The 69,770-nt window shown below is 48.3% G+C and overlaps 4 protein-coding genes and 1 long non-coding RNA gene across 6 annotated transcripts in view; 1 reads left to right on the top strand and 4 right to left on the bottom strand.

Moving 5' to 3' along the window:
• The window catches only part of myo1eb (myosin IEb), a 12,314-nt gene extending 3,458 nt beyond the window's left edge, over positions 1-8,856 (bottom strand). The window contains exons 1-18 of the mRNA XM_030417594.1: positions 8,612-8,856; positions 6,871-7,008; positions 6,357-6,446; positions 6,165-6,259; positions 5,964-6,051; positions 5,224-5,313; positions 4,959-5,090; positions 3,830-3,964; positions 3,611-3,743; positions 2,628-2,824; positions 2,443-2,523; positions 2,240-2,326; positions 1,952-2,038; positions 1,453-1,620; positions 1,291-1,376; positions 1,098-1,179; positions 508-713; positions 285-429 (exon numbers count right to left, since the gene is read on the bottom strand). Coding sequence (XP_030273454.1) covers positions 285-429; positions 508-713; positions 1,098-1,179; positions 1,291-1,376; positions 1,453-1,620; positions 1,952-2,038; positions 2,240-2,326; positions 2,443-2,523; positions 2,628-2,824; positions 3,611-3,743; positions 3,830-3,964; positions 4,959-5,090; positions 5,224-5,313; positions 5,964-6,051; positions 6,165-6,259; positions 6,357-6,446; positions 6,871-7,008; positions 8,612-8,614 — 2,043 coding nt within the window. The 5' untranslated portion in view covers positions 8,615-8,856. The remainder of the gene's footprint in view (positions 1-284; positions 430-507; positions 714-1,097; positions 1,180-1,290; positions 1,377-1,452; positions 1,621-1,951; positions 2,039-2,239; positions 2,327-2,442; positions 2,524-2,627; positions 2,825-3,610; positions 3,744-3,829; positions 3,965-4,958; positions 5,091-5,223; positions 5,314-5,963; positions 6,052-6,164; positions 6,260-6,356; positions 6,447-6,870; positions 7,009-8,611) is intronic.
• A 912-nt stretch (positions 8,857-9,768) lies between these two features.
• On the bottom strand, positions 9,769-10,418 carry LOC115582143 (uncharacterized). Its single transcript, XR_003984145.1, has 2 exons — positions 10,363-10,418; positions 9,769-10,082 (listed from the first exon to the last, which is right to left on the bottom strand). It is a non-coding gene; the product is annotated as an uncharacterized LOC115582143 (long non-coding RNA).
• Positions 10,419-12,156: 1,738 nt separating this feature from the next.
• Positions 12,157-25,980, bottom strand: pi4kb (phosphatidylinositol 4-kinase, catalytic, beta). 2 transcript variants are annotated; one of them, XM_030416967.1, is made up of 13 exons: positions 25,844-25,980; positions 23,528-24,200; positions 23,032-23,397; positions 17,509-17,553; positions 16,969-17,196; positions 16,562-16,789; positions 14,477-14,586; positions 14,284-14,388; positions 14,053-14,176; positions 13,690-13,955; positions 13,481-13,613; positions 13,101-13,221; positions 12,157-12,995 (listed from the first exon to the last, which is right to left on the bottom strand). In XM_030416967.1, exons 2-13 carry the CDS (start codon positions 24,179-24,181, stop codon positions 12,814-12,816), a joined length of 2,562 nt encoding a protein of 853 aa, XP_030272827.1. In that variant the 5' UTR covers positions 24,182-24,200; positions 25,844-25,980; the 3' UTR covers positions 12,157-12,813. The 2 variants fall into 2 exon arrangements, with proteins under 2 accessions (XP_030272827.1, XP_030272826.1); XM_030416966.1 differs by lacking the exon at positions 17,509-17,553.
• Positions 25,981-29,397: 3,417 nt separating this feature from the next.
• On the bottom strand, positions 29,398-45,204 carry selenbp1 (selenium binding protein 1). Its single transcript, XM_030416968.1, has 12 exons — positions 45,106-45,204; positions 42,400-42,453; positions 42,090-42,202; positions 41,788-41,973; positions 37,615-37,735; positions 37,210-37,392; positions 36,376-36,557; positions 35,605-35,683; positions 35,037-35,158; positions 34,864-34,956; positions 31,266-31,384; positions 29,398-30,260 (listed from the first exon to the last, which is right to left on the bottom strand). The coding sequence occupies exons 1-12, from the start codon at positions 45,107-45,109 to the stop codon at positions 30,098-30,100; spliced, it is 1,419 nt and encodes a 472-aa protein (XP_030272828.1). The 5' UTR covers positions 45,110-45,204; the 3' UTR covers positions 29,398-30,097.
• A 20,549-nt stretch (positions 45,205-65,753) lies between these two features.
• LOC115582227 (retinol dehydrogenase 13) lies at positions 65,754-68,772 on the top strand. Its single transcript, XM_030418044.1, has 4 exons — positions 65,754-66,607; positions 67,734-67,868; positions 68,266-68,457; positions 68,549-68,772. Exons 1-4 carry the CDS (start codon positions 66,439-66,441, stop codon positions 68,770-68,772), a joined length of 720 nt encoding a protein of 239 aa, XP_030273904.1. The 5' UTR covers positions 65,754-66,438.
• Positions 68,773-69,770: the final 998 nt, after the last annotated feature.

Raw genomic sequence — 69,770 nt, 5'->3', positions numbered from 1 at the left:
AGTCTAAAATGACGTAGGTGAAAACACAGTTCTAGAACCAGTCGTTTCCAGGCCCACAGGTGCTGTAGAATGAAGATTCATTCCACCAAAACTGAGAGAAAAAGCCTGAAACAGTTCTACCTGAGGACTAGAACAGAACCCTACAGTCATGTCACATGACCCAGAGGTTCTTCTGAGGAACCTCAGTAACTGAAAACAGTTACTGTCAACAGGTAATTTTAATTTGAAAGTTTACAGATAAGACACTTCCTGAGTGGTCCTTCCTGTGTGTGAGGGTCCTGTACCGACTCTGGAGCTTTGATGAAGATTTTGGTCTTGCCAAGCTGGAACTGGTCCTGGTCCATGTGGACAGAGTTGAGGAGGTGTAGGACTCCCTGGCGCTCCTCGCCCCTCCATCGAGGCCAGGTTTCTTTCGTCAGGATGGCGTACCTGCAGGAAACAAGTCTCTGTCAGCACGTTTGAAGCACCAACACAGATACCATAATGTTGCTGTGTTTGACCCCTGACCTCTGCAGGAACTTGTTGAAGACCCGTCTGAAGGCGTATCCAGCCCGGCGGACTCTAATGTTCTCTCGGAGGCCCAGGTACTCCACCTGGTGTCTGACCCGGTTGTCCTCCCAGTCCCGGGGCCGCTTGGTCTCGTTGGGTTTGATGCAGCGGATGTAGTGAGGGGTGCACTTCATCAGAGTCTGGACGAGGCTGTTGGCTTGTTTCTGAAGGGCGGGAGGGAGCAGTGTTACCTGGTGTTACCTGTTAAACTGGACCCCCGTGTTTGGGCTGAGAACCTGCAGGGTCACCACTGTATAAATCATTACAATTATTTTATTTGTCAAGGCTGAAATAAAGTCTGTTTATACCGAAACACAGTCAGAGATCAGATTTGTTCAACCGGTGCTGGTGTCTGGTGATGTAGCTGAGAGACTGTTTGTCGACTGTTTAGTAAGCTAACCGCTAACATGCTATCTAGCTGGAAACCTTGCTAGCAACAACCAGCAAAAGTAGCTTACTTGGCTAGCTTTCTTGCTACTGTAAAGTTAAGCAAAGAGAGGAGAAGGGCAGGAGAGATGATGTGGTCAGTCTCCACCCGTCTCTCTCACCTTGATCTTACTGCTGGCGGTGCTCGGACGCCCTCTCTTCTCAGCCTCAAGGTTCTCAGGAAACAGTGCTCTGATGAACGGACTGACCACAAACACACCACAAACAAGGGTCACTGTGAGGTCATCACACACACACACACACACACACACACACACACACACACACGCACACACACACACACACAGCTCTTACAACTCGCTGCTCTGCATCAGCTCGATGATGTCATTAAACAACACGTCCCTGTTCCTCTCACAGAACCCGCTGACATCATACGATACCTGGACACACAGACAGACAGGTGGTCAGGTGTGAACAGGAATGTACAGGTGTGAACAGGTGTGAACAGATGTGTACCTTCCCAGCATAGTGGTGGATGATGAATCCTTTGTTCCAGCTGCTGAAGTGTTCGTGTGACCCGATCTGTCCCTGAAGCTTCTGCAGCAGCGTCTGATCGGCTCCTTCACCTTTAGCGTGCATCGTCGCACACACGTCGTCCAGGATGCTCATGAGCCCCGGAGGATTCTGGGAAAGGACCACAGACAGACAGGATGTTAACAGACACACACAGCTGTATTTTATGTTTGTTTTGTTGTTGTTGTTCTTGATGACTGGAAATGTATCATGTGACGTTTCTTTGGGGTCAGAAACCAGTAAAAACAACCAGATCACCGCCTGCAGCTTCTGCTTCACATGTTAGTTTGGTCTCGTTCAAAATTAACAGATTCCGTTTGTTCAATGATGATATGTTCGCATGTTGTTTTTTTATTTATGTGGGAGAGTTCTTATTATACAGATTTTAGTTCCATCGATCTACGACTCTACTGTCTGTCCTTTAACCGATTGGCTGACTCACCAGTTTGGACTCGATGAGGTCACAGACCACCTTGTTGTTGAAGTACTCGATGGGCGTCCAGTGGATCCCCTCCAGAACATATTCCTCCTGCAGAGAACAACCACACGTTCAGCTTCATGAACAATCGGAACAGAAACAGACAGGAAGTGGAAACAATCCTACAATTAACTAAATTGATACATTAATAGCCAGAGAGACAACTCGAAACTCTGATGGATTCAAAGACACTGTCATCGTGATGTCATGGTGATGTAACAATGATGTTGTGATGATGTCGTGATGTGTCACCTGTTCTGCCTTCAGTGTGAGCTCGATGAAAATCTGCTGCAGCTTCTCGTTGACAAAGTTGATGCAGAACTGCTCGAAACCGTTTCTCTGGAAACGAGACCGAAATTAATGGAGTCAATCAATCAATCAATCAATCAATCAATCTATAATTAAAACTGATCAAATATTGAATAACTCAATAACTCTGAATGAGATAAAATTACCTGGAAGATCTCAAAGCCGTAGATGTCGAGGACACCAATGTTGAGTTCCTCCTGGTCCTTCTGCATGGCTTTATTAATACACTGTCACACACACACACACACACACAGTTAGAGTGTGTGTGTGTGTGTGTGTGTGTGTGTGTGTGTGTGTGTGTGTGTGTGTGTGTGTGTGTGTGTGTACTGACGTCGACGAGGAAGTCAAACAGGCGGGTGTAGAGGGCTTTGGACAGGGCGTCTCTGGAGAAACAGGCCTGCTCGGTGTTCAGGGTGACAGAGATGGACTCGGTCTTGCCGCCCCACTTACTGTCCATGATCCTGCTGGTCAGTTTACTGCACAGACCGTCCTGAGAGATCCCCAACAGGAAGGACGGGAACGCCAGGACTGACAGGAAGACACAGACAGAGATCATTAAAGCCTGCTCTCCTGTTTCTGAGTCGGGGCGAGATATGTTAGTGTCAGAAGGACCGCGTCCAGATGTGTTGGTGTCAGAAGGACCGCGTCCAGATGTGTTGGTGTCAGAAGGACCGCGTCCAGATGTGTTGGTGTCAGAAGGACCGCGTCCAGATGTGTTGGTGTCAGAAGGACTGCGTCCAGATGTTTTAGTGTCAGAAGGACTGCGTCCAGATGTGTTGGTATCAGAAGGACCGCGTCCAGATGTGTTGGTATCAGAAGGACCGCGTCCAGATGTGTTGGTAGTCAGAAGGACCGCGTCCAGATGTGTTAGTGTCAGAAGGACTGCGTCCAGATGTGTTGGTGTCAGAAGGACCGCGTCCAGATGTGTTGGTGTCAGAAGGACCGCGTCCAGATGTGTTGGTGTCAGAAGGACCGCGTCCAGATGTGTTAGTATCAGAAGGACCGCGTCCAGATGTGTTAGTGTCAGAAGGACCGCGTCCAGATGTGTTAGTGTCAGAAGGACCGCGTCCAGATGTGTTGGTGTTACAGTCTGACAGGGTGCTAACCCTCTGAAGCAGACCACACTGAACATAAAGAACCTCTCTGAGAGAACACCTGCTGCACCTGACCTTCATCTGAACCCCATACCATGAACTGTGTAGAACTGTGTGTACTGTGTAGAACCGTGTGTACTGTGTAGTATTGTGTGTACTGTGTGTACTGTGTAGTATTGTGTGTACTGTGTAGAACTGTGTGTACTGTGAACTCTCTTACAGTCCTGGCTCTCCACCACAGCGTAGTTGTTCTCTTCTCTGAAGCTGATGTTTCCCAGGTGAAGAATTCCTGCAACCAGCTGAAGAACTGAATCCTGATCCTCCACAGACAGACCGACCACTGACATCGCAGCCTGACAGACAGGCAGAGAGACAGACAGGCAGTTTAACAGACAGACCGACCACTGACATCGCCCCTGACAGACAGACAGGTACAGACCATGGTATCAGAGAACTCCTTCTTGTCGTTGACGTCCTCCACTGTGTAGGTCCCTGACTGGTTGAGGTAGTAGTAGTAGTCGGGGGTCGTGACCCCGAGGTTCTCCCTCTGCTCCCCACTGGCCCCCTCCAGCAGCTGAGGACAGAGTCAAAGGTGCTCAATATCACAGTACATATCGCAGTACCTGGTGGTACATATCACAGTACCTGGTAGTACATATCGCAGTTCCTGGTGGTACATATTGCAGTTCCTGGTAGGTAACATATCCGCATGTACCTGGTGGTACAATATCGCAGATTCCTGGGGTACATATCGCAGTAACCGAGGTGGTACATATCGCAGTACCTGTTGGTACATTAGCAGTACCATGGGGGGGTGGTCTATCGCAGTTCCTGGTGGTACATATTGCAGTTCCTGGTAGTACATATCGCAGTACCTGGTGGTACATATCGCAGTTCCTGGTGGTACATATCGCAGTACCAGGTGGTAAATATCACAGTACCTGGTGGTACATATCGCAGTTCCTGGTGGTACATATTGCAGTACCTGGTGGTACATATCGCAGTACCTGGTGGTACATATCGCAGTTCCTGGTGGTACATATCGTCAGACCTGGGTTACATATCGCAGTACCTGGTGGTACATATTGCAGTTCCTGGTAGTACATATTGCAGTTCCTGGTGGTACATATCGCAGTACCTGGTGGTACATATCGCAGTACCTGGTAGTACATATCACAGTACATCTCGCAGTACCTGGTGGTACATATCGCAGTACCTGGTGGTACATATCGCAGTACCTGGTGGTACATATCGCAGTACCTGGTAGTACATATTGCAGTACCTGGGAGTACATATCGCAGTACCTGGTAGCACATATCGCAGTACCTGGTGGTACATATCGCAGTACCTGGTAGTACATATCGCAGTACCTGGGAGTACATATCGCAGTACCTGGTAGCACATATCGCAGTACCTGGTAGTACATATTGCAGTACCTGGGAGTACATATCGCAGTACCTGGTAGCACATATCGCAGTACCTGGTAGTACATATCGCAGTACCTGGTAGCACATATCGCAGTACCTGGTGGTACATATCGCAGTACCTGGTGGTACATATCGCAGTACCTGGTAGTAGATGTGGAAGTTTCTCTCTCCAGGATTTTGTGAGACGACTCGAGTTTTCTCCAGCAGGAAGTTGGAGATCTTTCCTCCATCAGGAGCTCCTCCCTGACTGAACTGGATCTCAAAGTATTTACCCTGACGAGAGGAGCACAGTGTGGGGTGTCAGGATATATTTATTTATGTGTGGTGTTTAGTATATATGTGTTGTGTATATTTATATATGTGTTGTGTATATTTTATATGTGGTGTCAGTCTTTGTAGAACTCACAAAACGACTGGAGTTATTGTTCCTGACGGTCTTGGCGTTACCGAAGGCCTCCAGCAGCGGATTGGACTGCAAGATGATGTCTTTAACATGCTGCACACACGCACACACAGGCACACGCACACACACACACACACACACACACACACACACACACACACACACACATTAAAACAGAATTTCAGTCCTACGGGCAGAACTATGGAGATGTGCGTCTCTCCAGTAATAGACTTCTGACCACATCTGTCCCTATTGACTCTGTAGGGACACTCTCACACTCTGTAAGGACACTCCCACACCATTTCAGGACACTCCCATACTCAGTAAGGACACTCTCACACTATGTCAGGACACTCTCACACTATGTCAGGACACTCCCATACTCTGTAAGGACACTCTCACACTATGTCAGGACACTCCCACACTCTGCAAGGACACTCCCACACTATGTAAAGGACACATGTAAAGGACATGTAAAGGACATGTAAAGGACACCCCCAAACGATGTAAGGACACTCCCACACTATGTAAGGACACCCCCAAACGATGTAAGGACACTCCCACACTATGACAGGACACTCCCACACAGAGTTTAAAAGCCTGCAGCTCCTGCAGTTAGTTAGAAGTGAAGAAGTCTCTTGGATGAGAGGTGAAACGTCTTCAACACTTTGTCTCCTGACAGAGTGTGGGAGTGTCCTTACAGAGTGTCTATGATACAGAACTTAAGTAGTGTGCGTACTGACCTGGACTTTGTCTCCTCCGCCGGACACTTTGGAAACGTAGCTCATGATGTATTTGGCGGCGACAGTTTTTCCCGCTCCGCTCTCACCGCTGACAGACAGAAAACGGGGAACATTAAGAGATCGTCACCGTCAGCAGAGTCAATAAAGTTTTTACTTGTTAATCCTGAATATTTAATGTGGGAGAGTTGAAGTCCCGCCCACCTGATGATGACACACTGGTTCTCACTGTCAATCATCATGTTTCTGTACATGTTGTCAGCCAGAGCGTAGATGTGAGGAGGGTTCTCGTACTGAGCCTGGAGGAGGACGTATCAATAAAGTTATCAATTCAAATCGATGTGTGTGTGTGTGTGTGTGTGTGTGTGTGTGTGTGTGTGTGTGTGTGTGTCTCACCGCTCCCTGGTAGAGTTCCACCTCTCTGTCAGTGAAGTATGGAAGCTGTTTGAATGGATTCACAGAGATCAGAACTGAACCGATGTACGTCTGACAGAAGGAACCGGGTCAAGGACCAGAGCCACAACTTGAACCACTAGAGCCAGGACCTGAATCAGGACCACCAGAACCACAACCTGAACTACCAGGACCTGAATCAGGACTGCCAGAACCTCTGAGTCCAGTCTGAAGCTCCTTAGCTCGTTCTGATGATAGCATGCAGAACTTTATTCTGTAAAGGAGTACTTGTACTTTTTGGTATTGTACTTGTAAAGGAGTACTTGTACTTTGTGGTATTGTACTTGCAATGGAGTACTTGTACTGTGTGGTATTATACTTGTAATGGAGTACTTGTACTCTGTGGTAATGTACTCGTAATGGAGTACTTGTACTCTGTGGTAATGTACTCGTAATGGAGTACTTGTACTCTGTGGTAATGTACTCGTAATGGATTACTTGTACTGTGTGAGGATACAAAGATGTAGTCGTCCATGTATCTCTTCTTCAGGTTGTCTGTGATGGCGTCCTCGTTGATCTTGGACAGCAGCACCATGTCGTCCACGCCGCTCACCTTCACATTCTGAGCCTGCCAATGGTAACGCTCCTTGCTACCCTGAGGGGGCGGAGCATACACACAGAGTCAGGATTGGTCAACAGCTCATTATCATGTTGATCACAATAAGACATTTTCTTTAACCATGGCAACATGTCAGCCAATCACATGGTCAGCTGTTTACACTAATCTACTTTAGAGACTCAGATTATTGATGAAAATATAATCAATAATCTGTGATGACGGAATGTTACAGATAAACATTAAAACAATAATATTTATTATTCTGCATGATGAGTTCTGGGACTGTCGTACCACACACACACACACACACACACACACACAGTGTGATGAGACGTCTGATTGGTCGGATTGTGTCTCCACAGGTCGTCCTCTCTGATCTCCTGAATTCCCAGAATTCCTTCCTTCATGTGGGATCATGTTGGAGAGGCGACGCCTCAGCATGTCGACACACAGCGCTGCAGCGTGTGTGTGTGTGAGTGTGTGTGTGTGTGTGTGTGTGTGTGAGTGTGTGTGTGTGTGTGTGTGAGTGTGTGTGTGTGTGTGTGTGAAATGAGTTTACAGTGAAAGAAAAACACTGTGCAACAAGTCGTCAATAAATCAATCAATATAAAACTGATGTCATGTCATGTTGTTTAAACTTTCAGATAAAAAACATCAGAAGATATTTTCTGATATTTTATTACTCAAATAATTCAGGAAATAATCAATACATGTATTGATAATGAAAACATTATGGGTTGGGTTCTACTGAAGTACTACTAGTAGTACTGCAGTAGTAGTACTGCAGTACTGAAGTCTGAAGTTTTGTCCCTGCTGACTTCCTGTACTCGGCCCGAGTCAGTGTTAGTTACTCTGTCTCAATGTATGGGCTCATTATCAAATCCTATTGGTTGACTCAAAGTATCCCACAATGCATTGTGAAAAGGAGCATACAACTGACATCACTAAGTAAACATGATATCCCATCATGCATTGTGCTGGAGAAAAAAAAGTCCAGAGGAGTTTAATGATCCGACTGACGGGCTGACTCCTCTGTGCAGGTTCTGATGGGTCAGGTGAGCGTCCACACTTCCTGTTTGTTTGTTTGTTTGTTTGTCTAAAGCTCATTTACATCCTGCAGAAACTACAGTGTAACAAGGGTGCATATATTATTAATATTTTATTTTTGTAATTATATAACTGTTAGTTCATTCATTCACAATATTTATTGCATTATTTTCATGTAATTCTAATAATTGTCATTTTTATTCATGATGTTTTCCTTATTTTATTTACAGTTATTATGTTTTCAATAATAATAATAATAATAATAATAATAATAATAATAATAATAATAATAATGATAATAACGATGATGATGATGATAACAGTTTATATTCTCTGCATTCAACTTTTTTGATGAAACTTCTTTACATTTCTGTTTGTTTAAATGCAGGATCAGAACCAGGACCAGGACTATTTTCAGGTTCAGAACCAGGACCAGGACTATTTTCAGGTTCAGGACCAGGACCAGGACTATTTTCAGGTTCAGGACCAGGACCAGGACTATTTTCAGGTTCAGAACCAGGACCAGGACTATTTTCAGGTTCAGGACCACGACCAGAGTTTCTGCAGTTTAAAGTAATCAGAGTAAACTCACCATGGCTGCTGTCTGCTGCGGCTCCTCCTGCTCTCACTTCCTGCTTCAGGTAAAAGTTGAGAAATCTTGAGTCAGTCTCGGGTGGATCCAGGATCCAGGTGCACTCAGACTGAACCTGGATCAGGTGGGTCCGGATCAGGTGGTTCAGGTCAGAGAATCAGGCAGTTTCAGTCGTTGTCAACATTTTCTTCTCACTGTGTTTTTCTGTCTGTTCCTTCCTTCAGTCTTCAGTCTCTGAACTGTCTGCAGGTGTGGGCAGGTAAAGCCCCGCCCCCCTCCCCCTTCTCCTTCAGCCCTCGGAACTCTGGGTAATGTAGTCCTGACAACCAGCACAGACCAGCTGGGTCACAGTGAGGTGGATTATAAAGATTGAAACCTGAAACATTTTCTTTTGGATGGAAAATATAAATAAACAGATTTATTATGTTGATGTTGGAACATTTTGACATTTTTTGGAAGTTATTTAGTTGAATTTTTCAAACTCATTCATTTGTTTACTGACTTAAAGTTAAACCGTCAAACATGACGATGACGTGAGAAACCATCAAATATCAAATGTTTCGTCTTCTTTTTTAAATATTTTCAGTTTTTATTTAAATTCTTTTTGTGTGCAAACATGTCAAACTGTTAACACGTGTAATTTTCTGACATCAAAAATGCTTTAATTGATTGATTGATTATTGATGGCTATCATTTTTATGTTTTTGTAAAAGATTAAACAATAAACAGAGACGATGTTTGTTTCTTTAATCTGATTCAGTTTAAGAACTTGTTGAATTCTTTCAGTTTGACTCGATGGAGTCAAAATTAAACATTTCTCTTTCAGATCAGCCCGGAAAAGATCAATAATCAGAACATAATGACGTCACAACATGTTGATCGTGTTGTTCCTGAACGCCTCCTGCTGAGGAGCTCAGAGTGCATGATGGGAGTTTGAGTTTGACACTTCAGGTCTAAAGGTCAGAGCCACTCTGTCGTCTGTCGAAGGTTTTTGGTTGATTATTGAATTAAAGTTAATAATAAACGTGAAGTGAGACAGAAATGAAAACTGTGATTTGATCTTTATCAGTGAAATATTGATGAACTTTGATCAGTTTCCTCCGCAGACAGAAAATCAAAATGACTTTTGTTGAAGTTTCATCAAGAAGTTCCTCCAGTTATTTTTCATCATGCTTTTATTTTACAGAATATTTCATTAAATAAACACTCGAACACTTTGAGGACTTGATTATTCTTCCCTCGGCCTCACGCAGCCTTCGTCTGCTCGTCTCACATCTCCAGCGTCCCGTAGTTTCCTTCTCACCACCTCACAGGGTCCAGTCAGTCCAATGACTGATCCAATAAGTAACCAACCGAGCCTGCACTCCCTGCGTGTCTCACACCAGGACACGGTCATTTCCTTCCACATCCAGCGACGCCGTCTCATCCGCCTGTAAAGTCTGGAGGCTCCATCCTGAGCCGGCAGGTTTCTCTGTGTAGACATTACATAAGTTGTGAAATGAAGATATTTCCATAAATCTTATATTGATCAACGCGTCAAATGACATGAACTGATCATCTCAGTGAAGATAAATCTTTCTTTCCTTCTGTTCAAGTGAACTTTGTCTTCATGGTTTTATTCTGACTGATTCTGATGTGACCCGCTTACAGGAGACTCGTTCTGATCACTTTTTGTTTTTCACTTCTCGATCTCCTCAGATGATTTTCACTGAAGTGCTGAAAGACTTTTAATGTCATTAACAGAAGATTACTTTGATCCTGCAGCTGCTCTCTGAACCACGTGATGATGGTGATGATGATGAAGATGATGATGATGATGGTGATGATGATGATGATGATGATGATGATGGTGATGATGGTGATGATGGTGATGGTGATGGTGATGATGGTGGTGATGATGGTGGTGATGGTGATGATGATGTGATGATGATGATGATGGTGATGATGATGATGGTGATGGTGATGATGATGATGATGGTGATGATGATGATGATGGTGATGATGATGATGATGGTGATGATGATGATGGTGATGGTGATGATGATGATGGTGGTGATGATGATGGTGATGATGATGATGGTGGTGATGGTGATGATGATGGTGATGATGATGATGGTGGTGATGATGATGATGATGGTGATGGTGGTGATGGTGGTGATGATGATGATGATGGTGATGATGATGGTGGTGATGGTGATGATGATGGTGATGATGATGATGATGGTGATGATGATGATGGTGGTGATGATGATGATGATGGTGGTGATGGTGATGATGATGATGGTGGTGATGATGATGATGGTGATGATGATGATGGTGGTGATGATGATGATGATGATGGTGATGATGATGGTGATGATGATGGTGATGATGATGATGGTGATGGTGATGATGATGATGGTGGTGATGATGATGATGATGGTGATGATGATGGTGGTGATGATGATGATGGTGGTGGTGATGGTGGTGATGATGATGATGGTGATGATGATGGTGATGATGATGATGATGGTGATGATGATGGTGATGATGATCTGATGTGAGATGAAGTCAGGCGGCTGCAGACGGACCTTTATTAGAAAAACTCATTCATTTCTTCATTATGCAGATGACACAGTGATACTTCTCTTTTAAGCCTGATGACATAAAAACATTGATGACCTGCAACTTTCTGTTCTCAGCTCAGACAGGTTGTGGTTCTGAGCCCTGGACCTGTTAGAGACACATGATCCACTGAAAAGGTTCCTCCGGATCACGTCACTCGGACCACCAGCACCACAGTAAAGAATGTGGGAGTCATCTTTGATCAGGATTTGTCCTTTAACTCCCAGGGCGGCTGTAGAGCGGGTCATCTAGCAATCAAAAGGTCACTGGTTCGAATCCTGGCTCCTCCCAGCTGCATGTGGACGTCTCCTACTGAACCCCAAATGGTGCCTTGCATGGCAGCCTCCTCCATCAGTGTATGGATGTGAGAATGTGTGAATGTGTATGTATTGTAAAGCGCTTTGAGCGGTAGACTGGAAAAGCGCTATACAAATGCAAGAGCCACATCAAAGAACGCCTTCCTCCACCTTCCTCCACCTTCCTCCACCTTCCTCCACCTTCGGACATTTCCGGAAATCAGGAACATCGTGTCTCTGAGAGCTGCAGAGAACCCGGTCACTCTCTCCCTCCCGGCTGGATTATCATAATTCCTTTAATCAGGCTGCAACTCTCCAGCTGATCCAGAAGCAGACTTAAAACTTTCCTTTTTGATTAAACCTCTCAGCTGCTGCAGTCCTGCTCCACTTCTACCATCTTCATCTTCATCTTCATCATTTTAATGTTACTAATATTCATAATTCAATTGGTTAAGCTGTTATTTCTGACATGAGTTCAGCTCTGGACGCATGTGACGAAACAGAAGTTGAGAATATTCCCTCTGCTCCTGATGTTTACCTGTTGAACAGTGTCACCGTCTCATCAGCAGGGTGAGATCTCAACCTCCAGAACAAATGAAACTCAAGTGTTAGTTTGATGGGAGACATGAAGCTGTGACGAGGCGCTGCAGGTCGACACTGGTTTGTTTTAATGGGTCAAAGTGGACAAACTGGTTAACAGTCAGTTAAAACATGAAAAAAAACACCGGGATGGTCCTTTAAAGCATCAGCAGCTTCAGTTTCTATGGCAAAAGTCTCTGTTTCCTGCTTCCTACCTGCAAAACACTGCCCACCTGCTGAGTGTTCACATTTAAAACTAAAACTGGGCCACACTCTAATTGGCTTAGAGTCCAGCTGAGGAGCCAATCAGGGAAATGTGCCCAAATATGGAAAAAGAAAAAAAGAAGAGGGAGAAATGGGAGAAATGGGAGAAGAGGAAGAAGAGGAAGAGGGAGAAATGGGAGAAGAGGGAGCGAGCTGGAAGCAAACAAGATGAACAGAATACAGAATTCTTCCAATGAAAAGATGAGAAAACAAAACATTCAACAAACCAAGAGAAGAAGAAGACAAAGAAGAAGAAGAATTTGACAGTGGAATCAAAGAATAAAAAGAGGAAGAGGAGGACAGACAGAGAAAGGCTCATCGTCTCTGCTGTCGACTTATAAAAGCAGGAGGATCATCGTCCTCCTCAGTCTGTAGACAGTCTTTGTTCACTGCTGCTCTCTCACGCACACACGCGCACACACACACACGCACGCACGCACATGCACGCACACGCACAGGTCACATGATGCCATTGGTGAGGTACTGGAAGCCATCGTACAGTTTGGTGGTCAGTGACCTCATGGATCCGTCCACCAGCTGGTCGACCAGCAGCTGCAGCTGCTCCTCCGTCAGGCTCATGTGGAAACGCTCCTTCAGCCCTCGCATGGTGCTGGATCCATGGAAACATGGCAGCTGGGAGCCTGCAGGGGGCGGACCGTCAGTACAGTGCGTGCGTGCGTGTGTGTGTGTGCGTGCGTGCGTGCGTGCGTGTGCGTGTGTGTGTGCGTGCGTGTGAGATCGCTCACCCTGCTGCATGATCTCCACTATCTGCAGAACTCTGTCCATGTGTTTTCTGGCTGCGATCAGACCCTGAAGCATCAACATCTTATAGTAGTTAAACATGTCGCCATCTGGACCGCCCATCACCTGACAAACACACACACACACACACACACACACGGATTACAATATAATAAATCAATAAATGTCACTCTTCATTCATCTACATGACCACAAGAACTCCCTCACTGACCCACTAGAACCCCTTAGTGGCCACTAGAACAACATATTCCTTCACTGTGTGGGCCTCCGGAAGCCCACTGTTGACCAACAGAACCTGTTAAAGAACTTCCAGAACTGATCGTCGGACCGATGGAACCTGCTGCAGATAACGAGATGAACTCACATCCACGAACTCTGTGGTGAGTTTGAAGGCCGACGTCTCGAAGCCGAGGTTCTTGGGAGAACTGGAAAGGATGAAGCCGAAGTCTATGTGGATGATGTGACCTTCAGAGTCCAGGAGGATGTTCCCGTTGTGCCTGAGGGGTCAGAACAGAGGTTTAGAACTTTCTGAAGGACAGCAGCGATGGTCTGACTGGGACCTGCAGGTCTCACCTGTCTTTGACCTGCAGCAGGTAACAGATGAGGCTGTACCCGGCACAGCTCTGGACGAAGTTTCTCTGAGCCGACAGGAAGGCCTCGGTGGTCGGAGCGCCGTGTTCCTGCAGGAAGTAGTCGAGCAGAGACAGCTGACTCTGTTTCTTCACCTGGTGGAGGGACACGGCGTTGACCACCGGCTCGATCATCCCAGAGTCCGACGACAGCACCAGGATCTTATAGGGCTTGATCCAGAGGGGGACGCGCTCCTGCTCCCAGATGGACTGACAGCACAGGGTTCATACGTTAGACTGGCCCCCATCAATACAGACCATCTCAGTGGGTTCTGATCATGTGATGGTGCTGATGTCAGAGCGTTACCTTGAGCTGCTGCAGCACCTGGAAGGCGAGCAGCTCCTGTCTCAGGTCGTCTCCACATTTAACGATGACCGACAGCAGCCGCCAGTGAGGAAGGTGACCGTACGGAGATCCTTCTCTGATCCTCCTGCAGGACACGGACCAGGCGGGAAGGTAAACCCGGTCAGAACCATTAACTACGGTCAAAACCATTTAGCTACGGTCAGAACCATAAACTACAGTGACTCCACCTACCGGACCTTCTCCTCCCAGGGCTCCTTCAGGGCCACAGCTGACGGGTCCTCTGGGTCCCGTTTGAAGGTGGTGGGCGCCTGAGCCAGCTGCTCCGACAGACGGCGCCTGAAACATCACACGGACACACACACTGTACCTACTGTGTGTACATGTACTGTGTGTACTGTGTGTACATGTACTGTGTGTTACAGACCTGATGTCTCCGGCTGCGATGAACACCGGCTCTTTACTCTCCAGACTGGTGATGCTGTCCACTGAGAACTGACTGATGTTGTCACAGCTGTTGGTGTGGATCTCTGGCAGCTGCAGGGAGGGAAGGAGACGAGGACAGAAGGAGACAAGGACAGAAGGAGACGAGGACAGAAGGAGACGAGGACAGAAGGAGACGAGGACAGAAGGAGACAAGGACAGAAGGAGACAGAAGGAGACGAGGACAGAAGGAGACGAGGACAGAAGGAGACGAGGACAGAAGGAGATGAAGTACATTGTTCAAGTAGATTTAATGAACATCCTGTAATAATGCCGACATCACATCCTGAGTGAAAACTAGGGATGTCCCGATCAGGTTCTTTTGCCCCCCCGAGTCCGAGTCTGCCGATACCGAGTCCCGATCCGATACTTCTATAATACATTGAAATATGAAGAAGAGCGAAGAAACAGATCCAGGATGTCCCTTATTTTTTTATTTTAGTCACCTTATTTTATCAAAGGTGTGAATGGCAAAGGACACAAAAGCAGGAAAATATCCGGCTCCACTGCGTCTCTCTTTACATTTAGTTTGTCCTGTTGTTGCTTCAGCTAAGAAAGAAATAGTTTGCCCCACACGTCCAACCTCTTGAGCATGAGAGAACTATTTTACCATTATTATTATTATATATTATTATAGATTATAATATCTATTATACTCTATATCTATTATTATAGATTTTTTATGGAAACAGAATCTGTTTGAGAAGTCAGTGGGTCACATGACATGGAAGCTACTGAGAAAAAAAATAAAAAATCTGCATATAAATATTCATATAAAATAGAGGAAGCACTAAAATACAATAACAATAGCTGTGTCTCATTTCTCCAGTTTACTGATTCAATCTGCTGCTGGTTTGGAGTCACTGGGTCACATGACATGGAGGATATCAAATAAACTGCAATTATTTTATATTAATATATTTATCCTAAGTAATTTAATGACGGTCCCTAAATCAGTCTCAGTGATTCAGCGGGAGGCTCTGGAGGTGAGCTGACCGTCGTCCTGCTGCTCACACTGGGAGAACCTCAGTAGAGTCTCAGCTGGACCCGAGTGAAGATCCGCTGAATATCCAACCTGAAACTAACTTCACCCCGGTTCAATGAGTCGCCTGTTGCAGCCTTTGAATAGGATGATGAGGATTTCAGTCACTCAACTTAAACAGTGACTTGTAGAAATGATACAAATAGCAGTAATGACAATAATAATCGATTTAAAGATAACTTAGAGTGTAGTGCTTTCACTGTGTGCAACTTAAATTCACCATTCGCCCCCCGTGATATTAAACCTACAAAAATCATGTCTTTTTTTTTGCAGCGGCGCTGAAAATCCAGCAGCAGAATGCATACAGGAGAATCACTGACACATCAGATAACCTTCCACAACGACTGCAGGCTCTTTGGTGGAGCTCTGCTTTCAATGAAGTTCCATCGACCGTGGGACCGTGGCTCAGGTGGTAGAGCGGGTCGGCCTGTGTTCGGAGGGTCGGCGGTTCGATCCCCGCCCGGCCAACTGCATCATGGTCGTTGTGTCCTTGGGCAAGAAACTTCACCCACCTCGCCTCGTGTGAATGTGTATGACTGCTGTATGTTTGAGGTGGTGGTCGGAGGGCCCGTAGGCGCTGAATGGCAGCCGCGCTTCCGTCAGTCTGCCGCAGGGCAGCTGTGGCTACTATCGTAGTTTACCACCACCAGTATGACTGAGTGTGAATGAATGGAACCTGGAACACTGTCAGGCACTTTGGGTGACTTGAAAAGCGCCATACAAATCCAATCCATTAATCCATTATTGTGACAAATGAATGGACGACTTGTTTATTAATACCCGACCCGTGCCTTGTGCACGCACATTTTTCCCATTTGTTTTGAAATATTATAGATCTGATCAAAAATAAAGAGAATAAATATACACACATATTTTTATATATCCGATCACGTGATCGGATCATCCCTAGTGAAAACAGCTGTGATGACATCACGTCCTGTTTGAAAACAGCTGTGATGACATCACGTCCTGTGAGCGTCCTCTCACCTCCACCTGCAGCTCTCCGATGTCGTCCACTGACCACGCCTCGTCGTCGTTGTCGTAGTTGGGGACGGTGGAGAAGCTGCCGGCTCGCTGCTCTGCAGTCATGCCGCAGTCTGGCAGGTTCTCCACAGAACGCGTGCTCCTGATACGGTTCTCTGGAATCCGGATTGGAACGCTCGACGTCTCAAAGTTCTCACATTCCAGAACTTCCACGTAGATGAGGTACGGAGCCTGAGGGGTCAGAGGTCAAAACGGGTCACATGACCAGCTGAGGTCATCATCTCACAGTGTGACGTCACGAGAATGTCTTCTTCTTCTTCTCCTGTATCAAATCACTTCTTAATCCCAATAAGATAAAACTAAAGGGTTAGTGTGTGTGTGTGTGTGTGTGTGTGTGTGTGTGTTGTCACCTTGTCTTTGGAGTTTAACACCACGGCCTGTGTGTGCGGCACTCGGACCACGTGGTGGTCGAAGGCGGCGGTCGGCAGCCAGACTCGAGCCGGCAGTTTGTGGTTGAGTAGCGACAGTTCTGAGATCAGCCGCTGAGTCTTCTGCTCTTTAGTTGGCAGAGTTGCCAAACGCTTCCCGATGCCCATCAGAGACTTGATGAACTCCCTCTGAGGGGCCAGACGCACCGGCTGACAGACACACAGACAGACAGGATGTTATTAGAGGACTCAGTGTTTGTGGCTGACGTCTCTTCAGGACGACCTTCAGACAGGAGACATGACGACAGATCACTTTGAGTCTTAATTGGTTCTCCCACAACATCAACAGCTGATTGGCTCCAACAGAAACAGAACGAGGAAGTGACGGTCGAGTCTACAGACGAGCAGCTTCTCAGTTTGAGCTGGACCGTCTAAGACTGAACCAGAACCAGAACCAGAACCCACAGCCTCCAACACACTTTATTTCCCACAATGCACCCTGCGGGGAGGACAGGAACTTACGGGACCAGTCTCAAACTCCAGACTGTCAGAGCTGGAGCTGCTGTCCTGAGGAGGTCAGAGGTCAACCATGTTACATTCAGGAACTGTAGTTTAAATGATTCACAACAGAAACATGTTTAATGAGACCCAAACATTATGTTCTGGTCTTCATGTTTCTCTGATGGAAGCAAAGCGTGTCCCTCTGATGGAGCCGTAGTTAGAGTCCGCTTCTCACAAACAGAACTTCTATTATTGTGTTGCTGGTGTTTGTGGTGTTCCTGGTGTTTGTGGTGTTGCTGGTGTTTGTGGTGTTGCTGGTGTTTGTGGTGTTGCTGGTGTTTGTGGTGTTTGAGGTGTTCCTGGTGTTTGTGGAGTTGCTGGTGTTTGTGGTGTTTGAGGTGTTCCTGGTGTTTGTGGAGTTGCTGGTGTTCCTGGTATTTGTGGTGTTTGAGGTGTTGCTGGTGTTTGTGGAGTTGCTGGTGTTGCTGGTGTTTGTGGTGTTGCTGGTGTTCCTGGTATTTGTGGTGTTTGAGGTGTTGCTGGTGTTTGTGGAGTTGCTGGAGTTGCTGGTGTTTGTGGTGTTGCTGGTGTTTGTGGTGTTTGAGGTGTTCCTGGTGTTTGTGGAGTTGCTGGTGTTGCTGGTGTTTGTGGTGTTGCTGGTGTTCCTGGTATTTGTGGTGTTTGAGGTGTTGCTGGTGTTTGTGGAGTTGCTGGAGTTCCTGGTGTTTGTGGTGTTGCTGGTGTTCCTGGTATTTGTGGTGTTTGAGGTGTTGCTGGTGTTTGTGGTGTTGCTGGTGTTGCTGGTGTTTGAGGTGTTGCTGGTGTTTGTGGAGTTGCTGGTGTTTGTGGTGTTGCTGGTGTTTGTGGTGTTGCTGGTGTTTGTGGTGTTGCTGGTGTTTGAGGTGTTGCTGGTGTTTGAGGTGTTGCTGGTGTTTGTGGAGTTGCTGGTGTTTGAGGTGTTGCTGGTGTTTGTGGTGTTGCTGGTGTTTGAGGTGTTGCTGGTGTTTGTGGTGTTGCTGGTGTCTGTGGTGTTGCTGGTGTTTGATGTGTTGCTGGTGTTTGTGGTGTTGCTGGTGTTTGTGGAGTTGCTGGTGTTTGTGGTGTTGCTGGTGTCTGTGGTGTTGCTGGTGTTTGTGGAGTTGCTGGTGTTTGTGGAGTTGTGTGGTGTTGCTGGTGTTTGTGGTGTTGCTGGTGTTTGTGGTGTTGCTGGTGTTTGAGGTGTTGCTGGTGTTTGTGGTGTTTGTGGTGTTGCTGGTGTTTGTGGTGTTGCTGGTGTTTGTGGTGTTGCTGGTGTTTGAGGTGTTGCTGGTGTTTGTGGTGTTGCTGGTGTCTGTGGTGTTGCTGGTGTTTGTGGTGTTGCTGGTGTTTGTGGTGTTGCTGGTGTTTGTGGAGTTGCTGGTGTTTGTGGTGTTGCTGGTGTCTGTGGTGTTGCTGGTGTCTGTGGAGTTGCTGGTGTTTGAGGTGTTGCTGGTGTTTGTGGTGTTGCTGGTGTCTGTGGTGTTGCTGGTGTTTGTGGTGTTGCTGGTGTCTGTGGTGTTGCTGGTGTTTGTGGTGTTTGCTGGTGTTTGTGGTGTTGCTGGTGTTTGTGGTGTTGCTGGTGTTAATCATGTTGCTGGTGTCTGTGGTGTTGCTGGTGTTTGTGGTGTTTGAGGTGTTGCTGGTGTTTGAGGTGTTGCTGGTGTTTGTGGTGTTGCTGGTGTTTGTGGTGTTGCTGGTGTTTGAGGTGTTGCTGGTGTTTGAGGTGTTGCTGGTGTTTGTGGTGTTGCTGGTGTTGTGGTGTTGCTGGTGTTGCTGGTGTTTGTGGTGTTTGAGGTGTTGCTGGTGTTTGTTGTGTTGCTGGTGTTTGTGGTGTTTGAGGTGTTGCTGGTGTTTGTTGTGTTGCTGGTGTTGCTGGTGTTTGTGGTGTTGCTGGTGTTTGTGGTGTTGCTGGTGTTTGTGGTGTTGCTGGTGTTTGTGGTGTTGCTGGTGTTTGTGGTGTTTGAGGTGTTCCTGGTGTTTGTGGAGTTGCTGGTGTTGCTGGTGTTTGTGGTGTTGCTGGTGTTTGTGGAGTTGCTGGAGTTGCTGGTGTTTGTGGTGTTGCTGGTGTTTGTGGTGTTTGAGGTGTTCCTGGTGTTTGTGGTGTTGCTGGTGTTCCTGGTATTTGTGGTGTTTGAGGTGTTGCTGGTGTTTGTGGTGTTGCTGGTGTTGCTGGTGTTTGAGGTGTTGCTGGTGTTTGTGGAGTTGCTGGTGTGTGTGGTGTTGCTGGTGTTTGTGGTGTTGCTGGTGTTTGTGGTGTTGCTGGTGTTGCTGGTGTTTGTGGTGTTGCTGGTGTTTGTGGTGTTGCTGGTGTTTGTGGTGTTGCTGGTGTTTGTGGTGTTGCTGGTGTTTGTGGTGTTTGAGGTGTTGCTGGTGTTTGTGGAGTTGCTGGTGTTTGTGGTGTTGCTGGTGTTTGTGGTGTTGCTGGTGTTTGAGGTGCTGCTGGTATTTGAGGTGTTGCTGGTGTTTGTGGTGTTGCTGGTGTCTGTGGTGTTGCTGGTGTTTGAGGTGTTGCTGGTGTTTGTGGTGTTGCTGGTGTTTGTGGAGTTGCTGGTGTTTGTGGTGTTGCTGGTGTCTGTGGTGTTGCTGGTGTCTGTGGAGTTGCTGGTGTTTGTGGAGTTGCTGGTGTCTGTGGTGTTGCTGGTGTCTGTGGTGTTGCTGGTGTTTGTGGTGTTGCTGGTGTTTGTGGTGTTGCTGGTGTTTGAGGTGTTGCTGGTGTTAATCATGTTGCTGGTGTCTGTGGTGTTGCTGGTGTTTGTGGTGTTTGAGGTGTTGCTGGTGTTGAGGTGTTGCTGGTGTTTGTGGTGTTGCTGGTGTTTGTGGTGTTGCTGGTGTTGCTGGTGTTTGTGGTGTTTGAGGTGTTGCTGGTGTTTGTTGTGTTGCTGGTGTTTGTTGTGTTGCTGGTGTTGCTGGTGTTTGTGGTGTTGCTGGTGTTTGTGGTGTTGTTGGTGTCTATGGTGTTGCTGGTGTCTGTGGTGTTGCTGGTGTTTGTGGTGTTACTGGTGTTTGTGGTGTTACTGGTGTCTGTGGTGTTGCTGGTGTTTGTGGTGTTGCTGGTGTTTGTGGTGTTTGTGGAGTTGCTGGTGTTAATCATGTTGCTGGTGTCTGTGGTGTTGCTGGTGTTTGTGGTGTTGCTGGTGTTTGTGGTGTTTGTGGAGTTGCTGGTGTTAATCATGTTGCTGGTGTCTGTGGTGTTGCTGGTGTCTGTGGTGTTCCTGGTGTTTGTGGTGTTGCTGGTGTTTGTGGTGTTGCTGGTGTTTGTGGTGTTTGTGGAGTTGCTGGTGTTAATCATGTTGCTGGTGTTTGTGGTGTTGCTGGTGTTTGTGGAGTTGCTGGTGTTTGTGGTGTTTGTGGAGTTGCTGGTGTTAATCATGTTGCTGGTGTCTGTGGTGTTGCTGGTGTTTGTGGTGTTGCTGGTGTTGCTGGTGTTTGTGGAGTTGCTGGTGTTAATCATGTTGCTGGTGTCTGTGGTGTTTGCTGGTGTCTGTGGTGTTCCTGGTGTTTGTGGTGTTGCTGGTGTTTGTGGTGTTGCTGGTGTTTGTGGTGTTGTGGAGTTGCTGGTGTTAATCATGTTGCTGGTGTTTGTGGTGTTGCTGGTGTTGCTGGTGTTTGTGGTGTTTGTGGAGTTGCTGGTGTTAATCATGTTGCTGGTGTTTATGGTGTTGCTGGTGTTTGTGGTGTTTGAGGTGTTGCTGGTGTTAATCATGTTGCTGGTGTTTGTGGTGTTGCTGGTGTTTGTGGTGTTGCTGGTGTCTGTGGGGTTGCTGGTGTTTGTGGAGTTGCTGGTGTTGCTGGTGTTTGAGGTGTTGCTGGTGTTAATCATGTTGCTGGTGTTTGTGGTGTTGCTGGTGTTTGTGGTGCTGCTGGTGTTTGTGGAGTTGCTGGTGTTAATCATGTTGCTGGTGTTTGTGGTGTTGCTGGTGTTTGTGGTGCTGCTGGTGTTTGTGGAGTTGCTGGTGTTAATCATGTTGCTGGTGTTTGTGGTGTTGCTGGTGTTAATCATGTTGCTGGTGTTTGTGGTGTTGCTGGTGTTCCTGGTGTTGCTGGTGTTAATCATGTTGCTGGTGTTTGTGTTGTTGCTGGTGTTAATCATGTTGCTGGTGTCTGTGGTGTTGCTGGTGTTTGAGGTGTTGCTGGTGTTTGTGGTGTTGCTGGTGTTTGTGGTGTTGCTGGTGTTTGTGGTGTTGCTGGTGTCTGTGGTGTTGCTGGTGTTGCTGGTGTTAATCATGTTGCTGGTGTTTGTGGTGTTGCTGGTGTTAATCATGTTGCTGGTGTTTGTGGTGTTGCTGGTGTTAATCATGTTGCTGGTGTCTGTGGTGTTGCTGGTGTTTGTGGTGTTTGCTGGTGTTTGTGGTGTTGCTGGTGTCTGTGGTGTGCTGGTGTTTGTGGTGTTGCTGGTGTTTGTGGTGTTGCTGGTGTCTGTGGTGTTGCTGGTGTTAATCATGTTGCTGGTGTCTGTGGTGTTGCTGGTGTTTGTGGAGTTGCTGGTGTTAATCATGTTGCTGGTGTTTGTGGAGTTGCTGGTGTTGCTGGTGTTTGAGGTGTTGCTGGTGTCTGTGGTGTTGCTGGTGTTTGTGGTGTTTGTGGTGTTGCTGGTGTTTGTGGTGTTGCTGGTGTTAATCATGTTGCTGGTGTTTGTGGTGTTGCTGGTGTTTGTGGAGTTGCTGGTGTTAATCATGTTGCTGGTGTTTGTGGTGTTGCTGGTGTTTGTGGTGTTGCTGGTGTTTGTGGTGTTGCTGGTGTCTGTGGTGTTGCTGGTGTTTGTGGAGTTGCTGGTGTTGCTGGTGTTGCTGGTGTTCCTGGTGTTGCTGGTGTTAATCATGTTGCTGGTGTTTGTGGTGTTGCTGGTGTTTGTGGACTTGCTGGTGTTAATCATGTTGCTGGTGTTTGTGGTGTTGCTGGTGTTCCTGGTGTTGCTGGTGTTAATCATGTTGCTGGTGTTAATCGTGTTGCTGGTGTTTGAGGTGTTGCTGGTGTTCCTGGTGTTGCTGGTGTTAATCATGTTGCTGGTGTTTGTGGTGTTGCTGGTGTTTGTGGTGTTGCTGGTGTTTGAGGTGTTGCTGGTGTTTGTGGTGTTTGAGGTGTTGCTGGTGTTCCTGGTGTTCCTGGTGTTTGTGGTGTTGCTGGTGTTTGAGGTGTTGCTGGTGTTTGTGGTGTTGCTGGTGTTTGTGGTGTTGCTGGTGTTAATCATGTTGCTGGTGTTAATCGTGTTGCTGGTGTTTGAGGTGTTGCTGGTGTTTGTGGTGTTGCTGGTGTTTGTGGTGTTGCTGGTGTTAATCATGTTGCTGGTGTTAATCGTGTTGCTGGTGTTTGAGGTGTTGCTGGTGTTTGTGGTGTTGCTGGTGTTTGTGGTGTTGCTGGTGTTTGAGGTGTTGCTGGTGTTTGTGGTGTTGCTGGTGTTAATCGTGTTGCTGGTGTTAATCGTGTTGCTGGTGTTTGAGGTGTTGCTGGTGTTTGTGGTGTTGCTGGTGTTTGTGGTGTTGCTGGCATTTGTGGTGTTGCTGGACTTGCTGGTGTAGCTGGTGTTACCTCGTCCTGGCTGCTCTCCACCTTCGGGTTACTCGCCGTCCTCTTCAGGTTGCTGCTCAGACTGATGCTGACTGTAGCATCTGATTTGGAGCGCTGATGTGTGCGCTTGGAGGGCGACAGGCCGTGTTCTCCTCCAAGGGGCCCGGGGCCGGCGTTGGGGATCGCCACGGGACAGAAAGGCGTTAGAGTCAGAGGGTCCCTGCGAGCTCGAGGCCCTGCAGGTTTGAGTTCATCAGACAGGATGAGCTTCCTCAGTTTGGTTCCTCTGGAGTGGCGCTGGGTGGAGATGTGCATGTCGGAGGAGTACGCTCCCAGCAGCCAGGCACACGTCAGGCTGAAGGAGATACTCTGTCTGCAGCGGTGAACCTGCAAGACCACACACAGGGTTAACGCTGGTGACTGGATATTCAATGAGGGTCGATCAAGCAGATACAAAGCTGGACAATCGTATGATGACATGCTGTTAAGCCCCGCCCCCTCTCCTGACCACACCCACCACGTATGGCTTGATGGCGTCCCCTACGTCCTCGTCCATGTGGATGTACATGTTGAGCAGCTGCGGCAGGTAGAAGTCCACATCCTCGTGGGGGAAGCTGAAGAGGCGGTTCCCGATGTACGCCTGGACGCCGGGCTCCTTGGACTTGTGCAGGTAAGAGATCGCCATGGAAACGTCAAACAGCTTGGACTCAAACAGGCGCAGCAGCCACGACTGTTTGGAGGGATTGTGTCTCTGTCGCCGCCGGGCACTCTTCACCGAGCCGGGGGCGAGGCCGTCAGGGTCGTCCTCCTCTCGGATCTTCAGAGGTTTCACCACAGAGTTCAGAGTAACAGAGGGCACCTGAGGCTCCACCCCCTCGCCATTCTGCATGCCAGTGACTTCACAGTCGTCCTGCTTCAGCTTCACTTTCTGCAGCACCTCCTGACATGCCCGGTGGGCCACCTCAGCATTGATCACCAGGCTGAGCTCGCTCAGACCTTCACTGATGACGCCCAGAGGGGGAGTGACCGCTGGGGGGGCCCCGCAGGAGGACGATGGCGTGGAGGGGAGGGACAGCGAGGGGGAGGACGAGATGGACAGGGAGGGGGAGGGGCAGGGGCTGTTCTGATCGGAGGGGGCGGGGGAAACCTCCAGTTCTGTGTCCTCCATCATGAAGCTCCGCCCTCCTCCACTGAAACAGAGGTCACAGGTCAGAGACGGAGCAGCAGGTCCGATCACAACACATGCTGAACTGCAGAACTTCATTCACAGACAACAGACCAGTCGGCTCTGTGATTGGTTGAACAGCGACAACACACCTTCTCTCACAGATCAAATCAGATTCAGTCTGATACAGGTTAGAAGGATCAGAATCAGAATAAAAATTTCCTTTATTTGTCCCACAAACGGGGAATTCCTTCATCACAGCAGCCGAAGGACAGGCTTTTGTAATAAACCATAATAATATTAAAAGAAAAAACAATACAATAAAAAAGGAAGAAAAAGTACAAAATAGAACTCTCATATACATTTTATATAAATAATGTTTTACACTGTTGGTGGGAGGATGATGACCCAGGGTGTGTTACAGCTGCTGTGTGTGTGTGTGTCTGTATGTGTGTGTGTGTATAAAGGGGTTGTAACAACACAAAATAAGACACACAAAAGTGGCAACTGGATCAGGCCCGGTTGAGCCTGGAGCTGTGTTAGTGCCGGCCAGCGGGGGAGGAGGTGCGGAGCAACCGGGCCCTCAGACGGGCTGTAATCCCTCGATCAGATTACAGATTACAGTCAGAGGGAGTAAAGACAGGCTGACATTCACACACTGACAGAACTATTGATCACACCATTGATCACTGATGTGTTAATCAATAAACTGTCTGCAGGTCACTGTGTCTCACAGTCACTTCACTGACACCAATCAGACTGGAGTCATCAACACAGATTCAGTTCATGTTTAATGGCTGTGATCACATTATTGATCAGCAGCAGTATGAATGTAACCACACACACACACTCTCTCTCTCTCTCTTTACATTTTGAAGCTGTTTATTTTCAGGCGACTTCTTCTCCACGAACACTTTGAGCTGCAGACGAAGGCACAAAAATAAAGTTTATTAATCCTATTAATACTTTAACTACAACCGGCCCTGTGTCTTCACTCATATTGATAACTGACTGATCGTTTAGTCTCCTCCATCTTCTGTCTGTCTCTCTTTAATAAAACTGTGGATGTGTCCTTTAAATGGACCCTCAGCTGATGACTGAGTGTCTGTGATGTTGGTCTTCAGTCAGCTGATGTTAGCACGAAGCTAACTCGGTCAGACCGGACGGAGAATGAGCCCTCTGTCTCTCACTACTGCCGTTAGCTTAGTGTTAATGTGAACATGTTGCGGAGAAGCGGCTCTAGCGTTAGCATTAGCTCCGACAGTTTAAATAACACTGTTAGCTTAGCATAGCATTCATGTAAACTTATGCGGCTGAGTTCAGACGCAGTTACCGTTAACCGGCTAAGTAAACAGTAGCATCGTCCGTTGCTGTTAGCTCACACGTTAATCTGCACACTGTGATGCTAACTGGCTACAAGCTAAATGAAACCTCAGTTAGCTCCGCGCTATTAGCTCGAGTTTCGATGTTTTAACAAGAACATCCCGACTGCTGAACGTTAACGTTAACGTTAGCATTAGCATCAGCCGGCAGAGATCAGGCCAACTGTTGCCAGCTCCTCTCAGCTGTTTGTAAAGCTGGATGCTAAGCTAATACTAGCCCCGTCACCGTCACGTGTCGGTTCTTCAGGTGCAGTGACGTGTGTGTTCTCAGGTGAGTCGGTCTTACCTGGTGACCGTTTAGCGGCTCTGAAGAGATGTTTTATTCCCACTTTGTCTCCATTGAAACTCTCTGACCGTCATGTCAACAACAGTGAACATCCACCAGGGGGCGCCCGCGCAGCCCCTTCTTCTTCTGTTGTTCCGGGTCAGTTTCCGGTGTAACCCCGCCACCTGCTGGACTGTAAAGGAATCAGATTACTGTCAGGAGCACTTTGTACTTTACTGCATTTCTTCAGGACAATTTAAATGTATTTAATGACTGATATCAACATATTATGATGTTAATGATGAAGTAATATTAGCTATCAGTTAGTTATTATCTTACATCATGTATGTGTTTGTGTTGTTTGTAGGAGGGTTTACTTCCTGGTTGTCATTAAACTCTATGTTTCTCTCACTGAGGTCACTGTAAACCTTCCAGCTGGTTTGAAGTCTTTAGTGTTGTTATTATCTGAAGTGACAGATACACACCTGCATGATCAGAGACACCGACTCTGTGTTACACCTGATCTGGAGAGACGTTATGAGAGTGAGGACAGTGAACTGTTTGTACCGGCTGAAGTTTGAACGACCTCATTCAGTCATTTTTAAATGTTAATGTCTCAGAATTTATTCTCTTTGTTAAATGGGTCGGATCAGCACCAGACATTCCAGTCCTGCCACGAGTCAGGACAGCGGAGGATCCTGCAGCTCTGATGTTGAATATTTTTTTAATAAACGTTCTGTCATCATCTGTTGGTCTGTGTAAATGTTTGTGATAAATCTTTTACCCAGGATGCAATGCTCCTCCGTGTCAATGATCTGCACACTGAGCTGGAAAGTCACTTAGTAGAAATTAACATTGTGATGCCTCGTCGGTTCCTTTTCTATAAGAAGAATAAATCCTGTTTAATCCAGAATGTTGTAGTTCCTCGTGTTCTTCATGTGGAGGTCAGTCTGATGCTCCTCATGTCAAACTTACTGAGTCTGAGCAACAAAACACAACCTTAAACTCTGAACACTGAAAGCTGCAGGCCCGTCCATGTGTGACCCGGTATCAACCTCTCATGGAGATTTTCAGTACACACAGTTAGTGGGTTTTTTATTCTCCTTTTTACCTCCCAGACTTTCTTACAATAGTTTCTTGACTTTGGACACATTAGCAGTTGAACGGGTTCATTAATACGAGCAGAAACAAAACCCACCTGAACGCCTTCACAGTGATCTGTGAACGATCTATACCGGGAAAGGAATTCACTTTGGAATGTTAACTGTTGTCAACAGTGTTTATGTCCATCAGAAATCAGCAGCGTGGGTCGGCGGTTCCGAGCAGACTGATGGGTCCAATAGATCTTACCGGGATTATTATTGTCACATAGTCGACTTTTCCTCACGAGGAGCTCGGCTGTCGTTTGCAGACTCCGCTGGGGCTCAGCAGAATCTCCAGAGCATTCTCCAACATGTCACAGTGGATGCTTCGGTTCTGATCCTGCAGCTCTGTCTGGAGGATTTCCTTAGAATCAGAATCAGAATACTGTGAGTGACTCTTTCTCCACCGTTGTCTCTCCTGTGTTACTATAAGAGACGTTCTTCTGATGAGGTTTCTTCTTTTTCCTCTTCAGGAATCTGCAGGATCCCGTTGAAGTGGGTCTCTCTCTTTTTTCCAAGCCAAGCTCAGTATCAGTTCTTTTGTTCTGTACTCAAAAAAGTCATCAGCAGAAAGACATCTCACATTAATTCCAGCTTTTAATGATTAACTCCATTAATAAAACGTCTCATTTTGAATGAGGTGATCAGAGAACATCAAGAAAACTACAACAATCCGGAAATATTATAAAATATCCAACATCAAAGAAGTGAACTGATCTTTGAAGCATCCAATGACTGAGGCAGGACTTCCTGTGACATCACGGCCGAGGCAGCAGCTGATTCATAACGACAGACATATCAGGATTGTTTAAAGCCAACTATGGAACATTGATGGGCCACATAAAAGCATCCTGCCGCTCTCCTGGATCGGAAGAACAGAAACCATAAGAATGAACCTCTTTCTCCTTCAGTCACTATGGACCATGTTCCTGTCTCCACCTTTACTATATTGGATAAATGGCTGTCCAGATTTATTTGGCAAGGCAAGCGACCCAGACTAAAAAAGACTACTCAGCCCAAAAGACAGCAGAGGCAGAGACACTGACACTGTGAGGGGGACTGGAGCCGAGCGATGCCCAGATTTGCTGTTGGATTCAATCCCATTCTTGAATCCAGATATATGGAGGAAAAGAAGGCTGCCAATGTCATGACTAAAAACACTCTAAGAATATGTTCAACTTCCCACGACCACTTCCAGAACCATGACGATAGCAAACGGCTGTGAGTCCCCCAGCCAGCCATTCTGAAATGGAAGGAAACGGGATCCAGTGGTTTTGGACCAGCTGTTTGACGGAGATCATTTGAACAGCTCAAAGAGAAATATGATTTACAAAACCAAGACTTCTTCAGGTACAAATGAGACACAACTAACATCGTCATGAAGAACCGGAGAAGCTCCTCACCAGCCAAAATACAACCCTTCTTTATCCCAACGCCTGAAGGAACAGTGAAAATAAAGTTCATGTCACATATTTACAAGATAAAATAAAAGAAAATGACTTGGATATTAAAGAAAAAATGGGAACTAGAAATGATCACAATAATCCAGATGAGCAGTGGGAGACTTCATGTGGTCACAGATTAACCAGCAGTCAGAACTGGAAAGAATGTGGATGGAAAATCAGAACGAGAAACTTTAGAACTCCATTTATAACGGAGGAACAACAGCTCAGAACACACACACACACACACACACACACACACACGCACGCACACACACACACACACACACACACACACACGAACACACACACACGCACACACACACACGAACACACACACACGCACACACACACACACACACGCACGCACACACACACGCACACACACACACGAACACGCACACACACACACACACGAACACACACACACGCACACACACGCACGCACACACACACACACACACACACACACACACTCTGAGACAGTCCAAAGGTTTGAGAACACTGATAATAAAGGTGTGTGTAAAGGTTTTCTCAGCTCAACAGCCAAACATGTTTTCTGAGAGTCCCACTTTTAATCAGGTGACCAAGCCTCCTGGCTGAAGCCACGCCCCCAACAATTACACAATGGAGGGAAAGAATCCAAGAGGTTTACAACACGGAGCACACAACTGCATTATTACAACTGGAAGCAGACGGTTCCTGAATAAATTGCCACACACTGTCTGACTGATTCATTTGATATGAATGAAATGCAGAACTTCCTTTTTTTATGGCACTGTGAACGTTACTTTATTAATTATATGTTGTATGTTGGTATGTATTATTCCTGAGATAAAGATGAGAGACATCCACAGACTGTTAACCTTCTGAAGACTCACCTGTGGCACCTGACTGTACCATCAGACAGACATGTTGTGATCTACTGTACGACTGGAAAAAAAGACTGAAGCAACGTTATTAATGTGCAGGTGAGACGATGACACAGACGGAGAATCAAGGTAACCTTTATTGAAACATGTTGAGAGTTTGACCAGCAGGAGGCGCTGCAGAGGCCGACAGGTCAACGGGTGGGCCATGATGCACCTGAGCATCAGGCTGAAAGCTGATTGGTCCGTTTGTTACCTGAATCTCACTCACAGGAATGTTCATGTCCCCTCACTTCACACGGCAGCAGTGGAATGTAACTAAGCACATTTACTCAAGTACTTTACAACTTTCAGGTATTTACTCAAATATCTCCAGTTTCTGCTACTTTATACTTTTACTCCATTACATTCTCCAGTTACTCTGCACCTTCAGACTCTGCATGCAATATGGATCAACAAATATCTGAACATTTAAAATGTAAAATTCTTCAACATTAAAGAGATAAAGAGATAAAAAACATTTTTTTCAATAATGTGACAGTGATTAATTAATAACAATCAATAATGTGAGGTGATTAATTAATAACAATCAATAATATGACAGTGATTAATTGATAATAATCAATAATGTGAGGTGGTTAATAACTATCAATCATGTGACAGTGATTAATCATAATGTGGTTGATAAGCTGACACTTCTCCCAGGTCGGTGGGTTTGTTTTAACGTGGTCACGTGTGGGTCGAGATTTGGTCTGGTTCTGGAACTGTGTGTGATTGGACTCTTTCACTCTCGGATCCTCCTCGGTGTGGACTCGGAGGTTTTCACAGCCATATGTCGGACGTACAGTCTCCTCCAGGATATCGGACTTCGTGGGCCAGAGCTGGACCGTCGGGCTCTTTACCAAAATCCACAAGGAAGTTTTCATTCACAGAGAGACCTCCAGTGACTGAGTCCACATCAATCTGCATCATCACTGAGCCCTCCCTGTATACGCAGACAGACAGGAGGACAGAGAGACAGACAGGAGGGTTCATTAAACATGTCACAACGGGGTGTCAGGCTGTCCACAAAGTTTTGGCCATGCAGTGATCAGGTGTCAGTTATAATAGTAATAGTACTGCAGCAGTGAGAGTACTGCAGCAGTGACAGTACTGCAGCAGTGACAGTACTGCAGCAGTGAGAGTACTGCAGCAGTGACAGTACTGCAGTAGTGACAGTACTGCAGTAGTGAGAGTACTGCAGTAGTGACAGTACTGCAGCAGTGAGAGTACTGCAGCAGTGAGAGTACTGCAGCAGTGACAGTACTGCAGCAGTGAGAGTACTGCAGTAGTGACAGTACTGCAGCAGTGACAGTACTGCAGTAGTGAGAGTACTGCAGCAGTGAGAGTACTGCAGCAGTGAGAGTACTGCAGCAGTGAGAGTACTGCAGCAGTGACAGTACTGCAGCAGTGAGAGTACTGCAGCAGTGACAGTACTGCAGGAGTGACAGTACTGCAGCAGTGACAGTACTGCAGTAGTGACAGTACTGCAGCAGTGACAGTACTGCAGCAGTGAGAGTACTGCAGTAGTGAGAGTACTGCAGCAGTGACAGTACTGCAGCAGTGAGAGTACTGCAGCAGTGACAGTACTGCAGTAGTGAGAGTACTGCAGCAGTGACAGTACTGCAGCAGTGAGAGTACTGCAGCAGTGAGAGTACTGCAGCAGTGACAGTACTGCAGCAGTGAGAGTACTGCAGCAGTGACAGTACTGCAGCAGTGAGAGTACTGCAGCAGTGACAGTACTGCAGTAGTGAGAGTACTGCAGTAGTGACAGTACTGCAGTAGTGACAGTACTGCAGCAGTGACAGTACTGCAGTAGTGAGAGTACTGCAGCAGTGACAGTACTGCAGTAGTGACAGTACTGCAGCAGTGACAGTACTGCAGCAGTGAGAGTACTGCAGCAGTGACAGTACTGCAGTAGTGACAGTACTGCAGCAGTGACAGTACTGACCGGATCATGTCGGGGTAGAACTGTTTGTCCCAGCCGCTGTAGAGAGACGTTGTCACATAAAGTCTCCGTCCATCCAAACTGAGCTGTAACATCTGAGGACCACCAGGGACACGCTTCCCCTGAGAGACGGACAGGTGGAGAGAGAGAGACAGGTAGTGAAAGAGAGAGACAGGTAGTGAAAGAGAGAGACAGGTAGGGTAAAGAGAGAGAGACAGGTGGTGGTAAGAGAGAGAGACAGGTAGGGTAAAGAGAGAGAGACAGGTGGTGGTAAGAGAGAGAGACAGGTAGGGGTAAGAGAGAGAGACAGGTAGTGAGAGACCCTTTCAGCTCTTTTAAATATTCTACTTTTCACAAAGGATTTGACATGTATCCTGTGGATACAGCGGACTCTAAAAGATACACGGGAGTCAGCTCTCTCGTTTATTCTGGAGAAGAGTTGCTGGCTCTTGGGACGAGCACACCTGGACAGAGACACAACATCCCAGCGGAGCTGCGGAGGAGATACCGAGGCTGGGGCTAAGCTAAAGGCTATGCTAGCGGACAACCAGAGGTGCTTCAAACCATCGATTCCCTCCATGGTTACGGGCAACGTCAACTCACTGCCAAATAAGATGGACGATCTGGCCACTTTGGAGAACCAGCGGATCTACCGTGAGTGCAGCTTGTTCATTCTGACGGAGACATGGCTAAAAGATAGCATACCGGATGCTAACGTGGACCTGCGGGGAGTTACAGCAGTGAGAGCCATCAGGGATGCGAAGGCATATGGCAAAAACAAAGGTGGGGACTCATCATACATATCAACAACCCGTGGTGTAACCCCGGCCATGTCACCGTGAAGATGGTTTTGTGTTGCCCTCATCTGGAGCTGCTGGCCGTTAGCCTGCGGCCATACTATCTACCGAGGGAGTTCAGTCACGTGATCACCCTCTGTGTTTACATTCCTCTGAGAGTGGATGCGGCCGCTGCCTGTGAAAGGACACACAGCGTCACAGCACGGCTGCAGATGCAACATCCTGAGGCCTTCATAATAATATCTGGAGACTTCAGTCATGTCACCCTGGACTCTACCCTGGCTGCTTTTCACCAGGTTGTCAACTGCCCCACCAGGAAGAACAGGACGATTGACTTACTGTATGCCAACGTTAAGGAAGCATACAGAGTCACCGCCCTCCCCCCACTGAGCAAATGAGACCACAACGTGGTGTACACACAGCCCCAGTACACCCCCCTGGTCCAAAGGCAGGCTGTCACCACTCGCTCCATCAGGAGATGGACTCCTGAAGCAGAGGAGGCCCTGAGGGACTGCTACAACACCAGGGACTGGGATGTGCTGCTGGGTGCACATGATGAGGACATTGAGGGGATGACTCACTGTCTCACAGACTATCTCAGCTTCTGTGTAGACGTGGTTGCCCCCACCAAGACTGTTCAGTATTACTCAAATAACAAACCATGGGTAACACAGAGAGTCAAGGCTGTCCTCAACAAGAAGAAAAAGGCCTTCAGGACAAAAGACAAAGAGGAGATGAAAGCAGCACAGCGGGAGGTGAAACGTTGCCTGAGGGAGGCAAAAGACTCCTACAGGGAGAAAGTGGAGCAGAAGCTGAGGGAGAACAACATGACGGAGGTCTGGGAAGGCGAAAAACCATCAAAGGCCAGAAAGCAAGGACCAGCACAAAGGGGGAGGGTGTGGAGAGAGCAAACGACCTGAACAACTTCTTCAATAGGTTCAGCCACTCCACCCCACCCTCACTGCAGCCTCACAGCCTCCTCCCTGCATCACAGCTGACCAGGTGAGAGGAGAACTGAGGAAGCTCCGGCCCCGGAAAGCAGCAGGACCAGACAATGTGTGTCTCTGTCTCCTCAAGACCTGCGCTGCTGAACCGCTTTAACGGGTCTTCAACATGAGCCTGCAGTGCCCACCCTCTGGAAGACATCCTGCATCGTTCCAGTTCCAAAGAAGAACCGGCCCAGCGAGTTGAATGACTTTCAACCGGTTGCACTCACATCACATCTGATGAAGACCCTGGAGCGGCTCTTCCTCAACCTCCTTAGGCCCCAGGTACAGCACGCTGAGGACAGTCTTCAGTTCGCCTACCGGGCAGAGATCGGTGTGGAGGATGCCATCCTCTACCTTCTACACCGAGCCCACTTGCATCTGGACAAGGGAAGCAGCACAGTCAGAATCCTCTTCCTGGACTTTTTGAGTGCCTTTAATACCATCCAGCCCCTTTTACTCCAGGAAAAACTCATCAGAATGCAAGTAGACCGGCCTGGCTGTTTGGATTTCCAGCTACCTCACCAACAGACCGCAGTATGTCAGGCTGAAGGACATCACGTCTGACACTGTGATCAGCAGCATAGGAGCTCCACAGGGGACTGTGCTGTCCCCCCTCCTCTTCACTCCGTACACAGTGGACTTCTGCTACAACTCTGATACGTGTCACATCCAGAAGTTCGCAGATGACACGGCAATCATGGGGTGTATCAGAGACGATGAAGAGGAGGAATACAGAAGCCTGGTAAGGAACTTTGTTGTCTGGTGCCACACAAACAACCTGCAGCTCAACACCTCAAAGACTAAAGAACTGGTTATTGACTTTGGGAGGGACAGACCCAGACCCAGACCAGTTCTGTTAGGAGCAGAGGAGGTGGAGGTCGTGGAGACCAACAAATATCTTGGGCTGTGGCTGGACAACAAGCTGGACTGGACAAACAACACAAAGCAGCTGTACAAGAAGGCTCAGAGCAGGATGTACTTCCTGAGGAGGCTGCGATCCTTCAACATCTGCAGGAAGCTCATGTGGATGTTCTACCAGTCTGTGGTCGCCAGCGTTTTCTCCTACGCTGTGGTGTGCTGGGGCGGGAGCACAACAAAGGCAGACCTCTCCAGGTTGGAAAAGCTGGTCAGGCGGGGAGTCTCTCCACCTCCTGTCTAACTGCCTGTCTCTCTACCTCCTGTCTCACTAGCCGTTTTTAGACAGGGCGCCAAGCCGCCAATTTGCCCGTCCTTTTGGCGGCTCGGTCCGCAGTTTTAGACAGAGGCTGACAAATTGGGGGTCTGTTGTGGTCCGCCGATTTTCCGCCTCGGAGGGTACACTTATTTCCGCCTCGCCTGCTATCTAAAAACGTGGCGGCAATGTGCTGGCCTCTGCGTGAGGTGGGCGGAGGTGTCAGTGACCTGCACTGTTGTACGACCCACAGCCGGGGAGTTTTAAAACCAGGAAACAGCTGATCACAACAGTCAATCCATCACTTCATCGGCAAGCTAGGAACGGTCGCTACTTTCAAATTAAAAGCCCCCCGCTAAGAACCCAATGGTGCAATGTAAAGCTCTTATTTTGAAGACAAATGCGTTGTCACTGTTCACAGCCCAACTTCGAGCTTCACGTCACGTCACATGTCTACGCCTACCTCAGAGGCGGCTTTTGGAAAAGGAGGAATATTAAGCCTCCATTTCAGAAAGACAGGCCAGCACATTGCCGTCCTTACCTTGGAGCAAATGTGCCGCCTTTTCTATCTAAAAAGGGCTACTGCCTCCTCTCTCTCTACCTCCTGTCTCACTGCCTATCTCTCTGCCTCCCATCCCTGGTACCTGGATGATGCGTGGGCGGGGCTGCGGCTGGTTCTCCGGGTCTTCCAGGACTCTGACCGGACCATCATTGATGACACTTCCTCCCACGAACACCTGAAGGAGACAGACAGGTTAGCTGTCTCACCCTGAGCTCTCACCTGTTTATCACTAGAAAGATGTCATAACATTCAGACCTGGCCAACCAATCTTGGGTTCCTCCTGTCCGTGATGTCATACTGTCTGATATCACCGTGCAGCCAATTACTGAAGTAAAGGAAACGGTCGTCCAATGAGATCAGAATGTCTGTGATCAGACCTGCAGAGAGAGACAGGCAAGACAGACAGTCAGACAGACAGACACACAGTTTTTTTTTTGTTTTTTTTAAATATTTTTTGGCCTTTTATGGCTTTATTGATAGTACAGCTGAAGATATGACAGGAAACAGGGAGAGAGAGGGAGAGTGACACGCAGCAAAGGGACCCGGGCCGGGAGTCGAACCTGGGTCCGCTGCAGAGCCTCGGCACATGGGATGCGAGCTCTACCCACTAAGCTAAGACAGACACACAGTTAGTTAGACAGACAGTCAGACACACAGACAGTCAGACAGTCAGACAGACATACACACAGTTAGTTAGACAGACAGTCAGACACACAGTCAGACAGTCAGACAGACATACACACAGTTAGTTAGACAGACAGTCAGACACACAGACAGACAGTCAGACAGACAGTCAGACAGACAGTCAGACAGACAGTCTTACTTGGCATCTCTGGCAGAACCCATCCTTCCACCTTCTTACAGGGAACACTGATCACCTTCTCTACATTCCAGTCACCTTTCTGAGAACACACAGATTCCTTGGTCACTCTGAGGTCGGGTCATGTCTGGGTCGGACCTGTACTGAGGTCCCGTAACTAAGAGAAACCAGTCTGAAGTTCAAGAAATTAGTTTGAAAACGTATCATCACAACTGATCATGAATCAACAGAGCTCTATAAAGACCCAGTGTCCATTACAAACCCTGTGGTACCGACTATCCACCTTATTTCTGGCCCATATGATACCTTGCATCAACTTTCTGGGCATCCTGTCACTGAACTGGATCCGGCAGTCGGCCTGTTTGGTAGAGTTACTGGTACGCCGTATGACTAACTCCAAAGATCTCACTAGCTGAACTGGCTAATGATGCTGATGCTAGGCCTCATATCACCTGTGGTCACATATTTGTTTTGTGATTGCTTGTTTGAGTCATTTGAAAAGCTTGGAACACAAATGTTGTCCTTGAGTTCTGTATTGACATTTAAGATCGAGGTTAGTCTCTTTATCAAGTAAATGCCACCAACACTATAATTATTGCTTAGCTCACATAGCTTACACTTCTGAAGCCTTGAAAGTGCTGCTGGTGCGTCAGTTAAGGTCATAATTTGTTACTAATGTTCATTTCTACCGAGCACCAGAAGTATCACCCATAATCATTTGCTCAGTTACCTCCAAAGCACACCTTACTGGGATCTAGAACCTGTGATACTGACGGGTGTTTTGTAGAATCTGAAGACTGTTCCTCGCAGAGCACATCCCACATAGCCCTCGGTGGCGCTGGGGTCATGGAGGAATCGGACCTCCAGGGGAATCCCACCCTCCTCACCCAGATCGAGTGTCTGCAGCTTCCTGTGGGTAGTCCAGTCCCAAACATGGAGGGCGCTGCCGTAGTGACCTGGGACACCAACAACAGTGAACTCGTATGAGCTGAGGTCTGATATTTGTCCAAAGGTGCAGGAGAGAGCTGGACATTGTCGTGGGCAGCTATAGAACTATGTGCTGAATGACTTTTACTTTCCTGAATCAAATGAAGTCTTCTCAGTTAATGAACCCCCTGCAGCCTTACTGGAATTGCAAGAGAGAACCCTGTGGTACAGACTCAAGTCTTACTGGGATCTTGAACCCTGCGATACCAACTTGAATCTTCCTGATAGGACAACCTAGAACTCTGTTACACTAATTATAGTCTCAGTGTGATTCGACCCTGAACCCTCTGGTTCTGTCAGAAGTCTTACTGGTATGATAGAGTAGAGCCCGATGTTCCCGACCAGAATCTTACTGAGATCCTAAACCTGCATAACAACTGAGACTTAGTGAAACAGAAACTTAAAATCTTGTGGCACAGACTAAAGAGGAAAGGAAAGGATTGGATTCCAGTGACAGACTGGAGTCTTACTGGGATCATAAATCTGTGTCTTGTGTTACTGTGATCAATAAATCTGACAGGGTTCAGAACGTAAACCTTGAGGGTCTGGCATAGCAGTATGTTGATAATATTTCTGTGACATCAGAAGAGGAATGACATTGAAATGTTTCTGCTGACTAACCTTCTTTGACATGGACTGGATTAAATCCACCAACAAGAGCTTTGGGTGCCCCCCATTCAGTGCTGATCATCACATTGTGTCGAGGCTGGTACCAGAAGTCATACCCAAAAGGCGCTGCTTCACCCGGATGTTCCCAGTTCTCCACCACCTCGAACGTCTCACCATCCAGCAAGACGAAACCACCTGGGAGGATGACAGCAGGTGTAACAATGAAACTGTCCACCAGAGGATGCTGCGACAGGGGTTACCCACGGCAACAATAAACAGGGATAGTCATAGTTTACATGACGAGTTGAAGAAGAGGATTTTTTAATTATCGACCGTTCCTTTGACATTTCTTTACTTAAGGCCCGGTCTATCTGAACATATGGGCTGATTTATGATGCAGTCTGCTGGTGGTCTCACCTTTGCCGTTGCCGGAAGGGTCTCCCATACAGCTGATCATGATCTGACCGCTGCCAAGACAGTGGGTGGTGTGAGGGTTTGCCAGGCCACACTTATAGTACAGATCAACAGGCTCCACCATCTGAAGACACAGTCATATAACATCAACACAAGTCATCAGCAGCAGCAGCTTCAGCTTTACTTGGATTACAACCTAAAATCCTATGTACTGGTACCTGATCCTTGTGTAACTGACTAAAAAGGTTACACAGAGTTACATAAAGCCCTACGTTCTGAGGTCTTTCCACAAGAATCTTGTAATTTTTACCTTATTTGATCAGGGTCCTGGATCTGATCCAATAAGATTTCAGATCTGCTGTGCTGACTGGAGCCTTAGTGGGATTGAAACCTAGAAGCCTTCAAGTGCTGGCTTGAGTTTTATTTGGATTGGCACTGTAGTCATTGCATTACTGACTGAAGTCCTACAGACATCAGAACCAAGAACCCTGCGGTCTTCCCAGTACAAACAAAGCTCCATTCTCAGGGAAGTATTTTGGTGTCCTATGTTCTGACTCCAGTAAGACTCCACAAAATAAATTAGGGTCCTCGGTTCTGCCCCAATTTACATTCCTGATCTTAACTGCTGTGGAGTCAAGATCAATGGAGTTTCACTAGGATAGGAATCAAGAACCTTGTGTTACTCACTGGAGTCTTCTGGGATCAGAACCTAGAACCATGAGGTACTAACTAAAGACTGGCTCAGGTTAGCAACAAAGTAAGCAAGGTCTCGCAAATCTCCTCCACCCACCAAGCAAACTGGAACCAATACCAGAACCTCAGCTGAGGACTGAGGCTGTTGTCTTGTGTCTGCGAGGAAAGTCTAAAACAATGTCCCTGTTGTGCTGTTGTGGTATATATCTGCTTGATGATCCAAGCCCGATGAACAAGACTCTAAGATACTTGAACTCCTTCATCTGTGACCTCTTCCCGACCTGAGGGGAGTACCATGACCTCGGACTGGGAGGTGCTGACTCATGAGGACGAAAATACAGATTTGAAGTGACGTCTGGAAAGAGCCCTTTAACCTCCAGACCTAAATGGTGATTTCTGTCTGTCTCCTGCACCCTGCAGATACACATTTGCATAACACCAGTTGATCAAGAGACGTCTGGACCTGATTTGATCACTATGTTAATTGTGTACCACCCCCCGCTGTTCACACTCCCCAAAGAGCAGACCACCTCCCATTGCACCCCTTTTGTTTACCTATTGATTGAATCTGCCATTCTTTCTTCTTACTGTATGAAATGTTACTGTTTCATTTGCTCTGGGTCAACTCAGCGGCTCAGACCCGCTCTGTGCGTCGGCTCCTCACCAGTTTACCGGTATTCTTTGAATAAACACATCACCAAAGCAAACTGCTCAACAGGACTTGAATGATTTCCTGAACAGTCTCATCCTACTCAACGCGAAAAAGAGGGTCTTCAGGTCAGGGGACCATGCAGAACTCAAGCGTGTTCAGAGAGAACTAAAACTCAGCATCAGGGAGAGTAAGGAAAACTACAGGAGAAAACTGGAATCCAAACTGGAGAACAATAACATCAGGGATGTATGGAGGGGGATGAGTGAGATCACTGGCTTCCAGAGGAAAGGTGGAGGAACAGCTGAGGGGAACGAACAATGTGCGAACGAGTTTAACCTGTTTTTCAACAGGTTCGACTCCAGCTCCCCCAGCAGCCCCCGTGCTGCTCCCCCGAGCAACCACCTCTGGACACAACCCCCCCACAACCCCACACCAACCCCACACCAACCCCCGCAGCAGACACTAGGTTTCACCACCTCCTGCTCCCCTCCCCCACCCCCCACCTCCCTGCTTGCCCCCACCACAGACTTTCTCACACACCCCTCCCCCAGGACCCTTGCACTTCCCCCACTGCTGCCTACAAACTCTCTGCGGAGTTCTCCAGCACCTCTTCAACCTGAGCCTCCACCTTCAGAGAGTGCCAGTGCTCTGGAAAACATCCTGCCTTGTTCCAGTGCCCAAAAAAGGACATCCTGTGGCACTGGATGACTACAGGCCGATTGCACTGACCTCTCACATTATGAAGGTCATGGAGAGGCTGGTTCTTGCACACCTCAGACCCCTAGTGTGCCCATCACAGGACCCCCTACAATTTGCATATCAGCCCCATGTTGGGGTAGATGATGCACTCATTTACCTGCTGAAGGAAGCCCACTACTCCCTGGATAGACCCAACACTGCTGTCCGCGTCATGTTCTTCGACTTCTCCAGCGCCTTTAACACCATCCAGCCCAAGCTGCTGAAGGCCAGACTGGAGAACATGCAGGTGGATTCTCCTCTCGTCACATGGGTCGATGACTATCTGACAGGCAGACCTCAGTATGTGAGATTACAGAACTGTGTGTCAGCAACATCGGCGCCCCCCAGGGAACTGTGCTGTCTCCTCTTCACCACCTGCAGATTTTCAGTACTGCACTGAGTCGTGTCATCTGCAGAAATTCTCTGATGACACGGCCATTGTGGGGCGTGTAGAGGGTGGGAGGGAGGATGAGTTCAGGGACCTGGTCGGCAATTTTGTCAAATGGTGTGAGGAGAACCACCTGCAGCTGAACGTGGCGAAGACAATAGAGATGGTGGTGGACTTCAGGAGGAACAAGCCCCGCCCTCTCCAGTCTGCCTCGGTGGGACAGACATCAACATTGTGGACTCTTACAAGTACCTGAGTGTGGTGCTGGACGATAAACTGGAGTGGACCGCAAACACGGAGGTAGTCTACAAGAAGGGCCTGAGCCGGCTTTACTTCCTGAGGAGGCTCAGGTCCTTTAATGTCTGCAACCAGATGCTCCAGATGTTCTATCAGTCTGTTGTCGCGAGCACCATTTTCTTCGCTGTGGTGTCCTGGGGTGCGGGCATCAAAGCAAAAGACGCAAACAGACTAAACAAACTCATAAAGAAGGCAGGGTCTGTTGTTGGCTCTAAACTTGTCTCCCTGGAGGAAGGTGGCTGAGCACAGGATGCTGGCAAAACTGCTGGTGATCATGGACAATGTCTCTCATCCCCTCCACGAAACCCGGGACAAGCTTAAGAGCAGCTTCAGCAACAGACTCATTCAACCTCGCTGCCTTAAAGAACGGCACAGGAAATCATTCCTACCTGGTGCCATCAGACTCTACAACGCTTCACAGCAGCGCCCAGGCAGTACACTCACATAATTTAAGTGACTTCTTACTTAAATCCTACGACTGTAATTAAAAATACACCTTTCTCTCTTTATCTTGCACCTTCAAATCCACTAAGTTCCATTTTGCTCAATATTTAATATTATTTAATATTTATCTAGAACTGCTAAGCATCTTATTGTATATTGTATATAGTGTTTTAAATTGCGATATTGCAATTATTTTGTATTTCTGATTGTATTGTACCGCGGCTACGATGACCTAATTTCCCCTCGGGGATGAATAAAGTTATCTATCTATCTATCTATCTATCTATCTATCCATCCTGCTGCCAGGACACCACCAGTAAGCGTCCTCTCTTCTTCAGTGGTTTATTACATTCTGATTGGCTGATGAGTAAACGCTGACCCAGCAGACATGTTTGCGTTCTGATTTATTTAACAGAGGTCTTTTATTTCCCACATCAGTGAGTCCAAGTTTATAAGATTAGCTGTAAGAGTGTTTATCATCCAGTCTGAACTCGGGATGAACCTTCCTCCTCCTCCTCCTCCTCCTCTCCAGTTTTTCTGCTCTGTACAACTCTGAGTTGTTTCAGCTGTGCATATTACCAAACAGATTTAATATACTGGACCACTACAACGAACATAACGACACAGTAAAGTCATTATCGCTTCTCCCGACTGGTGCTCAGCTCTACCTGCAGCTCACAGGTGAGGTTTCCCTCCACACAGGAAGTGAAGTTGGAATTTCTTGCAGTGATTCACGTCCAGGATGAAAAAGTGGATTCAACATAGAAACGAGCAGTGACCGTCAGATTCACTGAGCTGAATGTTTCCTCGTCAGTCCTCTAACATCGAGCTGATAATCAGTTGCATTCTGATCCTGCGTCAGTTTAGTGTCATCAAGTTGTGAGACTCTCGCTCATGTGTGCAGTGATGACTTCATTGTTTCTGATTGGCTGACCTGTATTCAGCTCTGGCGTGCTGTCTGTACCTTGTGGATTTGCGGCGCTCTGGGATTCGTCCCGACGTCAATCACGTAGATCCTGGATGAGATGAGCGATGGCAGAATCAGGCGGTTTCTCTTCTTGGAGGCGTCGCCAAAGCAGCTGCTGCAGGCGTTCCAGCCGGAGTGATGCAGCTCGTCACGGAGGTTTGGCATTGGCAGCCGGTGGATGACCTGCGAGGGTAGAGGTCAAAGGTCACCACCGTAGAGAAATCACTGATTTACACTCAAAGAAGACGGTAAACTAGAGCAGAAGGTCGTCTCCCAGCTGATTATTCGCCTTGTTCTACCTTGCAGTAGGTAGAGGATTTCGGGTCGACGTCCACGGTGGCAAGGTAGTCAGGTTTGAGGATGTCAGTGTTGCGGTAGATGCAGGGCAGGTAGACGATCTCCTCCCGTGGACCTTCAACAGGAAGAACAATAAAACTCTTGCAGAGTGAGTTTGTGTGGACAGAGACAGGCTAACTGTTTCCCATGTTTCAAGTCTTTATGCTAAGTTAAGCTAATGAGCTGCCAGCTGATTCATATCTGATCACCTGACTCAAATCTTCTTCTTCTGTTTCTCTCTAAACATTATTTCAAACACACACAAACACTCACCCTTCATGGCGTCCAGCGGGCTGCGATATCCTGGACCACATCCTGAACAGCTGGCTGAGAACACAACAGAGGTCAGAGGTCACAGAGGTCAGAGGTCACAGAGGTCACAGAGGTGCCAGAGGTGCCAGAGGTCAAGGAGGTCAGAGAGGTGTCAGAGGTCACAGAGGTGTCAGAGGTCAGAGGTCACAGAGGTGTCAGAGGTCACAGAGGTCACAGAGGTGCCAGAGGTCAAGGAGGTCAAGGAGGTCAGAGAGGTGTCAGAGGTCACAGAGGTGTCAGAGGTCAGAGGTCACAGAGGTGTCAGAGGTCACAGAGGTGTCAGAGGTCACAGAGGTCAGAGAGGTGTCAGAGGTCACAGAGGTCAGAGGTCACAGAGGTCACAGAGGTGTCAGAGGTCACAGAGGTGTCAGAGGTCAGAGGTCACAGAGGTGTCAGAGGTCACAGAGGTGTCAGAGGTCAGAGGTCACAGAGGTGTCAGAGGTCACAGAGGTGTCAGAGGTCACAGAGGTCAGAGAGGTGTCAGAGGTCACAGAGGTCAGAGGTCACAGAGGTCACAGAGGTGTCAGAGGTCACAGAGGTGTCAGAGGTCAGAGGTCACAGAGGTCTCAGAGGTGTCAGAGGTCACAGAGGTCTCAGAGGTGTCAGAGGTCACAGAGGTGTCAGAGGTGTCAGAGGTCACAGAGGTCACAGAGGTCACAGAGGTGTCGGAGGTGTCAGAGGTCACAGAGGTGTCAGAGGTCACAGAGGTCACAGAGGTCTCAGAGGTCAGAGGTCACAGAGGTCAGAGGTCACAGAGGTGTCAGAGGTCACAGAGGTCACAGAGGTGTCAGAGGTCACAGAGGTCACAGAGGTGTCAGAGGTCACAGAGGTGTCAGAGGTCACAGAGGTCAGAGGTCAGAGGTCACAGAGGTGTCAGAGGTCACAGAGGTTACAGAGGTGTCAGAGGTCACAGAGGTGTCAGAGGTGTCAGAGGTCACAGAGGTCACAGAGGTCAGAGGTCACAGAGGTGTCAGAGGTCACAGAGGTGTCAGAGGTCACAGAGGTCAGAGGTCAGAGGTCACAGAGGTGTCAGAGGTCAGAGGTCACAGAGGTCAGAGGTCACAGAGGTCACAGAGGTGAGATTCTGTCAGATTCATGCTGTGCTGATATTTGGTCGTTTCTCTGCTGGATCATTTTCTTCCTCTCCTTTAGTCCTGAACCAGGACTGGAGACCAGCCAGCAGAGTCCTGGTTCACAGAGAAGCACCAGACAGAACTGAACCAGGAGGAGCTTTAAAAGTGATCAGGAACATCTTCAGACCAACAGGACTGATGTGATCTGGGCTTAACGAGTCAAACAGTTTTATCTTTAATAACTGATCTGAGTATAACCCGCCTGTAAACGTGTCGATAAGAGTTATTATGATTCATGTGAGTGAAACGATTCAGCAGCTGCTGCAGACCCCAGAGTTTATCACCCAACCGAGACAACAGTGAACTAATGTAACCTACACAGTTATATAACACACACACACACACACACACACACACACCGACACGCACACACTCACACACACACACACACGCACACACTCACACACACACACACACACACACCGACACGCACACACTCACACACACACACACACGCACACACTCACACAGTTCCCATGATCCTTTGCACAGCTGTGAAGTTGGTTTATACACAGAAAAGTCTCAATTCCTTTTTGTCAAACAGTCCTTGAACGCACCAAAATATGAAAAACATAAAAATGATAAATCAAATGACCACAGAAGATTATAACAAAACAGTGTTGAAAAATGATCTGCAGCTGCATTTAGAAGGTGGTTTTGTCTCAAACTTTCTCTTTTTAAAGAATAAAACAAACACTGAAGTTTAGTGAGACTGAAGCTGAGAACTATCCAGCCGGAAACTGTTTTTATTACATTTTCTCCTGAAATGTTGTTATTGTAATTAATGTTTATAATTAGAATAAATGCTGTATTGAGCTGTGACAGCATTTATTCTAATTATAAATAGTCGCTCTGAGCCCACCGACCTGCCGACTGCAAACATTAACTGAACTGACCTCTGAGAAACAGTCAACAATCACAAACTGGTTCAGGGCGGTGACGAGCAGCACGCTGTATACCTGCAGGACAGGTGAGCGGAATCCACTCAGGGTTCTTTGATCAGTTATTGATTGAAGCGCCTGAAGCCAAATGTTCATTTTCAGATGATTTCATGTTTCCTGATGTTACTAATCCTGCAGAATAATTCATATTTATTCTGACAGTTCTCTGCACAAACTGACAGACGTGTAATTAAAGTCTCTGCTTTTATCAGCAGCAAAGAAAAAAAGAAGAAGAGAAAAAAACGTCCGTCAGTTAAAACTTAAACTGTCCTTTGCGTTACATGGATTGCTCCTTTAGTTTGTTCTGAGCTGACTGAGACTGTGCAGCTGCAGGAAAGTTCTGTTCAGGCTCACACTGAGCTCAGGAACCAGAACAAAGGTCAACAACAGAGACCTGCTGCCAGCTGCAGCTCTGCTCCAACCAGACCTCATGAGAAAAACTGTGGGATTTAAGCAGCTGAGACAAACTGCAGAGCTGCAGAGGATCATACAAACAGAAGCTGCAGAGAGCCGAGTCACAGCGAATAATCACATTATTTTTAACTATTTCTAAAATAATTAAATAAAATTTAAAATAATGAAAATGAACTCACCCATGTCTGAGGCTGGTCCTGCAGGTCCTGCTGACAGACGGTTTGGACTCTCTCAGACCAGGTCCACTAACAGAACTGAGGAGGCGGAGTTAAACTGCTTCATATCGGCACACAGCCAATCAGAGAGGGGGGGGCGGTTGTTAAACTGTGGCCCTACATTCTGCATATTAACCCTTTAAAGCCCAAACATAATGTTCATGAAGTTATAAAATCAAAAAGATTCTTTATGTGGTTCTGAATTAATTTCTCTGTTTCATCCACAAATGTTTTGTTAAAGGACGAAGCTGAGACCTCGCCTGTCGCCGTGTTTACTAAATAATATTTGAATGTAGAATTTATTGTTGTGTGTTTCCAGGTTCTGTTGTGTACATACATACATACATACATCTATATGTATAAATGTATGTATGTCAGTATGTGGCTGATCTGGTCACGCTGGCAGGACCGACAGCTTCCTGCTCCTGTTGGTCTCAGTGAAGTGAAACTTGTGTCTGCAGCTGATTAACAGACGAGCTCTGACAGCTGCAACACATCACAGCAGACGGCTTCTGTTCCGGATCAGAACTCCACAGCACAGATATTAAATCATCGTTAAAATCAGATGTTAAAGTCTTTTTCAGTCATTGTTGTTAAAGGTTAAAAGTCCACTGCTGAGGGACAACATGTCTGAAATCTGACTCGGAGCACGAGTGAAGCTTTGTGACTTTATCTGAACTGCTGTTAACGACTGAGTGTTCATTAAAAATGCTTTTTACAAAAAGACTGCCACATGTTGTCAATCGTGTAAAACTCACTAAATCATGTCGAAGGCTTCTAAGTTCCAGCTGCTTTTGCTTTTTCATGAGGAAAAGTGTGAAAAAAAGATTTTACTTGGTTTCACACAAAAAATAAAGAAGCTTACCTATTAAAGTGCCAGTTTCGGGCAAGCTAATTTTCAGTGGGAGTGCTACGGGCACTTTTACAATAGCATTAAAAATCTCTCTGTTTAAAACAGTAAGAAGTCTCGACACAACATGAAACTTTGCTGGTAGCATCACCAGGGTCTCTACACATGAACACGAGCATTGAGAACATTGTTTGTGTACACAGAGTTTACTAAAAAGAAGGTTTTTAAACAACGACCTAACAGGCAGGAGAGTAATGGTGGACCGCTCCTCAAGCCTTCCTGTTAGCTCGCACTCAGGGATCGGCGGCGCGCCGGAGGTGCTACTGCTAACATGAGTTGTTCAAATACCTTCTTTTTAAAATTAAATTGCCCGGTCTCATTTTGCGTATGGATCGCGGCAGTATGGTACGGAGCTAATGAGCTCCGGGGGCCCGAGCACGGAGCATTAGCCACAGTTAGCACAACAGTAGAACAGCTGGCTTTTCTGGCTTGTTGTCGTTCCGAGCCGGGCTGCAGCGCCGACAGCAGCGCTCCGGTTCTGCTCCCGAGCTCTGTGCCACCATACCGCCGTACACGCATACAGTAGTGTTGTGACGTTCACGAACGAACCGATTCTATTGAACGGCTTGTTAACATGAACGATGGGATCCGAGTTTCACCTGGGAACCGTTCATTTTTATTCATTTATTTTTTATTTTTTATATCACTGTGTGCTCCTCCTTTGCTCCTCCCCTGAGTGGGACAGAGAAGTTACATGGGGAGGAGCAGCCCAGCTGCACGGTGCTTATTAGATATGTAAATATAGCATGACGCCACCTGAGTTGTGCACGCTGCCTTTGCATAAAAAAACAAAAAAATAAACAAACACGTGACCGCCCTGCTGCCTCGGAGAGCAGAGCAGCTGCAGCGGGCTTAATCAGGAGGAGGACAGTTTTGTTCCAGATCTCACCCCATCATACCTCCCCGTGATTATTTCCAAGATAAAATGAGTTACCACCAGGCTGGCTTCTTTAAACTTAATACATTTAAAAATCAGTCAAATGAGCCAGTTTCTTGAACGGCTCACCAAGATCCGGCTTCCCTCAAAGAGCCATAAATCCCATCTCTAGCATACAGAGACCGGACAATAAAGCAGAGTGCCTGGAGAAAAGTCAGACAGGAAGTTGGACTACCTGCTAAGTTATGAAAATGTGTCTGTTACTTGATTACAGCCGTCTGTTGTACTTCAATCACAGCTGACTCTCCCGCATACTGACTCGTTGAGTTTACTCGCTTCCACTCAAAGGAGTCATTGTAGGAATAGTGATATTCACATGAACTATATATATATATATATATATATATATATATATATACACACATATTGCTATAATGTAGTGTTTATTGGTTTGCCTTATTGCCTACGATTGCTTAATACAATCAGATGCTGTGTTAAAATGACAGATAATGCAGCAGGCCTTTAAATTCTGTTGCCATTTCATACCATGAAGATGCCAAATGACCCAAGAAGAGAGGCAGGCCTATGTTTATTACAAAATATAAATGCATTTGTCTTTTTTTGGATTACAGATTTTCCATTTAGTTTAATAGTTGATAACATTTATGTACGTTAAAAAGAAAATTACAAAGTCCTACAGTTCACAAGTGTCGTAAATGCAGCAAGTTTCATAGAAGTCTGAAATCCCCACTGTCCTGAACGAAGCACAAGGTACTGGATGTGGGCGGGGCTCGACCCGATGTGGGCGTGGCTGGACCCGATTTGGGCGGGGCTGGACCCGATGTGGGCGGGGCTGGACGGTCCAACCCGTCCACCTGTGTGTCGCAGCCGTTAGTAGTAGAGCGTAATTATGCTTTTACACGAAGGTTTGACTCATATTCAGTCTCAAATGAAGACTCGGTTGCTTTCCGGCGAGAGTTTCACTCCGAAACATTTTTTTCCGCAGTTCTCAAGTCAGCAGAGGAAATAATTTACACCAAACTGAGAAGAAAATGAATGAGCAGATAAAAAGCCTCTCTGCACACACCAGCTCATATACAAACACATCAGCTTTGATTACAGTTTTCTAATTTGAGTCTGAAATTCATTCAGTCTAAAATCTTCAACATGATCAGGAGCTCATCAACATTTAAATGTTAGAAGGTTCATGATTCATCACGTCTGATTAGTTTTTGATTATATCAAACTCTCATCGACATGTCGGCTGATAAATGTTCTACTGATCACTCAGATGATCAAACAAAGATTAATGTAGAAAAACATTAAAAAGGAAAAAAGAGCCAAATGTTTTATGAATTTTATTTCTAAGGAAGATCATCTGAAGTCTTCAGCACCGAGATAACGAGTTCTGCAGGATCAGGATCAGATTCTGACACGATGAAATCATCTTTCATCTGATGGACACAATAAAAAAACTAATATTCATCTGTACAGTTCAATAAACACAGAACACCTCCAACATTCATCCTCACTGTGTGCTCACGTCTATGTTCCAGTCCAGAAAACTGAATCTAATCATATTCGTCCACATCTTCAGACCAGCCAATCAGCTCCCAGGGATCGTCTGTCACACCAGGAAGCTGCTGCGGAGCGTTCAGAAACAGCCAGTCAGCCAGTCAGCAAGTCAACATGTCTGCAACTAAAGGACATTTATCAGAAGCTAGTTTTAAAATGTATTTATGGTTAAAAAGGTTCTCCAGTGTTCTCTGAATCCGTCCCGGTTCTGTCTGCAGGTCCAGTCGGCTTTTAGGAAACTGATGAATATTTTCACTGATTGGGAAAAGTCAGCAGCGAACAGATAATAAAAAAATGTGCACACCTATCAGAGTGTTTACAGTACGTCTGCACTGTGGACGAGTCAGAACCTGCTTTCATGTTCAGACTGAGTCACCATCAGTACCAGAGAACAGACTCCATGTTTCTACTCACAGACAGAGAGAAGTTCATGTAGAACATTTGCTGAATGAACAAGAAGGTCCAAATAATGCAGAATGAGTCAGAGACAGAGTTTCACAGAGTTTATAAAGTGTCTCCAACTCAACAACTCACTAAACTGACACATTTGTTAAGGGAGTCTGGTGCTGGTGTGGTCGATGGTCAATGGTTGGATCAGGTGAAACTCACATTGGACCATCACGCTCAGGTGATTCATCAAACGTGTTGAGCTACGAGGATCGTCGATCAGGACTCCTGATGACTGTTTGTAGACTCATGCAGTCACTTTCTGGTTTTGGTGTAAACAGAAACATGAACTGTTTGTTTGAAGAAGTTTTACTGTTGGATTAAACATATGATGTTGGATATCTCACACAGAGAATGATGTTATTCATAACTGTACTTGACGCTTCATGTCTAATTCACGGCTGGATCAGAGCTGATTGGCTGGTCTGGAGGACCGATGGACTTGAAGGTTGAGAAATTATTTGATGAGGCCGTGAAAAATCACGAGACTGAAGACATCTGTAAATATCCTGCGATCAGTGAAGCAGCCTGAACCACAGGACCGCCTTCAGGTTCTGTAAGAATCAAACATGACGTCTCTGCAGGGTTCAGGCAGAAATTCACCTGCTGAGGAACCAAATCAGGTTTTACATCGAGTGGTGAGTTCACGGCCTCATCTGGAAATCAGAACAAACCAAGAACAACTCAGTCCAGCTGGTTTGTTCTGAACAAGAAGCGACCAGCACAGTTGTGACGAGCTGCAGTTCCTCTCGTGTCCACCAGACTGAACAGGAACCCGAACACACAGTCAGTTCAGCTCCTGGGTCAGTCTGAGGGCAGAATTTGAATTTCACTGTTCAAGTCACAGTCTGATTCAGATCTCATGGTACAATTCACCTGAGGTGGGCTGGAGCTTCAGTCTGCACTAAGACAGGTATGTTTCAGGGTGAGTCTGCTGACTGACAGGTGATGCGGTCGTTCACACTCAGCCGTGTTGGTCGCGTCCTGCTCGACTTTAACACCACGGCCTCACCGCCAGGAGAACAACGTTCTGTATGTTCAGTAAATGTCAGGACGATATCTGGCGATGAGCCGACTTAGACGACTCGTACAGTCTGTGGAGCTTCATCCTCGTCTTCATCATTGGTTCAGCTTTGGTGCATCCTGTCAGCGTCCTCTCCATCAGCCGTCACTCCTTCAGTCCTGCTCTTCACTGTTATCTTCCACTCATCACCGACCTCCTCTCCTATTACTATCCTTGTCTCTCGTCTCTCCTTGCCCACCTCCTTTCTGTCCTCCTCTGTCTCCTTTCCTTCCTCCTCGCTGTCCTCCTCCAGCTTCTGGATTTCCTCTTTGCTGTCCTCCTCTGTCTCATTGCTGTCTTCAACTCCTTCGATTGTGACTTTTCCTTCCTTGTCTCTGTCCTCCAGTCTTCCTTCGTCCTTTGTTTCCCTCCCTTCCTCCTCCATCTTTGTCCCCGTTTCTTTGCCGTCATTGTTCAACTCTTTTTCTTCCTCTTCATTGTCCTCATGATCTTCCTCTTCTTCTCCTTGCTCTTGGTCCTCCTCGGTGTCCTCCTCCAGCTCCAGCAGTTCAGGAGGACTGTCCTCCAAAGCTTCAGTTCCCAGGAGGGTCTCTGTCAGGTTCTTTAGGAGGTCTGACTGGATTTCCTCTGGTTTCTGACTTATCTTCTCCCCCACATTCTTGTCCACCTCCTCGGGCAGAAGGCCTGTCAGGTGGAATGACTTCTTCCACAGCTGTGGGAGTTTGTGCAGGTGTGTCAGGGCTTCGACTACCCAGTCAACAAGCAGCTGGGCGACATTTGCTTGGAGCCGTTGAGGTAACGATTCTTCAAGCTCCTCTGGGTTTTCGGAGGTGAACTTGGCCCAGCGTGACAGCAGAAAGCGCTGCAGAACCGGTTTCACACAAACCTCCAGGGGCTGAAGGTGGAGGGAGCAGCCTCCAGGAATCACGGCCGGGAGAGTACCCGACCCGCTGATGGAAGTCAGGAACGGATCTCCTAAGTGTTCCCGGTGTCGGTCCAGGACCAGCACTGACTTACTGGGCTGAGCCAGATTGGACACGTACTGAAGCCAGACCTTGTTGGTCCAGAGATCCAAGGCCTCTTCTACTAACAGACTCTCTGGCCCAGCCTCCAGCATGATGAATGCTGGTAGGACTTTCTCAGCCAGCTGCCTGTTGGCGAGCACCAGAGACGGCAGCATGGTACCATCAGCCAGCACCGTCAGGTACACAGTGACCAGAGGTAAAGACCCTGTGAGCTCCAGGGCCTCAGAGCGGCGAGACTTGTCCTGAACTAACCTCAGATCCACAAAGAGACACAGCTCATCCATCGCTGCCACAGTGTTTTCTGATAGCTTTTTGGCCTGGACAACCTTGTGGGTAAACTCCCTGAAGGACTTGATCTTGGCCACCAGGGAAAGTGGTAGTGTGCGAGATAGCGTGGCCTCCCTGCCGATGCTCCTTACGCCGAGCCGATACTGCAGCATGAAGCTCACCGCCCAGTCATACGAGATGCGGAAGGAGTCACTGAACGCACCCTTCTTCTTCAGCATGGAAGCTTTGTGGAAAAGGTTGCTCTCTGTGATCGGAAGCTGCTGCTCACGCATGGACATCACCCAGGCCACCATACGGTCGCCGCCGTTAGAGTGGACTCTCTGTTTCTGCTCAGTTTGCTTCAAACGCTTCCTGGCCTCCTTCAGCCACGACCGGATGAGTTGCGTGTCAGTGGAAAAGACCCTTGAGGCTTGTTGGAGTCCGTCACACAGAGCGAACAGGGTGATCCTCAACTGACGGGCGCTGAGGAAGTCATCACGATCTTTCGACGCAGACAACATGGTTTCTGGTTGGGCGTGGCCATTCGTTGTTGACGGCAGGTGAGACGTTGGGTGTTTTTCTTCTTTGAGAAATTCATCCTTAATATCTTCAGTTTCTTCATCCATGTCATCCAGATCCTCAAGTCTCTCATCATCAGAGAAGTCCAAGTCCTCCACGGGGGCCATCGCCCCATCCTCAGTGTCCTTCACCTCATTCACCTCGATGGCGCCGCTGCAGCAGACAATCAAACGTACGTTAAAAACACAGCAACATCTGACAAAACACACAAGGCTTCAGCCTCAACTTAACTCAACTTCCACTAACATTACAGACAAAGATTTAAAACTAGAAAACCAAAACTTCATCTTAAACATCAAAACAAATATATTACAGAAAATTTACATATACATGAAATAATTACCTTATTCTGTCCTTCAGAAATCCAACCTTTGATGATCCTGTTAAAAACATCAAACATTAATCTTCAACTGTGCAGATTTTTTTACATGTTTCTTTATGTGACAGCGTGGCAGACGGGGAAGACACGCAACAAGCATCACCAACTGGGATGAAACCCGTTACACAGTGGTGAACATATCCAGCTACCAAGTTTAACAATCATAACCCAACTTCTCAGTTACAGAACCGACCACAGCCTTTGAGTAACGTGAAAAACACTGACCTTTGTTCAGAGGTGAAAGGCCGTGATATTCCCAGAAGCAGCCCGGATGTTTGCACAGGTTGACTTTACAGATGATGCAGCCGTACACGCTCTCATGGCGAATGCTTTTTAAGTTGCAGTTCTTGCACCTCTTGGAGATGCTGCTGATCTTCGCCATCCTGTGTCTTTGTTTGACTGGCTCATCAGCCGGCCCTGTCCTTGTAGCGCGGGAGCTGGCAATCTCCACTGTCTCAAAGTATTTCTGAGCACACTTAGCCAGCTGGTTGCCCAAGCGCTTACGAAAGTTGACCTGAGTAAAGAGGCCGTCTTGAACCCAGGCGGGCGGGTTGTCTTTGCGGCTCTCCCGCAGCACAATGAAGGCGTTGACGATGCTCATGTTGACCAGGAACCAGAAGAGGCTGCGCCAGTGACGGTCCAGGGGGATTCCTCCCAGCGGGTTGCAGGCCAGCAGCTGCTTGCAAATGTCAACCCCCCGCATGTTCTCTTGAAGGAGGCCGAAGGCCTGAGGGCGGTCGATGGGGTCCAGTTCTCCCACTTTGGTCTGAGACCGCCTCCAAACAGTGTCCCGTTCACCTGGAGCTGCATTAGTTGACAAGCAGCCCATCTCCTTCATGTCCCTCCACCTCGTGGCCAGCAGAGGGCCATACTGCCTCTGCAGGAAGTCCCCTGGTTTCTTCAGCTGGCCCTCCTCCCACAGCTCTCTTGGCAGGATGGGGTTGGGTGGGGGAAAGGAGCTGGAGGCATAGATACCCTGGTCCAGAAGCTTCTGCATGAGTGGGACAGATGTAAGCGAGCTTGCCAAGTAAAGATGGTGGTGTTTGTCCTCAAGACCCTTCACCAGCTCCGGCACCACGGTGAAGCCCAGCTCTTCACCCACCTTCGCCCCAACCTGGATGAAGAGGCGGTGGCAGTAGCCGGACTTAGAGTCACAGAGCAGCCACACCTGAGGCTGTGTCTTTGGGCTGCCCTTGGCGTGGTCGCTCTCCTCCTCCAGGCAGGGAAGCAGCGCCCTGTCGATGGTCAGAGAGCAGTTCGGCAGGTAGGTGTTCCACATTGCTCTGCCCAACATGGCAAGCATCGGCCTGAAGATGTGCAGCGGGTCACTGGACCTGCTGGTGCCACGGTGCTCGTCTGTAGTGAAGCTGCCCATGCGGATGTTAGCGGCAATCTGCTTGAAGCGTTTGAAGCTCATAGCCCTGTAGAAAGTGTAGCTGTTGTCGTAGTGACTCCAGGACCAGTAGTGCGACGGGTCGGGAAGGTTCTGAATCCCCATCAGGATGACCAGGCCCATGAAACCTTTGATCTCGTGGGTGGTGACTGGGACCCAGTCAGGGAAGCTGGAGCCCAGGAACTGGCAGGTCTTGACGTGAGCGTTGGTCTCCTCTGCAATCAGCTCCACCAGTTTTGTAGGAAAGAGCAGGTTGAAGAAGTCGATTGCGTCGCTGTTTTTGGACAGGCAGTGACGAGGACCGCTGCCCTGCATGAAGGTGACGATGGAGGACTCGGTGTCGTCCTTCTCTGTCAGATGTTTCCAACAATCAGCTGACGTCCAGGAAGGACCGGGCAGGTCCTTGTTCTGGACTGGTTCCTTCTCCTCTTCACTGTGACAGACCTGGATGTCAGGTTCAGTGTAGGCTGAAAAGTGACATGAAATAGTTATTTACTTTAATTTCTAGAAACATCAGTATCAAACAATTCAAACAGTGATCTTCAACAAATAGGTTGTTTTGTTCAGTCCCATCATTGACTGAACAAAACAACCGAAGAGTTCGAAACAGGTCAAGCTATGAAGTTTACAGGCTGAATCTTCCGTATATTGTGGAAAGATTGTTTAGGGAGACTTCCTGACATGTAAACACATCGTTCCTGATAAACACACTTCCTTCTGTCAGGGAGCGAGTGCAGACTGTGAACTGTGGTCCGGTTAGTTTTGTTGTCTTTGGCTCCGGGTGGAGCCAGAATCAGTGGAGCAACATATCTGTGGAAACCTCCAGACCGCCCAGAGAAAAGTCTGATTTACGAGGAGGAGACCGCAGCTGTGATCTCATTTACACAATGGCCACAAAGAAAAGCTGGAAGCTGACAGACGAGGCGCGACCGAACACAAAGTCCAGTTCACTGATTCATATCTGCAGATTTTATCAGTGCTGGTTTTATCAGAGCAGCAGTTAAACTGTGACAGCAGCTCCTGTCTAATATTAGTTACTGGTTCACATATTTACTGGTGATAAAGATCCAGAGCTGAACAGGTTTGTGTCAGTTTCATAGTTGTGGATTAAGTCCAACATCAATTTACAACAACAAATAACTTCCTCAGAGTAACAAACTGACTTGGACCTCAGGATTACACAGAGCTAAATGCTAACAGCCTTGGCTCACAGTTGACTTACTGTTGTTGTCTGTTTATACACATGAAGCCGCCATGACAACACAAACATGACAGTGAGTAAAACTTTTTCTCTAGTAACTCAGATGTTTGCAGCTGGACAGGCTGTTAAAGCTCCAGAACAGAGAGTGGACCCGGACGTTCAGTCTGATGATCAGGACTGAAATAAATCAGGATCAGATCAGGAAACAGGAAATGTTCTGAATGAAGTATGATTAAATGTTAAATATGGACGTGTCTCTGAGTTCATGAAGGTTCAGACACAAATTGATTTTAGATTTTTGACTCTGGAGTCACAATTACAACTTTATATGGTGCCTTTAAATATGAACCAGCTGCTCCACGGGTCTGTTATCTCTTCATGACTTAGAATCATTTGTCTGTTTCAACTGTGGCGTCGTCTTTAAAAACTGCTTCATTTACAGCCAATTCATTATTTCATCACATTCAGTTTCTTTCTTTTTTTTAAAGTGTTTTTTTGGCCTTTTGGCTTTATTGATAAGACAGCTGCAGACTTGGACAGGAGCCAGGATGAGAGAGAGGGGGAGTGACACGCAGCCCAGGCCGGGAGTCGAGTCCTGCAGCGAGGACACAGCCTCTGTACACGAGCCGCTGCTCTACCAGCTGAGCTAAACGTGCCCCTCACATTTAGTTTAAACTTTAAACTTGCATCACAGTTTTGTAATCACCTGGATGTGTGACAAATGGTTTGTAACTAGAGTACAACGATTGGTCGACTCCACTCTTTGCTGTCAGCTCCTTAAATGTGAATATTTTCTGGTTTCTTTCCTCCTCTGACAGTAAACTGAAGTTCTGCACAAGACATTCAGAGACCACAACTGATGCAGCCACATCTGCTTCTGGGAAGCGTCTGGAAGTCGCTGTTGGACACTGTTTGTTAAAGAGCAGTCACTAAAAAAACACTTGGTTCTTCTGTAATGATTCTCTCGCTGGCCTTCACACTTAAACCACGCCCACAGCTGACGTGCTTAGGAGGCCTCCCATTGGTTCAACCCGAAATAAGAAATAAGAGCAGAGGTTGAAGCCTCAAAGAGTAAATATCAAACCTGCGTACGTGTGTGTGTGTGTGTGTGTGGGGGGGGGGGGGTGGCTCTTACTCCTGGTGCGACAGGTGGCGCTGAGGTGCTCCGGGTTCATCTGCAGGTGATCGGCCATCTGATCAGCAGCCAGAGGCCTGAAGTCACAGTGAGAGCAGCGCAGCAGGAAGACACTGAGGAGAGACGAGGATGAGTCATTTACAGGATCAATTCAATACATTCACAGAGCTGTGACGTGTCTGGGAGCTCAAACTATCATTCTATTGATCAATCAGTCCACTGATAAATCAATGATTCACTAAAAGTCTAATTAAGTGTAAGTGAGTGTGTTTCGGTTTGTAAAGACTCTGATGGGGTGAAATGTTGTTGATCTGCTGCTGCACACGTTTAACGTTCATGATAACATGTGAGTCACTTCACATCAAGTATTCAGGTCTTATTGATGAAGAGCGACACCTGCAGGTCAGACAGCCTCTCTACACCTGCAGGTCAGACAGCCTCTCTGCACCTGCAGGTCAGACAGTCTCTCTACGCCTGCAGGTCAGACAGCCTCTCTGCACCTGCAGGTCAGACAGCCTCTCTGCACCTGCAGTTCAGACAGCCTCTCTACACCTGCAGGTCAGACAGCCTCTCTACACCTGCAGGTCAGACAGCCTCTCTGCACCTGCAGGTCAGACAGCCTCTCTACACCTGCAGGTCAGACAGCCTCTCTACACCTGCAGGTCAGACAGCCTGACTACACCTGCAGGTCAGACAGCCTGACTACACCTGCAGGTCAGACAGCCTCTCTACACCTGCAGGTCAGACAGCCTGACTACACCTGCAGGTCAGACAGCCTCTCTACACCTGCAGGTCAGACAGCCTCTCTGCACCTGCAGGTCAGACAGTCTCTCTACGCCTGCAGGTCAGACAGCCTCTCTGCACCTGCAGGTCAGACAGCCTCTCTGCACCTGCAGTTCAGACAGCCTCTCTACACCTGCAGGTCAGACAGCCTCTCTACACCTGCAGGTCAGACAGCCTCTCTGCACCTGCAGGTCAGACAGCCTCTCTACACCTGCAGGTCAGACAGCCTCTCTACACCTGCAGGTCAGACAGCCTGACTACACCTGCAGGTCAGACAGCCTGACTACACCTGCAGGTCAGACAGCCTCTCTACACCTGCAGGTCAGACAGCCTGACTACACCTGCAGGTCAGACAGCCTCTCTGCACCTGCAGGTCAGACAGCCTCTCTGCACCTGCAGGTCAGACAGCCTCTCTACACCTGCAGGTCAGACAGCCTCTCTACACCTGCAGGTCAGACAGCCTCTCTGCACCTGCAGGTCAGACAGCCTCTCTGCACCTGCAGGTCAGACAGCCTCTCTGCACCTGCAGGTCAGACAGCCTCTCTGCACCTGCAGGTCAGACAGCCTCTCTGCACCTGCAGGTCAGACAGCCTCTCTACACCTGCAGGTCAGACAGCCTCTCTACACCTGCAGGTCAGACAGCCTGACTACACCTGCAGGTCAGACAGCCTGACTACACCTGCAGGTCAGACAGCCTCTCTGCACCTGCAGGTCAGACAGCCTCTCTGCACCTGCAGGTCAGACAGCCTCTCTGCACCTGCAGGTCAGACAGCCTCTCTGCACCTGCAGGTCAGACAGCCTCTCTGCACCTGCAGGTCAGACAGCCTCTCTACACCTGCAGGTCAGACAGCCTCTCTGCACCTGCAGGTCAGACAGCCTCTCTGCACCTGCAGGTCAGACAGCCTCTCTACACCTGCAGGTCAGACAGCCTCTCTGCACCTGCAGGTCAGACAGCCTCTCTACACCTGCAGGACAGACAGCCTCTCTACACCTGCAGGTCAGACAGCCTCTCTGCACCTGCAGGTCAGACAGCCTGACTACACCTGCAGGTCAGACAGCCTCTCTGCACCTGCAGGTCAGACAGCCTCTCTGCACCTGCAGGTCAGACAGCCTCTCTGCACCTGCAGGTCAGACAGCCTCTCTACACCTGCAGGTCAGACAGCCTCTCTACACCTGCAGGACAGACAGCCTCTCTGCACCTGCAGGTCAGACAGCCTGACTACACCTGCAGGTCAGACAGCCTCTCTGCACCTGCAGGTCAGACAGCCTGACTACACCTGCAGGTCAGACAGCCTCTCTGCACCTGCAGGTCAGACAGCCTGACTACACCTGCAGGTCAGACAGCCTGACTACACCTGCAGGTCAGACAGTCTCTCTGCACCTGCAGGTCAGACAGCCTCTCTGCACCTGCAGGTCAGACAGCCTCTCTGCACCTGCAGGTCAGACAGCCTGACTACACCTGCAGGTCAGACAGTCTCTCTGCACCTGCAGGTCAGACAGCCTCTCTACACCTGCAGGTCAGACAGCCTGACTACACCTGCAGGTCAGACAGCCTCTCTGCACCTGCAGGTCAGACAGCCTGACTACACCTGCAGGTCAGACAGCCTCTCTGCACCTGCAGGTCAGACAGCCTCTCTGCACCTGCAGGTCAGACAGCCTGACTACACCTGCAGGTCAGACAGCCTCTCTGCACCTGCAGGTCAGACAGCCTCTCTGCACCTGCAGGTCAGACAGCCTGACTACACCTGCAGGTCAGACAGTCTCTCTGCACCTGCAGGTCAGACAGCCTCTCTACACCTGCAGGTCAGACAGCCTCTCTACACCTGCAGGTCAGACAGCCTCTCTGCACCTGCAGGACAGACAGCCTCTCTACACCTGCAGGTCAGACAGCCTCTCTACACCTGCAGGTCAGACAGCCTCTCTGCACCTGCAGGACAGACAGCCTCTCTGCACCTGCAGGTCAGACAGCCTGACTACACCTGCAGGTCAGACAGCCTTACTACACCTGCAGGTCAGACAGCCTCTCTACACCTGCAGGTCAGACAGCCTCTCTGCACCTGCAGGTCAGACAGCCTCTCTACACCTGCAGGACAGACAGCCTCTCTGCACCTGCAGGTCAGACAGCCTGACTACACCTGCAGGTCAGACAGCCTGACTACACCTGCAGGTCAGACAGCCTCTCTGCACCTGCAGGTCAGACAGCCTGACTACACCTGCAGGTCAGACAGCCTCTCTACACCTGCAGGTCAGACAGCCTCTCTACACCTGCAGGTCAGACAGCCTCTCTGCACCTGCAGGTCAGACAGCCTCTCTGCACCTGCAGGTCAGACAGCCTCTCTACACCTGCAGGTCAGACAGCCTCTCTGCACCTGCAGGTCAGACAGCCTCTCTGCACCTGCAGGTCAGACAGCCTCTCTGCACCTGCAGGTCAGACAGTCTCTCTGCACCTGCAGGTCAGACAGCCTCTCTGCACCTGCAGGTCAGACAGCCTCTCTACACCTGCAGGTCAGACAGCCTCTCTGCACCTGCAGGTCAGACAGCCTGACTACACCTGCAGGTCAGACAGTCTCTCTACACCTGCAGGTCAGACAGCCTGACTACACCTGCAGGTCAGACAGCCTCTCTACACCTGCAGGTCAGACAGCCTCTCTGCACCTGCAGGTCAGACAGCCTCTCTGCACCTGCAGGTCAGACAGCCTCTCTACACCTGCAGGTCAGACGGCCTCTCTGCACCTGCAGGTCAGACAGCCTCTCTACACCTGCAGGTCAGACAGCCTGACTACACCTGCAGGTCAGACAGCCTCTCTACACCTGCAGGTCAGACAGCCTCTCTACACCTGCAGGTCAGACAGCCTCTCTTATGTTGTTTAGCTGCACTCGAATCAGCTGTTTCATAATAAACTCTTCACATGTTTGTGTGTAATAATCTAATCTAATAAATGCACTCTGTTACTTTGCAGCACTGTCACAGTAACTCCATCAGTCAGCTGAGTCTCACCAGGGAGGAGGAAGTCTGTGCAGAGGAACCGCTGTGTCCGAGGAGCGCGGCACGTGGTGGCTGTGAACAACAAACAAACAAACCTCAAATCAACAAAACATCACCGCAGCACTGACGCAGTACTGATGCAGTACTCTTACTGTGACGCAGTACTCTTACTGTGACGCAGTACTCTTACTGTGACGCAGTACTCTTACTGGATCATGTGGGCAGCGTAGGCTCTGGAGCAGCAGCTGCTGTAGGGACACAGCAGACAGTGGACGTGAGTCGGATAGTGAGCCGCAAAGTCTGAGGCGTCCGTCCCACACTCAAGACACACCAACCGGTCATCAGACGAGGACATCCTGCAGGACACCAGGACATGAGACGAGGACAGGAGACAAGGAGACAGGAGGTGAGGAAAGGAGATGAGGACAGGAGAGGACAGACATGATGAGAACTGAAGCGCCTCCACCTTCATGACAAACTTCATGTCTTCAGTCTGACCTTCTGACGTGGACTCTGCGGCTGACGGGCTTCTTCGTTGGGGACCGCGGGGACCTCACAGGGCTCCTCTGGCTCTGAGTCCTGGGCTCGGTCTTGATGATGATTGGCTGGATGAGGGAGGAGGGGCTCTGGAGCAGCCGACTTCCTGATGATGTCATCAGTGGCCTGAACTTGCCGTAGGTTCTGATCGTCACCTGGAGACGGAGATCAATAGGTAGAAGTGACGAGGCAGAGATATGACGGAGAATCAGAGTGTTGAGGAACAGGAAGTGGTCTGACCTTTGACCCCGGGGGCAGTCCCTCCAGACGGACAGGGCGCCTGAAGCTGCGGTGGTTCTCCAGTTTGTGCTGCATCTTGTCTTTGAGGAAGACGAACTGAAGACGACACCTGTTGCAGTGGAACGCCTGATTGATCTGAGACAACAGAAAAAGATCAATGATGTTAACACGTACATGTTAGCTCACCTGATCCATGGCGTCCATCAGACAGGTGTGTGTGTTACCTGGTGTCGCAGTAGGTGCTGCTGGTAGTTGGCCGGGTTTCTGGTAACCTTCAAGCAGAAGACACACAGCAGGAAGCGAGAGTCTCTGTGGAAGCTGGCAAAGTGCTGCAGGACATCCGAGTAGAAGGACGAGCGATACGAACACACCTGCAAGTCACACCTGAGTCAGCGAGGCCTGAGGACACACACCCACTCAGGTCAGGGGTCAGGGGTCAGACTCACCTGGCAGATGTACGGCATCTCTCCTGGTTTGTGGTTGGACTTCATGTGGTTGAGGAAGGCCGGCTCGTTCTCAAACGCCCACTCACAGATACGACACATACCTATGAGACAAAGACAGGTGAGTCCACGTGAGTCGAGGAGGACATACCAGTTCTGTTTGTTCCAGGTGTGTGTTCGGTGAGACTCTTACAGGAGGACAGGACAGGGCCGTGCACCAGCTCCTGGTGACTCTGCAGCTGAGCCGGAGACGAGAACTGTCGGTAACAGAACTTACAGAACTTCCTGTCGTCACCTGTTCCTCCTCCTCCTCCTCCAATCAGCTCCGAGTGCTGGAGCATGTGCTGCATCAACCTACACACACACACACACACACACACACACACACGTACACACACACACACACACACACACACACACACACACACACACAGGTGAACATCACATGTATCCACACAGGTGAACATCACATGTATCCACGCAGATCAGTTGTGTTCTCAGGTGTGTTCAGATGCATTTGGTCCCACCTCAGGTTGTTCTCGGCCAGGTGGGAGCAGATCTGACAGGTGAAGGTGGATGTTTTGATGCCCAGCGGCTGTGGCTTCCTCAGGCTCAGGTCGCCGTCATACGTGCCGTAGTAAAACTCCTCCACGCTCATCACCACCCTCGTGGGGTCAGAGGTCGGCGCTGAGGTCACACTGGGCGTCATGACGACAGAGGGGGAGTGGCCAGGAGCTGCCAGACCAGGTGACACAAAGAAACACACAATGCAGTCACGACTTCCTGCTGCTCCTTCACAATAAAAGTCCAGCAGCTCATAATGAACTACAAGCTTGTGATTGTAGTTCAGCGGTGCAGAAACAGGCGGGTCACATGTGCTCCATCGCTCCAACAACCATTTAGATTAAATAAGTATTGATAGGAAGGATTGGTACCAGTGTTGATAACTGATCGACCCGTGCTGCTGCTGACCGAAGGGGCTCTGGTGACGCCGTTAGCCGAGCCGGAGGGGAGGGCGGGGGAACCGGCCAGCTTTAGGGAGTTAGCCCCGCCCACCTGGGTCATCTGGAGGTTAACTGGGAAAAACAAATAAAAAAAATAAAAACAGATCAATCAGTCAGTCAATCAGCTACGTTCTAATCAGATGTACCTGTGCATGGGGACTGACCGAGTCCCGGAGTGCTGGTGCGGATGGTCAGTGTGGCAGGAAGCTGCATGGCAGTGAAGGCGGAGCCAGGCTGGGTGGGGCCTCTTGAGGGGGCGGGGCCTGGTCTGGTCTGGCCCTGGGGGAGAACTGGGGACATGCCCACACTGGGCCGTACTAACTGACGCAAAGACGGGGCTGTGGGGACAGGAAGCAGTCAGCTGGGATCAATAATCTGATCGGATCTCTTATTGACTATTGATTGATGAGTCGTCTTACATTGGATCAGAGTGAGCGGCTGGACCGTCTGACCGGGCTGCAGGTTCAGCAGCAGAGGAGCACCGTGGTTCATCATCGGGAAACCCTGAAGTAAACACATGACATCAGAGTGACATCACAGACACTGAGCAGAGTGAAGCTAACAGGAAAACAACATCTTAAAGGAACAGTTCACCCCTCACAGCAGCAGAGGGTGCGTTTGTTTTCAGTACCTGTGTAGTGAGGAGGAATGGCGCGGCGTTGCCTGTCCCCGGCGCTGCTGGGAGGAGGAACGTTCCACTCGCGGTCTGTGTCAGAATGAGGGGCTGGGCCTGAGCCATCAGGGGCTGGGCTGGGGCGGGGAGACGAGAGACAGAGGAGGACGTAGTGATGATGGAGGAAGGAGGACGAATCATAGAGGAGGAGACGATCTGTATGGGAGAGGAAGCTGAGAGACAAGAGACACTGAAATCAGAACGATTGATGAGGCCAAAGAAACGCTAAAGACTGAGACTGTGACCTCAGGCCTCTGGGTTTAATGTCTGAAGATGGATTCATTTTAGTTCTGTTACCTGGTTGGGCAGGTGTGATGAATTGGGGAGTCTGTGGGGGCGGAGTCTCAGAGGCTGGAAGAGGTGACATAGAATCCTCAACTAGAGACAGACAGACAGAAAGAAGTTCATGTAGAACATTTGCTGAATGAACAAGAAGGTCCAAATAATGCAGAATGAGTCAGAGACAGAGTTTCACAGAGTTTATAAAGTGTCTCCAACTCAACAACTCACTAAACTGACACATTTGTTAAGGGAGTCTGGGGACTTTCTCCACGGGGACAAAGAAGGAGCCTATATTGTTCCTGTGGACTGGATGGATCAGTTAAACAGCTGCTGATGACATCGACAGGTTAACAAAGAGCAACCACGTCGTTCATCACACCTGTACTGAGCTGTACAGGTGTGACCAGATCACACAGGACTGATGTTGTTACCAGGTGTGAACAGGGCCTCTGTGTGTGTGTGTGTGTGTGTGTGTGTGTGTGGTTCTCACCTGGTTCACAGTAGCTGTCGATGAAGTCCATGTCATCTTCCTCCACACTGTCGTCCACCTGTTGCCATGGCTCCAGCTCCTCCTCCTCACACTCCATAAACAACTCTGTATCCATGTTGCTATGGAAACCAGAAGAAAACGTCACCACACGATGATATGTGGGTGACCTCTGACCTCCACTCATCATGACCCTTTGTGGTTGAAGGGCAGCTGACTCAGCTGTTCTGGAGCTTTCAGTGTCGTCACATGAACTTCATGAGCAGAACTGCTCAGCTGTCACTCACAATGTTTACATTTACATTATTCTGCAGGATGTTATGATCGTGATGATGATTGTTTATTAGAGCTCCAGCTCATTAAATCAACGCTGTAATGACTCATTATCATTGTTATCATGATGTTTCAATTCGGTCTGTAATCGGTGTGTGTTTTAAATAAAGTTGTGCAGAGCAGCAGAGACAGTAAACACAGTGCTGAGGCCGCAGGGGGCGCTGCACCTCCTGCACCTCCTGCACCTCCTCTCACTGCTCCTTTCTGTCCCCGCAGGAGGAAACTTTCAGTCCGGGCGGGCAGAGGATCACTACAGAGTCCAGTTAAACCCGTTAACCCAGCACTCAGGTGACTGTGGAACCAGAACCGGACTGTAGACCCAGTTCAGCCCGCACCCGCGCGCACCCCAAGCCGCGGTGTGTTTGGGTAACTGAGTCTGCACCGCCCCTCCGGCAGCACTTACACACCGAGCGCACCCTGAATAAAGCTGCCGGACCAGCGGGACCGGCCTGCGTGCTAACCCGGGCCGAGCCGGACCGAGCCGAACTAGTCTTACCTGCGTCTGGAGCTGCGGAGCGGGACAGCGGAGCACGGACGGGTTCGTACGGTTCTTCTCCAGGCGCGCGGGGGGCGGGTCTTCCTCCTGCTGGCGGTGTCAGAGCAGCAGATTGGCCCACAGCGGTTGTACGTCACTTCCCTCTGAGACAGCGCTGTCTCTGATTGGCTGGTGTGAATGTTTCTGGAGGAACTTGAGTCCGTCCAGCTGCGGGGTTCAGCGGGTCGTCAGGCTGGACGGCTCCGGTGAACCGGCCGAACCGAGACCACAACCGCATCCAGGCTGACGAACACGCGCCCGCGTCAACAATGAGGCCGCGAGGCGCCAAAACGGCAGCACACTGTCAGGGCAGGCGCCATTTTGTTTTTGTTGGTTTACAGAGGGGCGGGGCTAGATAGTGACGTCACGAGCAGGGCCACAAAAACGCCACAGATTTTCAGGACAAAATACTCAGATTACTCTCCAGATTACTGATTACTATCCGGATTACTCTCCTGATTACTCTCCTGATTATTGATTACTCTCCAGATTACTGATTACTATCCGGATTACTGATTACTCTCCTGATTACTCTCCAGATTACTGATTACTCTCCTGATTACTCTCCAGATTACTGATTACTCTCCTGATTACTCTCCAGATTACTGATTACTCTCCAGATTACTGATTACTCTCCAGATTACTGATTACTCTCCTGATTACTCTCCAGATTACTGATTACTCTCCTGATTACTCTCCAGATTACTGATTACTCTCCTGATTAGTCTCCGGATTACTGATTACACTCCTGATTACTGATTACTCTCCTGATTACTGATTACTCTCCTGATTACTCTCCTGATTATTGATTACTCTCCTGATTACTGATTACTCTCCTGATTATTGATTACTCTCCTGATTACTGATTACTCTCCTGATTATTGATTACTCTCCTGATTACTCTCCTGATTACTCTCCAGATTACTGATTACTCTCCTGATTACTGATTACTATCCTGATTACTCTACTGATTACTGATTACTCTCCTGATTACTGATTACTCTCCTGATTATTGATTACTCTCCTGATTACTCTCCTGATTACTCTACTGATTATTGATTACTCTCCTGATTACTGATTACTCTCCTGATTACTCTCCTGATTATTGATTACTCTCCTGATTACTGATTACTTTCCTGATTACTCTCCTGATTACTGATTACCCTCCTGATCTCTTTGCAAATTACTCTGATTACACGTTCATGATTAACGTAATAGTAATGTTGTAACAGTAATGTAATGTGATTAATGTAACAGTAATGTAATGTGATTAATGTAACAGTAATGTAATGTGATTAATGTAATAGTAATGTAATGTGATTAATGTAACAGTAATGTAATGTGATTAATGTAACAGTAATGTAATGTGATTAATGTAACAGTAATGTGATTAATGTAACAGTAATGTAATGTGATTAATGTAACAGTAATGTAATGTGATTAATGTAACAGTAATGTAATGTGATTAATGTAACAGTAATGTAATGTGATTAATGTAACAGTAATGTGATTAATGTAACAGTAATGTAATGTGATTAATGTAACAGTAATGTAATGTGATTAATGTAACAGTAATGTAATGTGATTAATGTAACAGTAATGTAATGTGATTAATGTAACAGTCAGCTCAGACGTCATCTACTCTGATTTAAATCCTGCAGTAACACAGACAGCCAGTGACTGAATGTAACTAAGTACAGTACTGTACTTGACTGATTACATTCTGCATAAATCTGTGTTTGATTTACTGGCACTGTTCATTCTTAAGTACTTTTGATAAGACTTTTACTCGAGTAATATTCATGTTGGTGACCAAAGTAACATTTGACAGCATGCCTTTTGTTTTACTCGAGTATGGCTGTCGAGTACTCGTTACATCGCTGCCTTCAGCCTCTCTGTCTGCTGCAGCTGGTTGCATTCCTTCTATCAGCTGATCTGTAATCAATAACTGTTGCTCAGACATTAATCCTGCCGTCAGAACCATGTTGTTGTGCTGTGACGTGTTGTTGGGCTGCAGTGATCCCTCCTGTCTGTGTTCTCTAACTGATCCAGGAGCAGCTCTGTGCTCATAATCTGCTCTAATCTCTTAATCTCCTCCTCACCTCCTCCCCCCGCTGTCTGTCCTGGCTTCGCTCGGCCCGGCCCGGCCCGCTTTGTCTTCAGTCTGTTCTGACCTGCAGAGATGGGAGGTGCAGCTCCAGGAGGATTCCTGGTGCTGCCGTGGCCCGGCGGTGGCAGCAGCTCGGACCCGGAGACGGAGCCGGGACCGGGACCGGGACCGGGGCTGGAGGAGGAGGGCCGGGGGGGTCTGCTGCTGAGAGCCGGAGCTCTGCTGGGAGTCGCTCTGATCTGTAAGACTCTGCCTCTGGTTCCTGATCAATAACATATCAGAATCAATAACTTATCATCTGCACAGAACTCCGTGTTTATTGCTCCATCAGCAGGTGTGTGGTGTGGTGTGCTCTGATTGGCTGAACAGCTTCAGACCTGTTCTTATATTTAACTTCATCATTAACTCTGTGTGTGTGTGTGTGTGTGTGTGTGTGTGTGTGGCCTCTGTGTGTAGTGTAATCTATTACAACAGGTCGTTCAGACTGATTCTCACAGGTTCTCCAGGATTACAAGTATTGATCGACACGTGCAGTAAACAAACATGTTGAATGAGATTCTTGTCCACAGAATGCCAACAGTGTGATAAAGAAATGTATATTTAAGTATATTTGTATATTTGTGAACATACACTCAAGTTATACTCGAGTAAAAGTCTTAAAGTATCTGTACTGAAGTATCAGAGTGTCAGTAAAGTAACTGATCCATATGTTTACATGTATCAACTGATTCTGCTGATCATCAATCACTGTTTGTATCTGATTGATGATGAAATCATCGAGTATGGTGTACTCCATTACACCATCAGCAGGATTACAGGAAGTGTGCTCAGTGGAAACCAATCTGATGATCAATTAAGTCACACTGCTTCACACACACACACACACACACACACACACACAATGCAGTGTGTTACATCAGCTGATTAACATTCCTGTGTTCTGCTGACTCGTCTCTTTTCTCTCAGCCTCGTTCAGCCTCTCATATTTACACACACACACACACACACACACACACACTCAAACACACGCATACACACACACACACACACACACTCAAACACACACATACACACACACTCAAACACACACATACACACACACTCAAACACCCACACACACACACACACACACACACTCAAACACACGCATACACACACATACACACACCCACACACACACACACACACACACACACACTCAAACACACGCATACACACGCATACACACACACACACAATATTCTGATATCTGCAGCACGAAATGTAACATTACACAGTTGTACATAACTATGTGTGTGTGTGTGTGTGTGTGTCTCTGTCTGTGTGTGTGTGTGTGTCTCTGTCTGTGTGTGTGTGTGTGTGTGTAGGTCTGGCAGTGTTGAGGAAGTGGATTGCAGGTGGAGTTTGTCGCTGTTCTGTTCGTCTGGACGGGAAGACGGTTCTGATCACCGGAGCAAACACTGGCATCGGCAAAGAGACGAGCAGAGACCTGGCACGCAGAGGTGTGTGTGTGTGTGTGTGTGTGTGTGAGTGTCAATTCTTTATTTTTAGTTGATGTTTGTGTTTTCTGAGCAACTACACATCTCCACCAACTTAATCAAATCTATCGATTCTAGATCTCACACACACACACACACAGCTGATGACATCACCAGGGGTCAGAGGTCATAGTAATGCTCAGAAAGGCTCAAAGCATCTGAGCCGATTACAAGGATTAATACTTCCTGTGTGTGTTAAATCAAACGCACCCTGTCACCACCTGGGCCACTGAAACAAGGTGCGTTTGATTTGCTGTTCCAGGAGTCCCAGGTAGCCCTCTGGTCCAAGGTGGAGACTGGGTGTGTTTGATTTGTAGATCTAGTCACTCAGGTAGTGATGGAGGTGTTTGCTTTATTGCAGGGGCCCGGGTGGTGATGGCGTGCAGGGACCTGACCCGGGCGGAGCAGGCTGCGGAGGAGATCCGACAGTCGACAGGAAACGGTAACGTGGTGATCAGGCACCTGGACCTGGCCTCAGTTTACTCTGTCAAACAGTTCGCCAAAGACTTCCTGGACAGTGAAGACAGACTGGACATCCTTATCAACAACGCAGGTGAGCTCACCTGTCTGTCTCTGCACCTGTCTGTCTGCTCTACACCTGTCTGCTCGCTCACCTGTCTCTCCCTTCACCTGTCTGTCTGCAGGAGTGATGATGTGTCCAAGATGGCTGACGGAGGACGGCTTTGAGACTCAGCTGGCTGTCAATCATCTGGGTCACTTCCTGCTGACCAACCTGCTGCTGCCGAAGCTGAAGAGCTCCTCCCCCAGCCGAGTCGTCACCGTGTCGTCCATCGCCCACCGTGGGGGTACGACCCCTGACCCCTGTCCTCTGTCCTCTGTCCTCTGTCCCCTGTCCTCTTTCCTCTGACCCCTGTCCTCTGTCCTCTGACCCCTGTCCTCTGTCCTCTGTCCCCTGTCCTCTGACCTCTGTCCTCTGTCCCCTGTCCTCTGACCTCTGACCCCTGACCCCTGTCCCCTGTCCTCTGACCCCTGTCCTCTGACCCCTGTCCTCTGTCCTCTGTCCCCTGTCCTCTGACCTCTGTCCTCTTTCCTCTGACCCCTGTCCTCTGTCCTCTGTCCCCTGACCCCTGTCCTCTGTCCTCTGTCCTCTGTCCCCTGTCCTCTGACCTCTGTCCTCTTTCCTCTGACCCCTGTTCTCTGACCCCTGTCCTCTGACCCCTGTCCTCTGTCCTCTGTCCCCTGTCCTCTGACCTCTGACCCCTGACCCCTGTCCTCTGTCCCTGTCCTCTGTCCTCTGTCCCCTGACCTCTTTCCTCTGACCCCTGTCCTCTGACCCCTGACCCCTGTCCTCTGTCCTCTGACACCTGTCCTCTGTCCTCTGTCCTCTGACCTCTGTCCTCTGTCCTCTGACCCCTGTCCTCTGTCCTCTGTCCTCTGTCCCCTGTCCTCTGACCTCTGTCCTCTTTCCTCTGACCCCTGTCCTCTGACCCCTGTCCTCTGACCCCTGTCCTCTGTCCTCTGTCCCCTGTCCTCTGACCTCTGACCCCTGACCCCTGTCCTCTGTCCTCTGTCCCCTGTCCTCTGTCCTCTGTCCCCTGTCCTCTGACCCCTGACCCCTGACCTCTGTCCTCTGTCCTCTGTCCCCTGACCTCTTTCCTCTGACCCCTGTCCTCTGACCCCTGACCCCTGTCCTCTGTCCTCTGACGAATGTCCTCTGACCTCTGTCCTCTGTCCTCTGACCCCTGTCCTCTGACCTCTGTCCCCTGACCTCTGTCCTCTGACCCCTGACCCCTGTCCTCAGTCCTCTGTCCTCTGACCTCTGTCCTCTGACCCCTGACCCCTGTCCTCTGTCCTCTGTCCTCTGTCCTCTGTCCCCTGTCCTCTGACCTCTGTCCCCTGACCTCT

This window comes from Sparus aurata, chromosome 5 (genome assembly GCF_900880675.1).
Source record: "Sparus aurata chromosome 5, fSpaAur1.1, whole genome shotgun sequence".
NCBI classification, from domain to species: Eukaryota; Metazoa; Chordata; class Actinopteri; order Spariformes; family Sparidae; genus Sparus; species Sparus aurata.
The sequence above is the reverse complement of the archived record's forward strand: the minus strand, read 5'-3'. Positions and strand labels throughout refer to the sequence as shown.

Excerpts from the sequence above, each read along its gene's own strand:
- selenbp1 (XM_030416968.1), bottom strand. Across the intron at positions 35,159-35,604 it reads GGTTCTGCCAGAGATGCCAA|GTCTGATCACAGACATTCTG; the intron begins GTAAGACTGTCT and ends CTCTCTCTGCAG. Across the intron at positions 34,957-35,036 it reads ACCCAAGATTGGTTGGCCAG|GTGTTCGTGGGAGGAAGTGT; the intron begins GTCTGAATGTTA and ends TGTCTCCTTCAG.
- LOC115582227 (XM_030418044.1), top strand. The coding sequence starts at position 66,439 with ATGGGAGGTGCAGCTCCAGGAGGATTCCTGGTGCTGCCGTGGCCCGGC. Across the intron at positions 66,608-67,733 it reads GCTGGGAGTCGCTCTGATCT|GTCTGGCAGTGTTGAGGAAG; the intron begins GTAAGACTCTGC and ends GTGTGTGTGTAG. Across the intron at positions 68,458-68,548 it reads CATCCTTATCAACAACGCAG|GAGTGATGATGTGTCCAAGA; the intron begins GTGAGCTCACCT and ends GTCTGTCTGCAG.
- pi4kb (XM_030416967.1), bottom strand. The coding sequence starts at position 24,181 with ATGATGGAGGACACAGAACTGGAGGTTTCCCCCGCCCCCTCCGATCAG. Across the intron at positions 17,197-17,508 it reads TGGAGTTTGAGACTGGTCCC|CCGGTGCGTCTGGCCCCTCA; the intron begins GTAAGTTCCTGT and ends TGTGTCTGTCAG. Across the intron at positions 13,614-13,689 it reads CTGCTGCAGGTCAAAGACAG|GCACAACGGGAACATCCTCC; the intron begins GTGAGACCTGCA and ends CTGACCCCTCAG.